We start from the raw sequence: 63,136 nt of genomic DNA, 5'->3' as shown, positions 1-63,136 counted from the left end.
TTAAAAAGGAGAAAACCCTCTCTAGGATTTAAAGGAGTCAAAAAGGCCAGAGGGCAAAAAAGAGCAAGAGCCAAAACGCAAAAAAAAAAAAAAGCCCAGAGACCTTTCTGGCCTCCACTTTTATATCATTCGTCTTAAAGCATCTACATCTCAAAATCCATGTATGATCACCAATCAGAGCATCAGCAAACTATTGGATAATATTGTTTGTGTTGCACAACACAATTCTTAGAACTCTAACAATGTAAGATATTTTTAACATTCCCAAGACTTCACAGTTAAAGGTCAAGGATGTAGAGTGTCTGTGTCAGGTGCAGAAACCACCGGCTTCCTGCTGATCTAATCAAGCGTGTTAACTTGAACTTGCACAAAGGTTTATTTACAGTTCAGCTTCAACTTACAATATTTTCCATCATGTGTTTTAGTTTATTGTCAATTTACATTGAGTCTTTGCAGAGAATTATTTTAGAGGTAGGTTTGGGTAGAGTGTGTCTTGGACATACTAGGTGAAACTTTTAACAATACATTATGTGATGTTTGATGTGTACTCTTTAATTATTATTATTATTTTTTACATACAAGGGTAGCCATCACACTTGTCACTTCTGTTACAGCTCTTCCTCTCCCTCTCCCTTCCTCTTCCATCTTCTCCAAACCTTTGTCTTACCGCCGCCATTTCACCTGATGGACTTCCTCAGTTGTTTTTCTCCTTGGTGAGTGTAGCCAGGAGGTTTGTAGGGTCAGCCAAAAGTTCTTTTTTCCTGTTCCTGTTTTTGTGCAAATAAATTTTTTTTTTATTTAACTCTGGTATGCATGCCTCTGATTTACTGTAGCATTGTGCACTACTAGAAGAACACACAGTATATGTGAAAGAATTCCAGAGTAAAGTTTTTTGTTCAACATACAAGTAAAGACCTTTAATTTACATCACATTAGGTTTTATTTAATGCTGTCAAAGAAAACATACATTACATAACAAAACAAATGCATTTCTCATACAATCCTAGCATCAACAGTGAATGTTGAAAGCAAAAGCTGTGCTTCTCTAAGATCAACTGCTTTTGAAAAACTGCTTTTGAAGGATACATAAGAGAAGCCAATTACATTTTCATTATTATTTAATCAGTATTGACTTGTCCATCTCCAAGTGTAACTTCTTACTACTACTAAAACAATTTCAGGTTTCACTGACAGTACATAGTGTGGCATTTTAGATTTAGTACTTCATCAGTTGTTCATTTACAAATTATGACATATTATGAAATACTCTCCAATATTAAGACAAAGCATCAAAGTACAATTTATCCAGATATTTGGCCAGTCCACAATAACAGTGATATGAACATTAACACAACATTCAGATTGATATATACATATATACATATACATATATATAGACAGTATATCCTATGCATGTATGGGTGTGTGCATGCATGTGTGTGTGTGACAAAGTACACACACACATACATAAACATTCCCCTATCAGTAGGTTCATAGGCCACACAGGGAGAGAGAGATAACAATGGTAGAGCAAAGGCCATTAGGCACGTATAACAGGTATAAAAGCACTGTCAGTATTATTTGTAACACCTCTACAAAATGATAAAACTACGAACAGCTAGGAAAATGAGTTTGCTGTGGAGTTGCTGTAACTACCCCGATAGTAACTAGTCAACCAATTATATTTAGGGATACAATCAAGCCCCCAGGAACAGCGCCAAGCTTTGAAGCCAAAATTGTCATAACGCCCAAACTGTGTAATTACAACATGTAACGCTTTTGGGCCCAAAAAGACTTTTCCCCATAGACTTACATTGTGAAAGAGATGTCTGTAAATCAGCAAATAAATTTTGTTGAGCATCACAACCCCCACGAAATGACTTGTCTCACTATCAGAATTTGATCCATTCAGTCCGATCACATTTCGAAAGTCTAAGAAAAGCCGCATGATTGAATTGTTTTATCCCCATTCAAGTTAGCTGGAGTGCTAAACTGGAAGGAGCCAGCTTGACAGGTGGAATTCATTAGTGTGCTTGCTGTGTTGGCCCCACAGTACGGTGGCTGACAAGGGCAAACACGCTGCATCAAGAAAATATCTTCATCAATTTGACAACATGTGCACAGCATTTAGAAAATACGCTGCAAATACCACAACACAACACATTAACATATGGAGAGCCGTTTCATTCAAAACCCTACCCAAACCGTGCACCACCTATCCAGTTGACAGCTGGGTGGCGCAACTGTCGAATTGGACATCGCGTGCTGTCAGCTGGGTGGCAGCGCTGTCGACTGGATAGGTGGTGCACCAACAGCAGACCATTGATGTGTGAAGTTATTTTGGGGACACTACACAGTAAAAGAGTGAACAGAGTGCACATGTGTAAATGAGGGATCTCAAAGTTCAGTTGCAAACTGGTGGATGTTTGACGCTCGCCACTGACTGACGGTCAGGACACAAGACTGGAGACTGTGATAAGTTTTTTTGTCTTCTTTATTGATTTGGGTGTGGTTCAACACAAACAAATAAAAGACAAGCAATATGAAAATCAGCTTACTGATAAGTAATGACTGACAACTTATCCAAATGATATTAACAAATACAACAGTGATGGCTATGGAGATGACATTAATATAACCAAAGTGGAATAAGTATCAAATAACATTTTAATAAATATTTCCACCAAAACCTGACTATAATGACCTAAAACCTCAGTTTCAGTACTACTTTCTGTCAGCAAACTAAATCTTAACGGGGTAATCTCACTGAGGAAACCAACAGTGACACCTGGTGTGGAGTGGAGTGTAGCACCAGCCATGTCACAGTATTAGTGAATGCTGTGAAGCACCGTGACACACCAGTGGAGGAAGACATCCTGGAGAAAATAAGAATGGCAAAGGAACAGGATCCACAGAACTTGCTGTTCAAGACCTTGTGCAGAGTGCTAAGAAAGAAGAAAGAATTGAAGATGAAGCATGTGGGTTAGCCAGAAAGGTTTTGAGAAATCCTGTCTGCAGCTACAGTGGTATGAAAACATTATTATGGGTTTACAGAAACCATGTATCTGTTGATGAGGCTATTGATTTGGCAGAGGAGGCTCTGGAAAAACATCTAGATGAACGTTATCTGGAGGGATGTGCTGCACTCTGCGACAGGCGCCTAAAACAAAGCACAATACACAGAACAATATCAGCCTCCATATAAGAATTTCCTTGCAAGTGAAGCGCCAATCAAAAGACTTTGGGATAACAGGTCTCAAAGGAGTGATTGGCGACGCAAATAAAAGGACAGGGTCGAAAGTTGATCAATTTTAACTTTATACAAATGAGAGCTGAATTCACCTATGAGCTCTGTAGTTGGTGGTGGGACAGAGGGTTCGAGGCTGCAGGATCAGGAGAGAATTTCAAACCTCACCTGGTCAATCAGTGCGTGGAGTGAAATGTAATTAGTGGATTGTCTGTTTCATTCAAAATTTTATCTGAATCAGTTTATTTGAATGGAACCATGGCAATCAGGTCACGGTTAATCCACATAATTTTTCAATTTTGTTTTTTGATGAACTGTTGTGAACTTGCGAATTTGCATCATTGACCAACACAGTTGCATGTGAAATGTGAGGAGCTGCTGATTCCAGAAATGTTTTTCCCCAATCAGTACATATATATTAACATTATAGTGAAGTTAATGAAAGAAAAAGACTGCTGGAAGGAAGCAGAAAAAACAAAAGCTGATAAATTCACTCTGAAAAGATGCTCAGCAGTAATAGAGTTTATGTGATTTGTAGGTAACAAGCTGAATCATTTAAAAGCACTGAGATGGTCTTTTAAAATGTCATTACCATAATCATGTTATGAACTTTAATGGTCAGGTTTTAATCAGATGTCTTTGGACTCATATATAACCATGGTGTTTCTATATAACTGGTGTGTTGATTTAGTTTTTTTCTTAGCACTGTTTTTGAAGTTTAAATAAGAAGATAATGCACTTTATATGAAATTTCCTTTGCTGTATGAACAGAAGGAATGATTATAGCAAGAAAAACATGTTTCACCGTTCATTTGTGCTCCTGACTGTTTGTTTTAAAACTCACTTGACAGATTGTGAATCCTTAAATCTGGCAGTCAGGCACTAAGTTTCTATTGCTGGGAAACGAAAGTTAAGATTCCTTCGAATGAACGAGAAGCACATTTTCGTCTCGATTTTATTCGTGCGAATTTGCTGACCTCAGAGTTCAGCAGGAGGAGCTTGAGTATTATGTGTTATTTTGTCACAGTGTCTCTCATATGTCTACATGTTCCCTCTCATCTGTATGGAAGCCCATTTCCGCCAATGTGATGAAAAAAAAAGATCCTGTAAGTCACTGTAATGAGAAGCTTTCTCAAAATAATGACTTAATGGCATAACAGCTGTAGATGGTATTGTTCTCATTTTCAAGCAAATTCATGAACTGAAAAATTTAACAAATAGGGGAAAATGAAATGAAAATGAATCAGAGAATTAAATGGTCTTTAATTGATTTACAGTCCCAGATTTTGATCATTTTAACTGTAGCATTTCTTCTTATTGCTCTTACTCATGGTAAACTGATTTTCAGTCTTATTGTTATTTCTGCCTATTTGCTGCCTGCTTACTATTAAAAAAGTCTCAAGACACCAATACTCCAATATGACAGGGGACATCACAAGGTATCATAATCCTCAGTTTTATTCATTTTTACAGTAGCGTTTTTTCTTATTGACTTTGAAACCTTTGTTCTATTTGTTAATTTGTTCAGTGCATGAATTAACTTGAAAATGACCGAGCAAAGCCATCTACAGCTGTTATGCCACTAAGTCATTATTTTGAGATAGTTTCTCATGATTTTCAGAAAGTTTCTCATTATATTGACTAATAGGATTTTTTTTTCATCACATTGGCGGACAGGGGCTTCCATACCTCTCTGTTCGCTGCAGCGAACTGCCGTCTGTTCGCATGGCCCCGCCTCTAAAAGTTATTTGCACATCAACATGTTCATGCAAAGACGTGTGCTCAACATCGCAGCAAGCTGCATCAGAGTAATATTAAGAGAAAACAGCAGGATAATGCGGTGAGTATTTCAGACAGTATATAAAACGTCTTATTTTAGAGCATCAGAGCACAAAGTATAAACATGATGGATCTTACAAGTTAATGACGACGTTTTTATAGTCAGTCAGTGCTGCAGAGTTCTCTCTTACTTACTTCCTTCTTTCATCCCCTCCCTTCTTTTTTAATTTACTTTGCTCTCCTCTAGTTTCTTGTTCTTTTTCTTTCTTCTGACTTTCCTTGCAGCCAGCGCCACAGTCTGGAATTCAAAAATAAAGATGAATAATAATAATAATGAGCCCCCGGTGCAATTCGACCACACCCAAACAAAGTCTGTAAAATTACAGCCTGGTTGCCAGAATAAATGTTGGCATTGTACGTTTCTGCAAACACGTGGAATCTCCACGTTTCAATACATTTAATACATATCAACATTTCTACAATATAGGGAAAGTTACGTATTTCTGATGCCATCTATATGAGCTGACTTTCCTATTAAGAGGCGGAGGGGTTGGGTGGTTGGGAAGAGACTGAAGCAGCAGACAGCACCTTGAGACCACAACCTGCTTCCCGTTTAAAACCGGGTTTTTTTTACGTTGGGAGACGTTGAGACGTTGGGACATTTGCAGGCGTTTTTATTTTATTATTTTTTATTTTAACCCAAACCATGATCTTTCCTTAACTAAATGTTTTTTTTGCCTAAACCTAACCAGACCTTAATTTTTTAAATTATTTATTATTCGTCTTGTACTTCTCCTGATTATTATTATTATTATTATTATTATTATTATTATTATTATTATTATTATTTATTTATTTATTTATTTTAATTTTTCCCCTCATTTTTATTTTACTTTAGTTTTAGGCTAAAACAGTCAAACATGAGTGTAAAAAGTATCAGAACCAGCCATTACAATCCACCATGTGTTGATTAAGTGTAATTTATTTTATTTATTTATTTGGATCCCCATTAGCCACTGCCAATGTATCATCTACTCTTCCTGGGGGCCACACAAGTTAACATTACATTATAATGCAAAACAATAGTATGATAAAATCCATGGCAAACAGGAACAAAAAAAAAAAACATGTAAAACTGTAATACTTTATTTTACAGTTACTTTAATTTTATACCAATTTCCTGGACTTTTCGGAGTAATTTGCAGGTATTTAATAATTATTTTTTAGTATGGTGCAATTTGGTACAAGTTATAAGAAAAAACATAAAAAAGTGTAAAGTTGTTTGTTTCTTATTATATTTGGGTTCATAGGTAGATGCTAATTTGCAAAAATTCTTAATAAATTTGACTTAACAATTCTTTAAAGGTTTTATATGTAAGAATTGTGAAGCACTTTACATGTAATCAATAACAATAATAATAATAGTCAATAAAAGAATTGGATACAGCTCAAAAATAGTAGTTGTATGCCTAAAAACAACATATATAGTGACTAAGAACTTCCTCTTTAATGATCATATAGATACGTATTCTGTTACAAAACATGTTCTAATTGGAGACAATTTTTAACCGAAATTTATTGGAAGTACAGGAATAGTAGCTTAAAAACAGTTTTACTTGTTAAATGTGTTAAATGTTTTCATTCCTCTGTGCATAACACATTGCCTTGCATTAGTTTTGTGAAAAATAACCTTTTAATACATGCCTAGTATTAAAGTCATGGCCATTACTACTATATGAAAATTGACGGTATAGGACATTTTGGATTTTAGACAATTAAATATTTCTTATAAAACAAAGCAGGGAAATAATCATCCTGTCCTTCACCAGTGAACAACCTGAAGTTATGTGCATTCTGATGATGTTAGCTCTTCTGTTACAGTTCAGTGTGAGTAATGTAAAAATGTTTTAATAAGACCTTCAGTAGTGGAAGAAGTACTCAGATCCTTTACTGGAGTAAGATTACCAACACGGCAATGTAAAAATACTCCATTACAAGAAAAAGTTCTGTATGAAAAATTCTACTTCAGTAAAAGTACATAAGTATTATGAGCTTGATGTAGTTAAAGTATTGCAGTAAAAGTAGTGGTTTGGTCCCTCTGACTAATATATTATTATATATGACATCATTAGATTATTAATAGTGAAGCATCAGTGTTAGAGCAGCATGTTACTGTTGTAGCTGCTGGAGGTGGAGCTAGTTTCAACTACTTTATATACAGTTAGCTAGTTTAGTCCAGTGGTTCCCAACCTAGGGTCAGCAGATAAATCTGAGGGGTCGTGAGATGATTAATGGGAGAGGAAAGAAGAAAAAACAAAGTTCTGATACACAAATCTGTTTTCAGTTTTTTGGACTTTTTCTCTAATCTTTGATTTTTTGGTGAAATATTGGATCATTTGAACATTTATTGAAATGAAAGCATGTGGGAAGTTTAGAGGGAAAAATCACTATTTGGTGGAGCTGTTAACAACTCATAGATGTCTGAAATGTGACCCCGACTACACACTGCTTTTTGTAAGACGTCAAAAAGCCAAAAAGGTTGGAAACCACTGGTTTCATCTTTAACAATGTGTTGTATTTTAAAAGCTTGTTATATTATCCATTGTGTCAAATCTTCATCTGAAAAGTAACTAAAGCCGTCAAATAAATGTAGTGGAGTAGAAAGTACAATATTTCCCTCTGAAATGTAGTGGAGTGGAAGTATAAAGTAGCATCACCTGGAAATACTCAAGTAACGTTAAAGTACCTCAAAATTGTACTTAAGGACAGCAATTGAGTAAATGTACTTTCCCCCATTGAAAACCTTCCTCAGTACCTTCAGCCATCTTTCTACAGTTCCTCCCTCATTCTCTACTGAGTTCCTTCTCTCCTTTCTTTCCTCCTTCCCCCATCCATTCCTTCCCTCATTCTGTCCTCATCTCCTCTCTTTATTTCTGTATTTCATCCTTTCTGTCTTTCAGCTCATTTCTCCATTTCTTAACTTCATTCACTTTTGGCTTTTCTGTCTGTCTTCTCCCTGCCTTCCTTTCTTTATCCTTTTTCCTTCAGATTCTTATTTCCTCATCCCTTGTTTCCCTCTTCATTTCTTCCATCCCTTCCTCCACATGAGATGAATACTGGTTACCCAAACATATCACACTTCAGAACATATTATATCAACATGCTGATGATGTGTTTTAATATTTGTTGTTTTTATTCTCCATCAGTGCTGCTCAGAGTCAGTCAACACTGGAGGCCAAACTGAAGGCCCTGCAGTGTCACTTCACCTGGGACATCGACCCCAGCAGGTCCAAACTTTTCCGTCTCAAGGAGAAGCTGGAGGACATTGGTACCAAGGAGGGAAACAGCTGGCTGGGTCACATTTACAACCTGCAGGGGTACATTCACTACCAGCTGGGCTTCACTGAAGACACCCGGCGTTTCTTCAGCAGGGCCGCAGAGGCCTTTTGCCGGTCGAGAAACACCGTCTCAGATGAAGGTCCCTGGTTGTTGGTGAACTACGGGAACCTGGCTTGGCTGCACCACCACCTGGGAGAACAAGCAGAGTGTCAGACTTACCTGTCAAAGGTCGACACCCTGCTGAAAGAATACCCATCTCCATCCCATGACGAGCTCCATCCGGAGATCTACGCTGAAAAAGCCTGGACCCTGATGAAGTTCGGCAAAGAAAAAAAGGTGCTGGTTGCAGATTACTTCCAGAGAGCCATCAGGATGCAGCCGGACATGGTGGAGTGGAACACCAGTTATGTCATAGCATTAGTGAAGGCTTTAAAGCACTGCGACAAACCAGTGGAAGACGACATCCTGGAGAAATTGAGAATGGCCAAGGAACAGGATCCAGAGAACTTGTGCCTTGCTGTTCACAACCTTGAGCAACGTGCTAAGAGAGGAGAAAGAATTAACAATGAAGCACGAGAGTTATCCAGAAAGGTTTTGAGAAATCCTGTAAGCAGCTACAGTGGTATGAAAGCGTTATTAAGGGTTTACAAAAGCTATGTATCTGTTGATGAGGCTATTGATTTGGCAGAGAAGGCGCTGAAAAAACATCCAGATGAACGTTACCTGAAGCGATGTGCTGCACTCTGCTACAAATGGAAGATCGTTTTTGCCAGGGACAGTCATGTAAAGCAAAGCATGATAGACAGAGCAATCAGTCTCCATAAAGAAGTGATTTCTCTTTATCCTCATGGGTCACTTGTGAAGAAAAGAGATCTCGCACATATATACGCAAAGTCCAATCGCGGCCAGGCTAAAGCTGAGCAGATTTACCAGAAACTGCTAAAAATGGATCTGGAACCTGCAGACAAACAGATGCTTTACAATGGCTACGCAAGATACTTAAACTATGATCGACAACATTACAACAGGTCGATAGAATATCATATGAAGGCAGCAAAGATACCACAACAATCCTTCTTTCGAGAGAACAGCATCAAAGCTCTGAGGAAGATTAAAATAAGAAACAGGAGCCCAATGTGTAGAAAAATAGAGAAGTTACTGACCAAGCTGGCCAGGCTAGAAAAGTCCAAATCTAGTAGAAAGTGAAGGTGCAACATTACCTTAAAAATCTGTACATATTCATCATTCTGATTTTAAAACATTAGGAAAACTTGAGGAAAAGATTTGTGGAAGTTACAGGACCAAGGTACGTTTGAATCGTTTGTTTTTTCAGTACAGTTGACACAGGCAGAAACCAGAAACAGGTTGTTTTTTTCGTTTTTTAAATTTTGGGCAAAAAAACAAAAAACACAAATTCAGCTTGATTTTTTTGTTTTCTGTTCTTGCTGACAAAACAAATTTACCACTCAATGTTTGTTTTCATTGGTGGGTGGGCCTTCAGTGCCTCCTTGTTTCTGATTGGCCAGTGTGCTCTGTCAATTATGTTTGCACTGTACTCTTCATAATAAAGGTACCAGGTGAGAACAGAAAACAAGAAATCGAGCTGAATTTGTACTTTTTGTTTTTTGGCCAAAATTTAAAAAACAAAAAAACGTTTCCGGTTTCTGTCTGTGTCAATTGTACTGAAAAAACAAACGGTTCAAACCTCGGTCTACAGAGTCCGGGTATCATCGAATAATTTGTAATTAATTTGTAATTCAAAAACCAAAAAATGGTGAATCTGTTATTTGTTTCAAAACAAAAAACGGAAAAACGTTTTTGGTGTCAGAATCAAATAACGTAGAACCAATCAAACCCGGCCAGTTTTTGGTTTTTGCCGATTCGTTTTATCGTTATTCCCTTTTGGATTGAATATCGGACAGGTCTGCAGACATCAAGCCAATTTGTTTTTGTGTTTGAAACCAAAAACGGAAGTCACATCATTTTTTCCTTTTTTCATTTTACACCAAAAACGAAAAACGAAATCACGTGATCTATTCCTTTTTTGTTTCCAAACGAAAATCCAGAAAACCAAATTCAAAAGACCATGCGATTTTGGTTTAGAAATCAAGTATTTTTTGTCAGTTTTGTACGATAGCGGAAGCGGCTACATTAGCCTACTGATGATCCTCAGCGATCGTTGCTATGGTGAAGACGGCAGCGACAGCCGCGCGTGTGTGTAAATGGGATGAAGACGGGGTTATAAAACTGAACTTTACAAACAGTACATATATATCAACATTATAGTGAAGTTAATGAAAGACAAAGACTGCTGGAAGGAAGAAGAACAATTAAAAGCCTATAAATTCACTCTGAAAAGATGCTCAGCAGTAATAGAGTTTATGTGATTTGTAGGAAACAAACTGAATCATTTAAAAGCACTGAGATGGTCTTTTAAAATATCATTACCATAATCATGTTATGAACTTTAATGGTCAGGTTTTAATCAGATGTTTGTGGACTCATATATAACCATGGTGTTTTCTATATAACTGGTGTGTTGATTTTGTTTTTTTCTTAGCACTGGTTTTGAAGTTTATATAAGAACATAATGCACTTGAATATGAAATTTGCTTTGCTGTAAACTTTGTAGAAGTGAAAAATAAAACTGTCTGATAAGAAATGTAAAGATTAATATGATGTATAACCTGAATATAATCACAAAGTGGAACTGATTGTATTGGTAGAAATTTGTATCTCACTTGTACACTGTACTAATGCTATAAAATAAACACTATAAAATCTAATATGTGTTTGTTTTGGTGGTTAATTTACAAGAAATTCATGTTCTCCACACAGTTCTGCAGCACTGCACACAAAACACTGATAAACGTCAAACATTGAGATGAGTTCACAGAAACCAGGAACCCAAATGAACATTGAAACATGTTTTTCTTGCTGTAATCATTCCTCCCAGTCTGAGTTAGTCATATCAAGTGGATATCTGACACATTTACAGTCTTTTTAGCATCAAATTCCCTCTTTGTGTTTCCTCAGACAGTGTTTCCCTGTTGAGCTGCAGGTGGAAGTATAGTAACAAAAAGAGGAACTTTGGCACTAAAAAGACTGTAATGTTGAAAGATATCTACTTGATTTGACTCCTTTGGATGCTGAAGCTTCATATTAGCTTCAGATAAACTTTTAAATACATTTTTGCATAGAAGAAGGACTGTGGATTTTGTCCCCCCATCACTTCCATTGTAAGTGCATTATGAAGGGATCTTCTGATGGTCATTATGAACAGGAGGAATGATTACAGCAAGAAAAACATGTTTCAATGTTCATTTGGGCTCCTGTCTGTTTGTTTTAAGACTCACGTGACAGATTGTGAATCTTTTAATTGGGCAGTCAGGCAATAAATTTCTGTTGCTGGGAAACGAAAGTTAAGATTCCTTCGAATGAGCGAGAAGCGAATTTAATTCGTGCGAATTTGCTGACTTTAAAACTCTCTAAGGGCTCGAGTTTTTTTCTATTGTTTTCTCACAGTTTCTCTCATAAGCCTCCATGTTTTCTCTCGTCTCTCTGTACGTTGATGAAGCAGACTTTCTGCAAGTTTGTAATTCGCTGCAGCGAACTCCCGTCTGTTCGCTTCGTCCCACCTCTAAAAGTCCAAAGTCCTTTCTGCACCATTATAAATATCATGCTCAACATCAGAGCAGTCACAACAAAGCAGAAGTTGGACAACAGCTACTGACTTTATGCCAGCGGACCCAAAAGCTGCTTCAGACTAATATTTAGAGAAATACTGAGTTAAGGAAACAGCAGAATAATGAGGTGAGTAGCTGCTTCTGCACTTCAAAATGTATAACAATGTCTTATTTTAGGGTATCAGAGCCCAAAATATTAACATTATGGATCTTGCCAGTTAATGATGATGTTTTTATTATCAGTCAGTGCTGCTGAGTTCTCTCTTATTTTATTTTTCTTGTTCCATTTCTGCTGTTCCTTCTTTTGCCTTCAGTTTGCTCCCTTTTACTATATTTTATGATTCTTGCTTTTTCCATATTACCTTTCAACAAGGATGAGATCACGAATCACCTGATGTAAATCCACCACACCCAAAGACATTTCTCATAAGTCTATAAAATGTTATTTTCTGTCTATTTAATATAATTATCATTCTTTTGCTTATTGTTATTATAACTTATCAGTTATTTTCTGTCAAATTTATCCCACTTTTTTCCCGTTTTTGCCTAAAAATGTTTAAAAAAAATTGTAAAAAGTATCGGAATCAGCCATTAAAACCCTCCAGGAGCATTTAAGTGTAATAATGTTCTTAAGTTCTTCTTCAGTAGCTACAGTTCTGCTTTCATCCATCTTTCCTCCTTTCCTTCCCTCATTCTGTCTCCTGTCTTTGTTTCTTTATTTCATCCTTCTTGTCTTTCAGTTCACTTCTCCATTTCTTAACTGCATTTGCTTTTGTCGTTTCCTTATGTCCTCCCTGCCTTCATTTCTTTTTCTTTCAAATTCTTATTTGCTCATCGCTTGCTTCCATCATCATCTATTTATTGTTCCTTTGCTTGTTGCTTCCTTCTTTTGTCCTCCATTGTTTCCCTCTTCAATTCTTTTTCTTCCTTTTTTACCTTAACTTTCCTACCTTTATTCTTTCTTTATTTCTTTCCTTCTGTAGTTTCCTACATGCTTTTTTATGCTGTCTCTACTCTAAAACTTATTTCGCCATCCATTTCTCCCCTCATTCACTCCTTCCTTATTACCTTCCTGTCCACTCAATGCTCCTTTGTGCTCCATTTCTTCCCTCCCTGCACATGTGCAGATAAGGGATCTCAAAGTTCAGTTGCAAGCTGATGGATGTTTGACGCTCGCCACTGAGTGACGGTCAGGACACAAGGCTGGAGACTCTGATGAGTTTGTCTTCTTTATTGATGGTTGGGTGTGCTTCAACACAAACTAATAAAGGAGAAGCGATATGAAAATTAATTAGTGAGTAGTGCCTTTTATGATTTATGTAAATAACTTTGAATTGCCTCGTTGTTCAAATATGCTATACAAATAAACTTGCTTTGCCTAGTAATGACTGGCAACTTATCCAAATATTAACAGCAAAATACCACAGCTATGGCTATGGAGATGAAAGTAATATCAGCATCGTAGAATAAGTATCAAATAAACATTTCAATAATTTTATCCACCAAAACCTGACTACAATGACCTAAAACCTCAGTTTCAGTACTACTTTCTCTCACCAAAACTCCTAACAGGGTAATCTCACTGAGGAAACCAACAGTGACACCTGGTGGCCTTTACCTGGACATGGCAGCTGATCACTGATGACATGACACTTAATTAGTAACACTCAGTTAATTAAAATACCATACCTATCATTTACTAAACAAAGAAATTGTACCCTTCTGTCATCCTAAGAGCAGTAAATAGCAATATGAATTAAACATCTACTATGTAAAGATAATGTTAATGCACAAGAGGAATCTACCATGTGGCATGATAATTACTGTATTTACATAACGCCATACTTAGTACAATGATATTCTGTATACATGGCAGATAAACAGTGCAAAGAATAACAAACAGAAAACTACTTACAGTATGTCAAAAATGCACACCACCACCTGGATTTGTTTGGTCTAATGCAGCCACACTCCACTCATCAAGCCTGATACCTCTCTGTTGCCAATGAGGAGTATTAATCAGTGTGCCAGCAGGTGGTGCATTCGTGCAAATGACCATAAATCAACCTATTCTGAACTGTTTAGCCTTTCTGATAACATGAGATGAACACTGGTTAACGAATATTATATTTAGATCTATTTTAATGTGTGTTGTTTTTATTCTCCATCAGTGCTGCTCAGAGTCAGTCAACAATGGAGGCCAAACTGAAGGCCCTGCAATGCCACTTCACCTGGGACATCGACTCCAGCAGGTCCAGACTTTTATATCTCAGAGGCAAGCTGGAGGACATCGGCACCGAGGAGGGAAACAGCTGGCTGGGTCACATTTACAACCTGCAGGGGTACATTCACTACCAGCTGAGCATTCAGTACCAGCAGAGCTCCACTGAAGACGCCCGGTGTTTCTTCAGCAAGGCCGCAGAGGCCTTCCGCCGGTTAAGAAACACCATCTCAAATGAAGGTCCCTGGTTGTTGGTGAACTACGGGAACCTGGCTTGGCTGCACCACCACCTGGGAGAACAAGCAGAGTGTCAGACTTACCTGTCAAAGGTCGACGCCCTGCTGAAAGAATATCCATCTCCATCCCAGGACGAGCTCCATCCAGAGATCTACGCTGAAAAAGCCTGGACCCTGATGAAGTTTGACAAAGACCAATACCTTCTGGCTGCAGATTACTTCCAGAGAGCCATCAGGATGCAACCAGACATGGTGGAGTGGAACACCAGCTGTGTCTTAGCATTAGTGAAGGCTTATAAGTTCGACGACACACCAGTGGAGGACGACGTCCTGGAGAAATTGAGAATGGCCAAGGAACAGGATCCAGAGAACTTGTACCTTGCTGCTCACGACCTTGATCAGCGTGGTAGGAAAGGAGAAAAAATTGAAGATGAAGCACGTGAGTTAGCCAGAAAGGTTTTGAAAAATCCTGTGAGCAGCTACAGTGGTATGAAAGCATTATTAAGGGTTTACAGAAAACATGTATCTGTTGATGAAGCTGTTGCTCTGGCAGAGGAGGCTCTGGAAAAACATCCAGATGAACGTTACCTGAAGAAGTGTGCTGCACTCTGCTACAGATGGAGAATCGTTTTTCACAACGACAGTCACCTACAGCAAAGCATGATAGATAGAGGAATCAGTCTCCATAAAGAAATGATTTCTCTTTACAATCATCCGTCACTTCTGAAGAAAATATCCCTCGCAAATATATACGCAAAGTCAAATCACAGCCAGTATGAAGCTGAGAAGATTTACCAGGAACTGCTAGAAATGGATCTGGGCCCTGTAGAGAAACAGATGATTTACAACTACTACGCAAAACATTTAAACTTTGATCGACGAGATTACAACAGGTCGATAGAATATCACATGAAGGCAGCAGAGATACCGCACCAATCTTACTATCGAGAGTACAGCATCAAAGTTCTGAGGAAGATTAAAGAAAAAAACAGGAGCCGAATGTGTGGAGAAATAGAGGAGTTACTGGCCAAACTGGAAGTCTAGAAAATCCTATATCTAGAAGAAAGTGAAGGCACGATATGTTTTTGGATTCATATATAACCATGGTGTTTTCTATATAACTGGTGTGTTGATTTTGTTTTTTTCTTAGCACTGGTTTTGAAGTTTAAATAAGAACATAATGCACTTTGTACGAAATATGCTTTGCTGTAAGCTTTGTGGTAGTGAAAAATAAAACTGTCTGATGAGAAATGTAAAGATTAATATGATGTATAACCTGAATATAATCACAAAGTGGAACTGATTGTGTTGGTAGAAACCTGTATGTCACTTGTACACTATACTAATACTATTAAATAAACAATATAAAATCTAATATGTTTGTTTTGGTGGTTCATTTACAAGATATTCATGTTCTCTATGAATGACTGAGAGACGTATATTTTAAACTTTTTATGTCTTTTATTTTCTTGTAGTTTTCATAGTGTCTACTGATCAAAGAGAGAAATCTTCAAAAGACACCTGTATGATGCGTGGCCATTATTGCATTGGACCAGTGTATCTACAATAGGAGCAATACAACAAAACAAACAACATATTTCTGTTTCTCTTTCTGTGACATTTTGCAGGTGAACCACAACTCTCTGCCACTGCTATTGGTTGAACTGTTACTGTAGCTCAGTATGAAGTCTAGCTGTAATACGAAGGAAAAAGTCCACAAAAACAAATATTGGATCAGCATCATTTCTAGGACTTGAAAAGATCTGAGGTTAAGCCAAGGTCATCCAGAGCTTCATCTTTGTTGGTAATAATACTGACATTTCTGGCTGTGTGTAGTGATACACCCATCTGCCCAATGAGGCAACAACCACTGTTAATTATTATTCAATAAAATGATATTTGATTAATGATTTACTTTAATGATTAGGTCAGTAAAGGCTTCCATGGACACGGTAATGTCAATACAGGAAATATTGTGAGACTTTGCTTTTAAGCAGCAAAACTGAAAACTGAAATTATGAACTTGACAAGTCAGAGGAAACTCTGCAGAGGAAACAGAGTTTGGACTTTTAGATACTTAAAAATAAAAAATGTCCTGACAACTGTGATGGAGCTCAAGATTCATCCTGCCAGGCAGCTTTATTACTAATAATTTCACTGTATAAACTTGGAATCTGTGTATAACAGCTGACCACACAGAACATTCAATACTGATAGATCCTGAACCATCTGGTTGGCGTGTCAGGAGGTAAATAAATAATGAATGAATGAATAATGAATGAAGATATGCTGCTGCTGTGTGTAAATGCATATTTAGATCTTTTACTTAAGTAAAAGAACCCAATACAACAATGTAAAAATACTTTATTACAAGTAAAAGTCCTGCATGCAAAAAGTACTAGCAGCAAAATGTACTTAAAGTATATAAGTAAAAGTACTGGTTTGGTCACTTTATACACACAGTCACTTAATTTAAGTTGATGTGAAGCTTATATGAGGCTTCAGCAGTCAGCAGTTAGTCATTACAAGTGGGTGTCTGACACATTTACAGTCTTTTTAGCATCAAATTCCCTCTTTGTGTTTCCTCGGACAGTGTTTCCCTGTTGAGTTGCGGTGGAAGTATAGTAACAAAAAGAGGGACTTTGGCACTAAAAAGACTGTAACATTGAAAGATATCTACTTGATTTGACTCCTTTGGATGCTGAAGCTTCATATTAGCTTCAGATAAACTTTTAAATACATATTTACACAGATGGAGAGGATTTTACACCCTATATCTTAACCTGTAAACTCGTCCTTTAATGTTGGCAGCAGTTTTCCAAAGTTGTAGTTTGACGTCTATCAGTGTTTTGTGTGCAGTGCTGCAAAACTGTGTGTGTGTGAAAACTACAAGAAAATAAAAGACATAAAAAGTTTAAAATATACGTCTCTCAGTCATTCATAGAGAACATGAATCTCTTGTAAATTAACCACCAAAACAAACTTACAGAAGATTTTATAGTGTTTACTTAATAGTATTTGTATATTGTACAAGTTTCTAACCACACAATCAGTTACACTTTGTGATTATATTCAGGTTATACAACATATTAATCATTGCTAATCACTTTTCTGTTTCACTACTACAAAGCTTACAGCAAAGCAAATGTCATGTGAAGCGCATTGTGTTCTTATATAAGAAAAAAACAACAGCAACCTAGGAATATAGTGAGCGCCATGGTTCTATGCGAGTCCAGATGTTAAAATACAACATCTGATCAAAATCTATCAGTAATGTAACCAGATATACATTATTACTGCTGACCATTTTCAGTGCAAATTTATAGTTTTTCACATATTTTTTTTCTTCTTTCCAGCAGCTTTTGTCTCCCATTAGTTCTACTATAGTGTAAAAATAAACCCGCTACAACTTTGAAATCAACAATGAATTAATTATACATGACATGTTTCTAAACTTTCTATTTTCTCCGTACTCAGGTGTTTACTTCTCCGTGTTATTTTATCCTCATCATTTCATTCAATAAAAGTATTATTGAAGACAGGAAAAAACTCTTTCAGCTAATGATCTAGCTTCATCACTAACAAGACAATATGTTTATTCACAAGACGTATGTAAACCATTGACATTTGTCTCATAAGTATCTGTAAAATTATTTGAAGTATTTGTTTATGTAACCTCCACAAATCTTTTCTGCAAGTTTTTCTGATGTGTATATAATCAGATATATAATCGGATAGGTACAGATTTTTTAGGTAATGGAGTACCTACAGTTTCTACAACAGTTGGGATTTTCTAGTCTTCCAGCTTGGCCAGGAACTCCTCTATTTCTCTACACATTGGGCTTCTGTTTCTTTCTTTAATCTTCTCCAGAACTCGGACGCTGTTCTTTCGTAAGAAGCCATGTTGCGGTATCTCTGCTGCCTTCATGTGATATTCTATCGACCTGTTGTAATCTCGTCGATCAAAGTTTAAGTGTTTTGCGTAGTAGTTGTAAAGCATCTGTTTCTCTTCAGGTTCCAGGTCCATTCCTAGCAGTTCCTGGTAAATCTGCTCAGCTTCAGCCAGGCTGTGATTTGACTTTGCGTATATATTTGCCAGGGATATTTTCTTCAGAAGTCTTGAATAAGGGTAAAGAGAAATCACTTCTCTATGTAGACTGATTGCTCTGTCTATTGTACTTTGCTTTGGGTGACAGTTGCTGTGAAAAACGATCCTCCATTCGTAGCAGAGTGCAGCACATGTCTTCAGGTAACGTTCATCTGGATGTTTTTCCAGAGCCTCCTCTGCCAGAGCAATAGCCTCATCAACAGATACATATTTATTGTAAACCCATAATAATGCTTTGATCCCACTGTAGCTGCTGACAGGATTTCTCAAAACCTTTCTGGATAACTCACGTGCTTCATCTTCAATTCTTTCTCCTTTCATAGCACGCTGCTCAAGGTCAAGAACAGCAAGGTACAAGTTCTCTGGATCGTGTTCCTTGGCCATTCTTATTTCCTCCAGGATGCCTTCCTTCACTGGTATTTTGCGATACTTACGAGCACTCACTAACGCTATGATACGGCTGGTGTTCCACTCCACCATGTCCGGCTGCATCCTGATGGCTCTCTGGAAGTAATCTGCCACCAGAGGCTTTTTATCTTTGCCGAATTTCATCAGGGTCCAGGCTTTTTCAGCGTAGATCTCTGAATGGAGCTTGTCCTGGGATGGAGATGGGTATTCTTTCAGCAGGGCGTCGACCTTTGACAGGTAAGTCTGACACTCTGCTTGTTCTCCCAGGTGGTGGTGCAGCCAAGCCAGGTTCCCGTAGTTCACCACCAACCAGGGACCTTCATCTGAGATGGTGTTTCTCAACCGGCGGAAGGCCTCTGTGGCCCTGCTGAAGAAACGCTGGGCGTCTTCAGTGAAGCCCAGCTGGTAGTGAATGTACCCCTGCAGGTTGTAAATGTGACCCAGCCAGCTGTTTCCCTCCTCGGTGCCGATGTCCTCCAGCTTGTCACTAAAACGGAAAAGTTTGGACCTGCTGGGGTCGATGTCCCAGGTGAAGTGACACTGCAGGGCCTTCAATTTGGACTCCAGTGTTGACTGACTCTGAGCAGCACTGATGGAGAATAAAAATAACTAATATTAAAACATGTTAATATAATATGCTCTGAAGCTTGATATGTTTGGGTAACCAGTGTTCATCTCATGTGGAGGGAGGGATAGAAGAAACGGACTAAGGAGCATTGAGTGGACAGAAAGGAAAGGAAGGCAGGAGGAAAAAGCAAAAGGGAATGAGGTTAAGAAATCAAAAAGTGAGCTGAAACAGGCAGGGAGGAAGGAAAGAAATGAAGCGAGACATGGAAGTTAACAAGGAAGACAGGAGGGATGAACTAGAGGAAGAAAATTAGTTTATAGGGAGAGAAAGATGAAGTAAATGGATGAGTAAAGAAATATCAGAAGAGATAAAGCAGGGAGGAAAGAGTTGGAAATGAGGGAAGAACTGAAGAAAGCAGAGCTTTAGCAACAACTGAGGACAGTTTTATTAAAACTTTTAGTTCACTTTTTACACTCATCTTTGATTGTTTTCAGGCAAAAAAGAAGCATGGGATAAAATTTACAGAAAACAATTGGTTATACTATAATATTAATAAAAATAAATAAATAAATAAATACATAAATAAATAAATAAATATTATTAATAATAATAATAATAATAATGTTTGTTCATGCTATTATATGAAATTCAGAGGCAGCTACTCACCTCATTATCCTGCAGTTTCCTCGACTCAGTATTTCTCTAAATATTAGTCTGAAGCAGCGTTTGGGTTCACTGACATAAAATCAGTAGCTGTTGTCCAACTTCTGTTTCGCTGTGAATAATTTGATGTTGAGCTCAGGTTTTTATATGTTCATAGTGATGCAGAAAGCAATTATAGAGGTGTGACGCAAAAGCTGTAGGAATGCAACAGATCAAGTTCTACTGCATACCTTTACTTTTGTTGTAGAAACCTGCTGCAAGTTTCTTTTGCTGTAAGTTTCTTTTACTGTAAGTTTCTTTTACTGTAAGTTTCTTTTGCTGTAAGTTTCTTTTGCTGTAAGTTTCTTTTGCTGTAAGTTTCTTTTACTGTAAGTTTCTTTTGCTGTAAGTTTCTTTTGCTGTAAGTTTCTATTGAGTAGAGGCATGTTCTCCCTTTTCTTGAAGGATTTCTTTTCAGATCATAACATGGTTTTATTTGATATTGACTGCCATGCTGCTGTTCAATGCTCTATGCACAGTCATGTGTTTTAATGACAATTTTGCTGCAGATTTTGCTGCTTCATTCAGTACTCGTGGTTGTATTACACGGTGTAACAATGGAAATGATATGGTTAATCAATTGAATGCCATATGTTTGACAGCTCTTGACCCAATAGCCCCTGTCAGGGTTTGGTCCTGTATTTTGATGAAAAGACAGAAAACATCTAAGCATCAGTTACTCCTGCTGCCTCACCTCAACCTTCCCCTGAGGCCTCTCCCACGCTGTTAAAGGAGTTTGCCTCCATGTCTCTTAGGGATTTGGTCGATGTTGTGTCCAGTATTAATCTGTCAACTTATTCATCAACTATATTTAAAATTCTTCCTTCCAAATTATTCAGAGAGGTTGTTGGAGTCATTGCCCCTTTGCCTCTCAGCATTATGAAAGAGTCTCTCCTATCTGATTTGGTCCCAGACCATTTTAAACAGCCTGTATCCAGCCTCTCCTGGCATAGATTTGACACTCCCCCATAACCGTAACCATTGTTACAGAAGCATATTGCCCACCCTCTGGTTCCCCCTCATGTCACCCCAGTGAATAAGTGGCTCAAGGTTGAGCCACTAACCCCTCCAGAACCCACTATTAACCACCACCATTACAGCACAGCTACTTCCTTGACTACATGTGACGTCGGAGATGAGAACCATGTGCAGGCCAGCCCGATGTATTGCGGGTCAGGGAAAAGATGGCAAACAAAATACTACATCAACCGGGCAGTGTTCAAGGCAAACCAGCCCACAGCCCAATAAAGTGAAAGTTTCCTCTTCGTCAGCCGCCAATAGACTTTGCATGTCTCATTGGCAGACCAGTCAGGTGTATGCAAGCTAGCAGCACCGCACATATGCTGCTTACTGCAAATACCTCTGTCCCAGCCCATGGTAGCAGGTTGCTGGGTTGGCACTTTGGTGGTGTTGGTACATCAGGCTTGTTGCTGGCTTTTGCCACACAGTGCTCCGCCCTCAGACAGGCAGTGCTCGACCACTGGACTGCTGATGTTTCTTGGTTGTGGCTGGGTTCGGACTAGTGTCGGTTCAGGCCCAGCTGGGAGTATATCTCATCCCTGACAGCCTTCGCCTCAGGTGTTAACCAATAGAGAAGCCCATTGGAGGGTAGTGATGGGCAGAAATGAATGAACAAATTTTTTTGAACAAATCTTTTTAATGACCGGTATGTCCGGTCAGCCTGTCGAACGTACCCAGTGCTCATAAATCCTGGACTTTTCCCACTCATACCGCCCATCACCCACTCACTTTTATCGTAGGGTACTGCTCACACTGTCTGTCTGCCTGCTACGGTGGTTCAGTTGCTCAAAACATGAGTGAGCACCAATGAATGAGCGGGAATCATTGTCTCGAACAAGAACATCAGTGAGTGCCTTGAGTCGAGACAGCCTGGCAGCTAGACTCACTGAACGAGATCAAATGAACCATTCTCTCGAACTAGGATGTACGAGTGAACGAGAAGTGATTTAATTGGACTTGAGTCGAGACAGACGGCAGGTTAAATTGAACAAGACTGAACAAACTGCTGCTCTCTCGAACTAGGAGGTCTGCTACCTGCCCCTCAAAAACACTGACAGATGGTTGGTCAGTGTCAAATCATATTTCTGTAACATCGTAGTGAGCTTATATAGCCTACCTAAATACAAGGGGGATGTTGAATCAATGCATTTAAATTAATATTGTATCTTTATTAATGTAAACTTAAACATGATGACTGGTAATGCACTGAAGGGAAATTTTGTGGGGCAGGCAGCACTAGCTGTCGAATGTGCCTGTACTATAACTGAGTGTCACGGAGAAACTGACAGCATATTTTGCAAAAAGTATCATAACTTGAAAGGTTTGATAAATTTACATGTATCAACTTGAAGGAACCAATACTGTGAAAAGAATCGGTTCCACCCATTACTATTAGAGGGCAGAGCACGTATGACATAGAAATAGTAGTTACCTGGATGTAACTCCAGTTGTATGAGTACATGCGCAGCCCTCTAATGACAAGCCCAGCTGGCCCTAGTTGTTTGTTGCAGCGTTCCAAAGGGAGACACACAGCGAGTGCGCTAGGGCTTTATAGAGGGAGGATGCTGCACGGTTGCTACCCCTCGATTGGGCAGTGACTGCAAAGATCTTTATCAGTTGCCGATGTGGAGCCTTGTAGAGTAAACCAATATTGAAGCCTGCAAACTGAATCATTTAAAAGCACTGAGATAGTCTTTTAAAATGTCATTACCATAATCATGTTATGAACTTTAATGGTCAGGTTTCAATCAGATGTTCTTGGACTCATATATAACCATGGTGTTTCTATATAACTGGTGTGTTGATTTTGTTTTTTTTCTTAACACTATTTTTGAAGTTTATATGAGAACATAATGCACTTTATATGAAATTTGCTTTGCTGTAAGCTTCGTAGTAGTGAAAAATAGAACTGTTTGATGAGAAATGTAAAGATTAATATGATGTATAACCTGAATATAATCACAAAGTGGAACTGATTGTGTGGGTAGAAACTTGTACTCTCTACTAATACTATTAAATAAAAAACTATAAAATCTAATGTATGTTTGTTTTGGTGGTTAATTTACAAGATATTCATGTTCTCCACACAGTTCTGCAGCACTGCACACAAAACACTGATAGATGTCAAACTACAACATTGGAAAACTGCTGCCAACATTAAGATGAGTTCACAAAAACAATCAGGAACCCAAATGAACATTGAAACATGTTTTTCTTGCTGTAATCATTCCTCCCAGTCTGAGTTAGTCATATCAAGTGGATATCTGACACATTTACAGTCTTTTTAGCATCAAATTCCCTCTTTGTGTTTCCTCGGACAGTGCTTCCCTGTTGAGCTGCGGTGGAAGTATAGTAACAAAAAGAGGGACTTTGGCACTTAAAAGACTGTAACGTTGAAAGATATCTACTTGATTTGACTCATTTGGACGCTGAAGCTTCATATTAGCTTCAGATAAACTTTTAAATACATTTTTGCACAGAAGGACTGTGGATTTTTGTCCCCCATTACTGACATTGTAAGGTCATTATGAAGGGATCTTCTAATGGTCAGTATGAACAGGAGGAATGGTTTAATGTTCATTTGGGCTCCTGACTGTTGTTTTAAGACTCGCTTGACAAATTGTGAATCCTTAAATTGGGCAGTCAGGCACTAAGTTTCTGTTGCTGAGAAACGAAAGTTAAGATTCCTTTGAATGACTGGTAGACATCACAGCTACTCTGTTAAATCTTGCACTGAAGCACCAGGAGTTAAATAAGAACCATGCACATTTGCTTTTTATTAGCTTTTCTTCTGCTTTTAACTGTATTCAGCCACATGTTCTTGCACACAGGCTCTTATCTAATTTTAAAATGGATTTTAGCACAGTATGTTGGCTCACTGACTTTTTAACGAATAGATCTCAGAGGGTCCGGGTCAATGGAACCCCGTCCAGTAAATTCTCATCATCTACTTGATACCCTCAGGGCTGTGTGCTTTCACCACTTTTATTTGTTTTATATACAAATGAGTGTCAAAGCAATCATGTATCAAGATTTGTACTTAAGTATGCTGATGACTCTGTGATTGTCACCAATAAGAGCAAAACCAGCTCAGAAGACTTAATCACCTATTTTCGTTTGATTGTTTGTTTAAAAGATACATCCTTGATAACCATTAAAAATAAATAAATAAATAACAGTGGTGGAAAGTACTTAAGTACACTTACTCAAGTACTGACCTTAAGTACAATTTTGAGGAACTATTCCACTACTTTCAGAGAGAAATATTATATATCTTACTGCACTAAATTTTTCTGACTGATATCAGATCAATATTTTCTACATAAAACATGCAATCACTTTATGAAATATGCATTATTATAGATTCAATTAATCAGTATTATTATTCTAATATATATATATATATATATAACATATTCATTGGTTATATATATATATATATATATATATATATATATATATATATATATATATATATATATATATATATATATAACCAATAAATATGTTATATATATATATATATATATATATATATATATATATATATATATATATAATATACTGTATATGATAAATATATCATTCTAAATTGAGCCAATTTGCACAATGAGTAGCTACTTTTGATACTTTAAGTACATTTTGCTTGCTTTGCAAATTTTGCACTTTTGCTTGAGTAGAATTTTTAACGCAGGACTTTTACTTGTAATGGATTATTTTTTCATTGTGATATTGTTACCTTTACTTAAACACTTACATGCTGTTGCATTGTTAGAATCCACAAAGACCCCAAATCTGTTTTTTTTTTGTTTTTTTTTAAGTCAATAAATATTTCCCAGCTGTTTCCCAAGTTACGGGACACCACTTTCTTTTTCAGTTCATGGAGTAGATCATTGCTTGTCATTTCATTTTTAATTCACAAACTACTACAGCATATGATTCAAGTTGAGGACAGTGGTGGAATGTAAATAAAGTAAATGTACTCAAGTACTGTACTTTTAATTTTAAAAGGTAGTTGTACCAACCAGACAAAGCAGACAACTGCCCAGGAGCCCCGAAAGCCACAGATTTACTGCATATCATTTGGACATACATCATCATTAGTTGAAATACTGTGTCAAAATCTGGTTCTAAGATTTTCATTTTTTTAGCTTATGTTTTGCTTGTTTATTGTAAAGCTGTGTTTTATTGAATTGCACAGAAAACCCATGGAGTAACCTGGGCATAGGAGTACTGTAAGGCTGCAAGCAACAGTTCGTTATCAATAGGCTTGACAATTTTTTTAATAATCAAATGATTGTACAGTGTATAAAATGTCAAGAAAAAGTGACAAATGACAATCATTATTCCCTGAAGCCCAAGTGAACATATTCATTGGTTTTGCCTGGCCAACAATCAAAAACCCATTTTTTTTGAGTTGAGATTTTTCCTTAAAATGTTACTTAAACTATTGATCAATTATCTTAACTAGTTTTACTGTCAGTCGACTAATGAACTAATCATTTCAGCTCTGGTGTGAGTCAGAAAACATCATGAGACTTACAGAAATCTGATGATGATTATATGAACTGGTATAAAAACTTGGAGGGGACAAGTTTCCATTTTATTTCTTTACAAATGAAAGTTTTCAAGTTGCACCTTCCTCTGATGCACCTGCCACATCTTCTAGTCTGCAGAGATTTTTTTCAAAAACATTTCTTGACAAATGAAAGCAACTTCGTCTGAGCACCATACTTTTTCCCCCCTTTTCAGTATGACAGACATGTGGCTGCATGTTTCTATTAGTGGGAAAATGAAGTGTTCAAAGTCCAAAGTCAGTTCTCCACATGGCATCATTCACAACGCTGTAGAAGTTATACATTACTGATTTTATGGTGCTGCACCCAAAGCAGAAGTGCACATAAAGAGAAAAAACTTAGTTAGAAAACTACTGAGTCCAGTTAACAGCTGCATGATGAGGTGAGTGGCTGCTTCTGCATTTCATATTTATAATCAATAAATCTCTACTAATCTCCTTACCAGCTCAGCATATTACCATACTGCATATGTGCTTTGATATTAGTGATTTTTCTTTTCCATCAGTGCTGCTCAGAGTCAGACGATAATGGAGGCCAAACTATGGGCCCTGCAGTGCCACTTCACCAGGGACCTGGAGTCCAGCAGTTCCAAACTGTTCCGTCTCAGGGACAAGCTGGAGGACATCGGCACAGAGGAGGGATACAGCTGGCTGGGTCACATTTACAACCTGCAGGGGCACATTCACTACCAGCTGGGCTTCACTGAAGACGCCTGGCGTTTCTTCAGCATTGCCACAGAGGCCTTCTGCCGGTCGAGAAACACCATCTCAGATGAAGGTCCCTGATTGGCGGTGAACTATGGGAACCTGGCTTGGCTGCACCACCACCTGGGAGAACAAGCAGAGAGTCAGACATACCTGTCAAAGGTAGAAGCTCTGCGGAACGAATACCCATCTCCATCCCAGGACGAGCTCCATCCGGAGATCTACGCTGAAAAAGCCTGGACCCTGATGAAGTTCGGCAGAGACAAAAAGCTGCTGGCTGCAGATTACTTCCAGAGAGCCATCAGGATGCAGCCTGATGTGGTAGAGTGGCACACCAGTCATGTCATAGCATTAGTGAATATTTATAAGGACTACAACAAACCACTGGAAGAAGACATCTTGGAGAAAATGAAAATATACCTTGCTGCTTTATACCTTGAAGAATGTGCAAAGAAAGGAAGAAAAATTGAAGATGAAGCACATGAGATGGCCAAAAGGGTGTTGAGAAATCCTGTAAGCAACTACAGTGGTATGACACCATTACTAAGGCTGTACACAATGTATGTATCTATGGATGAGGCTATTGATTTGGCAGAGGAGGCTCTGGAAAGACATCCAGATGAACGTCATCTGAAGTGGTGTGCTGCAATCTGCTACGAATGGATGATTTTTTCGCACAAGGACAATCCCCTGCAGAAAAGCATGATAGACAGAACAATCAGTCTCAGTGAAAGAGGTGACCTCTCTTTAGCCTCATTCTTCACTTAAAATAAAAATATTTCTTGCAAACATATACACAAAATCAAACCATAGTCAGGCTGAAGCTGAGCAGATTTACCAGGAACAACTAGGAAATGATCTGGAACCTGCAGACAGACAGATACTTTACAACTTCTATGCAAAATATTTACACTTCATTCAAAAGGAGAGCTACAAGTCAATAGAATATCACATGATGGCAGCAGCGATACCACAACAATCTCCCTATCGTGAGAACAGCATCAGAACTCTGAAGAAGATTAGAGAAAGAAACAGAAACCGAATGTGTGGAGAAGTAGAGGACTTCCTGGCTAACCTGCAAGACAAAGAACCGATAATAAAGAGGAAACATTTACTGCACTTCAACTGAACAATTGTTGTACCAACATTGTACCAACAGATGTGGAAAACATTTGGAAAATTTGGGATGTTTAGGCTATTTCTACTTTTCTTTACACTGACCATTTTTCAAAGAACAAAGCTGTTTTAGCTAAAATTTTGAATTAAAACAACATTTTATTCCAGGCAGAGAAACTATCTAACAATAAAAAGACTTGGATCTCTTCGAGTTCGGCTCGTATTTGTAGCCAATTTACATTTTTTAATAGGAGTCCTAATACCTGGAATTCAATTCTTAGTAATTTTGTAAACTTAACCCCACATGTTCTTCCTCAGAATTAACTTTTAGTATCTTTCTATTTTTAACAATATTATAGATTCTGGTTTGCACAGGTGAGCGCATGAATGTTGATTTTATTTATATATTTTGCTCCTGATGAGATTTGATTCTATTCTAAGGGAGCTTTATTGGCTCTGCCTGCACATCTCTTGTGATTCTATGAATATTTCCTTTTGTTTTAACCTCTTATCATGTTTTTGACATTTTCTATTTTTCTATTTCAATATTGTGCAAATAAACAAAAAACCCAAATGATGTGTATGTCAACATTTGAATAATAAAACAGCATTTCAGTCTGATGATCAGGTTACTCAGACATCTCAAAGCACATCTTGTTGTCAGTGCTGACAGCAGCTGACAGCCAGTAAACTTGACCCCAAGCTGTTTCCATAGCAACGTAATATGGATAAATGTATAGTTAATAATTACAAGCAGTTACTGACTGGTCACTTCATACTAATGCAGTTTCTGATCCTAGGAGCAGTGTGTAAGATCACTCTGTTGGTTAACAGACATCAGCTGCTATGGCAACACTGATAAGATCAAGAGTGTAATTTCCTCTTTTAAAAATTTCACTTTTGTAGTTTTGTTGTAACATCGTTGTCCCACAGTCCAGACAGCAAAATCCAGATGAAAGAGGATCTGAGCTGATTAAAATGTTAATATGTTCATCTGTATCGATTACTTTCCATTATTACTGTGTGCTCACAAGAAACAAACCTCAATGACAGTTCAGGAAGTGGTGGAGCAGAGAGTTAAGATCAGTGAAAGATTGTGTAGTTTGATGAAGATGATTGATTTCACATGATTTCCTACTGCCACTTTAAACATAGTGTAACAACTGCTCATATGAACATCACTCTTCATGGTACATTTTGTGCGTGGACTCACAATACCTGCGGACATGTAAATTTGAGATATACTTCTGAGTGCTGAAACTGTAAACTTAAGTTGTGAGTGATCCAACTTGCTGTTACTACAATATCTTCATCTTTTGCCAGTGTCAACATGCCACAAAAACATGCAGGGTGGGAACTTGCAGTGTTACTTTTTATAACACGCTTTGCATAGTAAGTTGTGTTTGACCAGAAACACTGATATTATGTTGTCAATGGTGGCAATGGTAAGATAGTTGAAGTTTGCAAAGCTCGGTTTTAAACCTCTTGTGGGGTGTGGGGTGTGAACCGACAGTGTTACTTTTTATAACACATTTTGCATAGTAAGTTGTGTTTGACGAGAAACACTGATATTATGTTGTCATCATGTAGAGAAGTGTGTCCTTAGGCTGTGAAAGAACAGTGAAGAGGTTGACACATCAGTGGTGGAGGTATAAGTGGGTTTAGAAGCAGAGAGGAACGATTATCTTAGAGACATTTCACAACAAATTCAACACATTTTTATAAGTTTTCCTTTTTTCTGTTGACAAACTGGATGTGTTGAATTTTGACTGGGTGAGTTTCATTAACATAATTCTGAAATTTTATTGATATGATGCTCAAGGCTGAGGTTCATTTTGATGCCTGGAAGGAATTGATGTTTTCATTATAATCATTTATGATTGTTATTTGATAATATTATAGTTACATTTGATTCTATTTAACTCAACTGCTGACGTGTATCACGTCGTCTCATTTCTGCACTGGGGTGTAGCTGTTATCAGTATTCATCTAGACATTACTGCAAGTGAAAAAGACGAGGAGTTGATGGCTTGTTGAACTGTGTATTGCAGCTGTGTACAGCAAGAAAATTCATTAATTTTGCTGCTTTGAAAGTAAATGAATAGCAAGCGAGCGAGCCGGCAAAGTTTATTTATATAGCACCTTTCACAGACACCAGTCACAAAGTGCTTTGCAGTCAAAGAAAATAAAATCAAATACAATCAAAATCAATAAAAACACAGACACCAGATTTATTCATTATTTTATTTGTCAGGGTAGATGCAAAAACATATTGTAACAGGTTAAAGTAACATGAAAGAGATGTATTGCATATAGGATTTTCTAGCCAAGGCTAATTTGTGACTGGTCAGTCTTTTCTACTTAAAAATAGTCATAGCATATCGTTACCAAAAATACATTAATTAAATTCTCAATAACAACAGTATTTATATCACATAACAATCAATTTACATATGTTGCACATGTGTGCACATGTGTATGTTCCCTAATTCATGGTGTATTTCATGATGTATTTCTGTGCATAATATTTATAGGTGTATGTGTCTGTGTACGTACATGCATAGTCTATATCAGTGTGTGCATGTATGTTTATCTGTATGTATCTATTCCTCTATCTGTTTGTACAAGTCATGCACACATGCACATGTGCATGATCATAGATTAATGATTGCAGATTTGGTTTTGTTTCAGCCAGTGTTTCACCTTTTCATTGAATGTTTTCAGATCAGTTTGTATTTTTATTTCTGTTGGTAGGGCATCCCAAAGATGTATCCTTCTTACTGAGAAAGATGACTGAGCGAAAAAAGTTTTGCGTTGTACCATCCTGCAGTTGCCATTTGCTGATCCCCTTGTGGTGATTCTATTGGTGTTTGTTTTTGTTACATATGGACAAAGTACAGCTGGGGAGAGATTATTCACACATTTAAAAATCAGTTTGAAAAAAGAAAACTTGATAAAGCTGTCATAACTAAGCAACTTGTGCTTTTTCAGAATTGTACAGTTGTTGGGCCTTGGCTGCAAGTTTGGCTATCAGCAATAATTAATGATCATCAAAGATAATTATTAATTATTAAACTCAATAAAATTATTAATAAGAATTAATGATAACTGGGCACCACCCTGAACTCAGGGAAAAAGATAGCCAACTCAATCTCAAAGTGTACTAATCTTTCAATTTGGAACTTTGATTAATATTTAACTTAATAACTATAAAAAAATCACCATATCAATAGCTAGTTAAGGTTGAAGGATTTTGGAGTTCTTTGCCAAACAGGGGTTGGCAAAACTCATTCTTGTGCAACATCAAAATAGACAACAGGTATATCCAAAAACATTTATTTACCAAAAAGGTAAAAGAGCAAAACACACAATATTAATCTAGCTAAGTGTACCTATACACATATATATGTGTGTGTGTGTGGGGAGGGGATGACGACAATGGTAAGATAGCTGAAGTCACCTGACCATGTGGTGTTCTGAACCAAAGTTTGCAAAGCGAGGTTTTAAACCTCTTAACTGTGTTAACCTCAATATCATTATTCAGCCAGGGTAAAGAGACTCTTCTTTGCTTGCATTTAAAGATTTGTGTATATTTCTCAATCAGTTCTGTGAGTATTTTTCATCAAAGTGTTATAGCAGTTGTCTAAATCACTGGTTTGTAAAACGTTATTTCAGTCAGTATTATTTAGTTCATTTTCAAATAGTTTCATTTTGTTTGGGGGAATGACTGCATTCCTTGATGTGTGGTCAAAACCACCAGCAAAACACAACAGCAAAGCAGCAGTGAGCAAACATTTCCATTATCTCTGTGCTTATTGTCCAAATTACCTCTCTGCTATAGGCCTGTCCTTGTTCTGAAAACAGTGGCCAAAACAGTGAGTAGTAGCAGGGAGGAGCAGGAAAAAAGGACAAGAGTGGAGCCTAAGAAACCACCCATATCCTCGGCAGCCATCTTGACTCATTGGCAGCCATCTTGACTCAGATAAAATATACAAGGAGAGCAAACAATATAGACAAATTAAAATATAAAATACCACAAACTACCCAAATGCCTGTCTGAATAGGTGGGTTTTTACCTGCTTTTTAGCTTCTTTTTAAACACAGGTTCACTATATAAAATATTTCCTGTAATCTGCAGATTTACTCATCATGATGAAGCTGATCCTGTCTCTGACTCTCATCTGGACACTCTCCAGCACAGGTAACCTCACTCACTCTTAAAACAGCATTTCTGCAGGTTCCTGTCATGTCAGGTAGTTCATAATTCTACTATTTTTTTAGTGTGTCTGCCAGGTGCTTACTTTCGTTCAAGTTCAAGTTCATCATCATCATCATTTATGTTTTGTTTGTTATATCATCTGTATAGCAACCACAGAAATCTACAAACGAATATAAAAACACTAAAAAGACTAATTTGCAGCAGAAAATATGTTTAGAAAGAAACTTCATGCTGCACAGAATTAATTTTTTTATCAGCATAATGAAGAAACATCTTTTATGGAGCTATCAAGTTACAAAAAGTTCCCTGTCAACATATTTAATGTGTTTTTCCTACAATATTCACTCATGTCAACTAAAGCATGATTAATATTTTTATAGTAACATACTTATAGTTATGTTTAGGGACTCAAAGCACATTGTTAAGATAAATGAAAGATGATGGTCTTGATTAAATAATAAAAACATCAACACAGACTTGAAGAACAGGACATGTTTACTTTTTCAATACTGAAACAAAACCACAATCTTTCCCCAAACATAAGTTTTTCTTTATTGGCCACAGAAATGTCCCAGTTAACATCATTTTACATAGTGCCGTTTCATTCTTTAAACATTTTTAGAAAGAGAGATAATGCAGGCGTCACCATGACAGAAAACTGTACATCTAAAGGCTGCAGCCATTTAATTTGATGACTGATTTCTGATATTTAATATATTTGTTAAGAAGAATTTATTGGATTTATTTTGGTTTAAATATCATTCTGTCATTGTGTGTTGTAATTTGGGATTGTCTCTCATCAGATTAATTTTGCATACTGTATCTGTGTACAAACAGGATTTATGCTAATTGTTCATCTCACCATCTTTTATTTCATAAATTGCAGCTGAAGCTCTTGAGTGTTGGCATAGTGAAGGGACTGACATAGGAAGAAATGAATTACTTCCATGTTACTCTACTGAGTTGTGTGCAACTGTTGCCTTACAAGGTATCTGTAAAAAGTATAAAAAGAAATCAGATTTTTCCTTAATGTCATTCACTTATTCAGTTTTAAATGGGATTTCTGCATTACAGTGTTTGGTCTGTGTTTCACTTTACAGAGAATGATAATGGGACTTTCACTCAGGACACCATCAGGTCGTGTTTGCCATCCTCCATTTTCAGTGAAGGAAAGCACACATTTTCATCCAGTGTTGGTTTAGCAAGTATGGCTGCATCTGTTCATTTGTGCAACACAGATCGCTGCAACAGTCAAGTCATTCCTCGTAAGTAAAGAGAAAAGTTTCCCTTTTTAAAGACACAAAATCACATTCACATGTAGTATCAGTCTAATGTTGATCACAGTGAAGAACAATAAGTCACTTTGTGTCTTGTTCAGTTTCTGCCATGTCTCCTGTTCTGTTTCAGACCCTGGTGTTCTGAAGAAAAACAACCTGCAGTGTTTCACCTGTGATGATCCGTATTCTGCTGTGTGTAACAAGACAGTTCAGTGTGTGGGAGTGCAGGACCGCTGCTTTAGTTGGACTGGTGAGCCCTCATGATCATTTTGTGCCTCAAAACACATTATTGCTGACTTCAAAGTGGCCTTTTCCTGCTGCTTTAATTTGAAAAAACTTTCAAACACTGTGGTCTAACAGTGATCTTGTCATCCACAGTGGCAGATAAGGATGGAAAAAAAATTCGTACCTTTGGCTGTGTCTCTGCCAACATCTGTGAAACTGCTCCTCGTTTGATGCCTCGGCATGATTCGTCTTTAAAATTCATCAGTGAACCAAAATGTTGTGGAAGCAGCCTCTGTAACTCAGGCTAGTCTGTCAAACTGAATGTGATCCCTTTGCTGTCTGGACTCATTACTCTTATCATCTATTAGAACAAAGAGAAACTAACAAAATAGTAAAAGTAGCTGTGTAATGTGTGTGAATAAGCCAAATACATCTATCATCTTCTCACTCAGTTACACAGTGAGATTCCTTGGAACAAACAATCAATCAAACAAACATTGAATGTTTCAGCTTGCTAAGTAATTATTTTATTCATAACCGCAGCATCCCATCCCACAAAATGACAGGGCAACCGACAAATTTTGAAATTTAAAGTATCTTGACTAGAATCTTGATATATTTGGATTCATATGGACTACATTTTTACACAAATTAGCTCAAATCCAATCTCTCTTGTACATTTTTATTTGTTTCTTTTCAAATACTTGTAAAAGCTTGTGCCTTTATTTAACAATGGGTGTGTATGTGTTAATTTCCTTTGGTTAAGTTGTTATGTTGTGTAACTTCTTTTAAGAAGAGAAGGGGAAATGAACTTATCTCTACTGTGGACGTGGTAAACCAAATAAGCAGTTACTGTCACACCCTGCCTGGACTTTGTGTCTTTTTTGGTCTCTTTGTGTTCTTGTGTTCTTTGGGGTCTCCTGGTTTGCACTTCTGTTTAGTCCTTCTGGTCATATGGGTTTTCTTGTTATATTTGGGTGGTGGGTTTGGACTGCCTTTTGCTGTTTAGCCTGGTGTGTTGTATACTTAAGTTTAGGTTCATGGTGGTTCTTGGACAGGTTGGTGTGGGTTGTATTTAGAGTATTGTGTTTTCTGGGTTTTGGTTTTGTTACTGTGTTTCCCTTGTGTGTTCATGTGCTCCTCCTTGCACCTGACCTGCATTTGGACTCATTAGCCCTGCCCTGCTCTGTTTTCCCCACACCTGCTCTGTTAGCCTCATCAGCCCTGCCCTGCTCCTAGTGTTTCCCCAGCCAATCGACTCCGTCCGTTCACTCCCTTCTCCTGAGTTCTCCACCCATCTCCCCACCTGCACCTCATCCTCTCGTTAGTTCAGTTACTATTTAAGTCCCGGCTTTTTGTTCAGTCTTGTTTGGATCATTTGTTCTGGTTTGCTCTGTTCTATTTGGTTCTGTCTTGCCCTGTTCTGTCCTGACCACCGCAAGATTAAACAAGGTTTTCGTCTACCCTGCAATCTCTGCATGCCGGTCTCTGCATTTGTGTCCATTCCTGTCACTCATCGTGACAGTTACTGTTATTGTGTTGTGTGTGTGTGTCTATAGCCACTGTAAGAGTATAAAGGGAGAGCACTCCTTGACTTTTGTGGTTCTCATCATGTTGTGATGAGTCCATGCTTGCAAGCAGATGGATAAAGATATTTCTTTGACAAAGTGCAACCTTTCATTGATCTTCTTCATGTATTGGTGGAAACTCTTCTCGATCATCTTTTTAAACTGTGCAAAAAGGTGATAACACACAATATTTGGCTCATAATCTGAAGATTGTTTGTGTGCTTACATTTCCAGACCACTTGTTTTTGACTGTAAACTCTTAATAAATAATAGGTTTTTGTTTATCTTCACCTTGATGGTTTCTTACTACGTCATAATTATTTATTGTTATAGAAACGGTGTTTCTTCCTGTCTAGATAAGTTTCCAGTCAATTTCCAATTTGATATATCCTTAAAAAATCTTTTTTTTTGTATTTGTACAGTCTACCATTCGTATCAAATAGTTGGTCAACAAGTAAAATATTATTTTTAAACTAGTTTTTAAAAAGTAAAGACTTGGTTTTTTGTAGAGAATGTCCTTATTGTTCTAAATGTAATATCTATGCGGTGAGAAGTTATGTTTAAATGTGAGAGACCAAGACAAAAGCATCTGCTTATGAAAGTTTGACAATTTGATCGGGATTTTAAGATTATAATTGCATTATAAAAGAAATTCCAACCCACCAGCTTTGGAAAAAGTATAGTTTGGGATAAAATTCCATAACGATGATGGGTTATTAATGAATTGTGTAAGCCAATTAATTTTGAAAGTATTGTTTAAAGTTGTGAAGTCCAGAAAATTCAAACCCCAACATTGATTTAAGTTCATGATTAGTGATTTTTATATTAAATGAGTTTTGTTTTTCCAGACAAAATTAAACAACATATCATTAATTCTTTTAACAACATCAACATACAAAGAGAGAGCCATATAAGTGAGTCTGGATATGCCCTCTGCTTTTGAGAGTAATATCCCCCCCCCCCCCAAAGATAATTCTCTTTGTAGCCAAGAATTTAATTTCTTTTGTTTTTTCAATGATTGGGTTAAAATTTATTGGACATCTTGTATTTTGGTCTAATTGCTCCCAGGTATGTTTTAGCTTCTGAAAAACCCTTTAATCAATTCTAACGTCGGAGGCATTTCTCAGGAAAAGTGTGGTATCATCAGCCAGTTGACTAATGATAATATGTCAGTTTTTGATATCCCTTCTAAAGCACTATTAGAGATATGAAGAGCTAGAAATTGAAAGGCGATTGAGAACAAATAGGGTGAGATTGGGCAACCTTGTTTGATTCCGCACGACACACTGAATCTAGGGGATGTACCAAATTTTAAATTGACTGCAGCACTGCCATTCTTATATGCTCACTTTGGTGCTTTCATGAGCTTTAAAGTTGTAATGTGGAAACAAAATGGACACTACAAAGAATATGTGTTATATCAGTACATTCCCTAAAACCACTAAAATATTACTTTACCTGACTTGTTATCAGGGTTAATGCTAATAAATAACTTTTCTAACTAATCTACACTGTATCTCTCACTTTTTTTTGTCTGTTTGACTACTGCATGTATGCAAATGTTGTGCATTAAATTATTGTGCAAACAGCAGTGATTCAGTGATTCACACAAGCTGAAGGAATACCCAGCATTTCACTGCTCTTTTTATCAGTGCAGTGAAATGCTGGATATTCATTCAGCTAGTGTGATATTTTACAGATCTACTGAAGCTCATAACACCTGAAAATGTTTATTCTCTTTTCTTTGGAATGATGATTTTCCTTTTGCATGTACACCAACTACACAGGAGCCTTTATCAACGGTTAGTGGGAGCTAGCTATATGTAGTTTGTTTTTTTACTATGGTGTTTTTTACTTTTGCACTTTTTAATCAAGTTACTTGTAGGTCACCTCATTTGTTAGGATTTCTTTCTTTTGTATGTTGCATCATGCTCATGTAAACCACTTTGTAATTAATGTCTATGAAAAGCACTATATCAATAAATTTTACTTACTTAAAGGACAGATTCACAATTTTTTTATGTGTCTTAAATGTCCTGAAACTCCTCCTTTCTGCAGGGAGGAGACTCCACCACTGAGGACACGTGCAGCCTGATGAAACACACAGCAAGTATTTCATGTACAGTTATATTCTGCAGATTATCTGCTTCATACAACTGAAAAAGACAATCATTAATTAAAACTACATACCCCTCCAGCAGGGGTTCTTAAAGTCTGACTGTGGACCTCTCCTCAGACAAAGCTTAGGAAAAAGGCACCTTTGGGATCATGATTATGTTAATTGATCCCATAAACACTCACCTGTTGAGCCAAGACAGCCTGATATTGCTGTTTGACATAACTTCATACCACACCAAATACATAAAAAATGTTTGTCTAAAGGTATTTATTAGTTCCTGACTCTAGGAAAGAAAGAAAAACAATAAAATTCCCCAAAACTACTTAACTATCTCTTTAACCGAATCACACATTTAGGCTACTCTACGTGATCTGCTTTTGATAACTAATGTAATATTTTTTCACTTCCATTTACTGAGCCTCCTCTGAAATTTTTTGGAGGCCCACCTCCCGCTTAGAAAACCTCTGACCTACAGGGTGCAGACAGGAAAAGAGAACAAGGTGCCAGCAACAGGCAGAACCCATGAACAGAAAACTTAAACTTTGAGGGAGAAAAGTAAAAGAAACATTACACTCCTATCATTGTCATTCTCAGTCTTTCCATGTGTGGGCGGTATGATCCATGACTATTGTTAAAGGTATAGTCAGCCATTCTGGAGAAAGCAATATGTCAGCTGTAGAGCCTCTTAGGTTCCTCTCACACTCGTATCACGAACGGCAAAAAAAAAATCATCTGTTTAGTTGTTGGTATTGGAGGAATTGGTCTCTTCCAACCCCACACCTCTGGATAAGTGTATTGAATGATATGAACTGGTTGTTTTCAAATAAGTGGTGGAGGTGAGTGATTCCTTTTTGGTGCCATGATGGAAAGTGAACAGAAGTGTTGTACAGCTGGAAGTCCGGATTGTGCCAAATCGGGGTGAACCTACATGGTGCTAGTGATGATTTGGTGATTTTGTGGGCTTTCCACCAGGCTGTCAGAGTTGAGGAGATTGTGATGTTCTTGTAGTAGTCTTGTTTCTTGATTGATTGTGGTAGGAATGGGAGGTCTGTGAGTGAAGTGGTTTTGCATTGATTTTGTTCTATCTGTAACCATAGTGTACTGTAATTATCTTTATGGATCGATTTGAGTAAATATTGTAGCTGATTTGACAAGAAGTAATGAAGGAAGTTTGGTGCTTCTAGGCCACCCTGTGATTTTGTGCTCTGTAATGTTGAAAGTGAGATTCTTGTTTTTTATTTTTCCAGTAGAATTGAGTTGGTAAAGACTTTCCATTCTGGTTGCAAATGTTTTTAAAAACAATTTTGAGGTCTGTATAATGATGACTGGAGGGGTGAGTTGGGTCCTTATTGGGTTTCAAGGGTGATGTCATCACAGCGGTGTTCATATGGGTGGGTATAATGGATTTTTCTGTAGTTACTCTGAAGAATAGTGGTGATAATATGTTCCAGAAATGTTTATAGAATTCTGCAGAAAAACCGTCTGGTCCGGGTGATTTATTGTTTGAGCAGAGCTTTATGTAATTCTTCCAGGCTTAGTGGTGAATCTAAAGGGCGGGCTGAATCTGATGGTATTGTTGGTAGGTCCAGTTTACTTAAAAAAGTGTCTATTTCTGTTTGACTGGGTTTGTAATTTGAGGAATAAAGGTTGCTATAAAATTTATGAAATATATTATTGATTTCTTGTGGATTATGTGTGACTGTACCTGTGGAATTGATTTATTACTGTACTGAAAGTTTTCATATTTGAGCTGTTGGATAATGAATTGTGTTTTCTTCTATATGATGCTTTCCAATTGGATTTTAAGTTGAGCTAATTCATTTTGTTTTTGTTCACAGGGATTGCTGATTAGTCGGTGTGTTAGGTGTTTGATTTTTGTTTCTAAGCTAGTTTCTTGTTCCTGTTGCTGTCGTTTCTTATGTGATGAATATGAAATTATTATTCCTCTGATGACTGAGAAGAGTGATGCTGAGATCTCTGGAGAGTCATTCATCTCCAGAAAGGATGCCCACTCTCTCTGGATTAATGTGATGAAATCTGGATCCTCCAAGAGTGATGTATTGAAGCGCCATCTTGTGGGAGACTTGATATGTGTTTGAGTTTTTATTGATAAGGAAACTGGAGCGTGATCACTGATTATGATTGGATGGATTGTGTTTCCTAGGATGTGCTAGGAGAGTGAATTACTTACAAGAAAGAAGTCAATTCTGGAGAAAGATTGATGGAGAGAGGAAAAATATGAATATTGTCTGGATGATGGACTTTTCATTCTCCAACTATCGCCAAGTCCAAGTTCCTTCATGTATTGTTTAATTACTTCAGTTGAGTGCCAGCTTCTTGTGTTACCGGGTGTGCTAGAGCCATCGGTTGTAGGATTGATAACAGTGTTGAAATCTCCGGCTATTATGATGTTTGCTGAATTGTATAATAAGGAGAACAAATTATGGAAAAAGGATGGGTCATCATTGTTAGGGCCGTAAATGTTTGCAAATGTGAATGTTGTCTGATTAATAGATGCATCAACAATGATAAATCTTCCTTGTGGGTCAATAATGGATGAGTTATGGATGAATGGGATGTTTTTATTGACTAAGATCGAAACTCCTCTTTGTTTTGTGTTGAGTGTGGATGAGAATATTTTATCAAATTGTTTGAGTCTAATATATTCTAATTCAGAGTTTCTAAGGTGGGTTTCTTGCATAAAACATATATCAGCCTTTAATTTTATGAGATGATTGATGATTTTGATTCTTTTAGTCTGTGTACGAAAGCCACGTACATTCCACGTTACCAGGTTGAGTGTCTGCATGGTTATGTGTTTGGTTTATCTTGTTTTGAATGAAACATAAAGAAGAAGCCGGTGGAGAAGGGGGGAGGAGCAGGGTGGGGGGAGTTGAGTTTCGAGCTGGTTGCTATAACTGCCTTAGACTGTCTGTACATGTGACTAGACACAGAACTAGACATAACGGTGAATGGTGACAACAACATAACATGTAAACATTAACACACACACACACACACAAATGAAAATTACGACAGAGAGGTAGATTTTTTACTCCTCTGTAGGGTAACGCTGGCGGTTTCCTCATTACAGAGGAGCGATGTCGGGAGTGAGGCTTTCGGTCAGATAATCAGGGTTGTTACAGTTAGATGTATGAGTCTATTACGGTTTGTTCAGAAGAGCCATGGTGTGATTTTGGAGTTGCGAAATAATTGTCTGTCGATAAACAGTTTGTCCACTATGATTGATGCACGTCTGTTGTTTTGTCTGTTTTCTTTGAGAATGGGGTACAGTACTTTCCGGCGTTCGTTTATTTCATGTGGATATTGCTCATTGAGTCTAAATGATGTTCCTTTGAGTTCCCTTCCTCTGCCTCTGACCAGTTCTTTTTGTTTGAAGTGTTGGGCCGGGGTCCTTTGGTTGATGGTTTTCCTAGGCGGTGTACTCTGTGGAAAGTGATGTTTTGTACAGTGTCGGGGGGGATTTTCAGTTGAGTTTTCATGAAGTTTTTTGAGGTTTTCTGGGTTGTTGGGTGTTTGTTCGGAGATGCCAGAGAGGATGAGATTGTCGTGCATAGAACGGGTTTGCAAATCCAACATAGTTTCTTTCAGAGTCTTGTTTTCTTTGGAGATGGCATGTATTTGTTCGTCGAGAGTTTTAACGGTAGTTTGTAAGTCCTGGTTGGTTTTTTGTAGTGTGACGATGTTGTGGTGGGCAAACTCCAGGCTATTGCGTATGTCTTTAATCTCTTTGTGTAGTGATACTAATAAGTCCAGTTTTTTGTGGATCGTCTGTGTCCATTTAAGAGTCTGTCTTTACTTTACTTGTAATGGAGTATTTTTACATTGCTGTGTCGGTACTTTTACTGCAGTAAAGGATCTGAGTACTTCTTCCATCACTGCTCAGAGAGTAGTAAAAATACAAAGCATGCACAAAGTAAAATCTGATATTCAAGTAATTTTTTTTGTTAATCAGCAGGTGACAGCAGAGTTCAACATACTAGACACACACGCACACACACACAAAGACAGACACACACATGCACATGCACACACAAGCAGGTACTGAATATAAATTTCACTAACCAAGACCACTCCTTCTAGAATATGGATTTAATGGTTTATTGGGAGTGTGATGGAAGAGCCGGGTGAAAAGGAGGAAGGATAGTTAGAGGGATGGTTGGAGAGAGAAGGATGGATGGGGGAAGGGAGAGGGTCGGAGGTGTGAGGATGCGGGGGTGAGGGTCAAGGTCGTGGGATGCGGGAGGAGGGGGTAGGGGTCGAGGGGATGAGGGTCGAGGGATGGGGAGAAAGAAGAGCAGGCGGGAAAGAGGGGAAGGAGGGAGTGGATAGGAGAGTGATAGATGAAAGGAAGAGAGGCGTCGACGTCGGGGAGGTAAGTGGGAACAGGGGGTTGAGACTCAGGGTGGGGGTGCTGTCTTGATGATCTGGCATCTGTACGAGGCCCCCAAAGAGACTTCAACCAGAGAGGCGAGAATGGGATTTCTTAATGTTATCCAGGTCGTGATGGATGTAGGTATGATAGGCGGGGGATGACCAACGGCCAAGGATTTTGATGACGTTGTCGGGAATGCCTTGTCTAGAGGCGGTGGAGGCGGCTCCAATGCGGAATGAGTGTCCTGAGAACTGGTCTGGGGGTATTCCGGATCTGGCAAGCACTGAGCGCATGTGGTGATGGAACCAAAAACGTGTTGCTACCCTTCCCGTTTCCGTGATGAACAGAGGGTCTTGAGGGGAAGCTCGGTTGGCTAGTCTTGTGTTGATGTACTCGTGGATGGGTTCGTAAGGACTTATGTATGAATCTAGGCGGAAAAGGTAGATGGGTTGAGGTTGACCCGACTGGTTGGTCTTGCTGCGTTTGAGGTGGTAGATGAGTGTGTCTGAAGAGTGGAAGGAGATGCCGGACAATGTGGCGTGTAGTGATGGATCAAAGGAGTAGGAAGGAGCTGTGATTTCTGAGCAGCGTAGGAAGCCAAAAAAGGCTAGTAAAAACATGGACTCCAGGGTTTTGTCTATGTGGGGAGACAAGTAGCCTGTGCGGAGTGTGTGAATGCATCGGGCCAGAAGGTCCGACGTGAGGGGTGAACGTTTTGGTGCGGGGTGCGGTTCCGCCTTGCGGAGACCTTTAATTAGCATATTAATATGAGAGTGGGACAAGGCTGGGCATGGTGCTCCGGAAATCAATTTAACAAAGAAATTGATTCCACTGAGGTAGGTCTGTATAGTGGAAGACTTGATCTTGAGTTGAGTGTGGGAGAATGTAATGGAGCAGGAGAGGGTAAGAATGTCCAGTGAAGGGAATGGGAGTCCGTGGGGGACGTGAAAGGTTTTAAAGGAAGTCCAGCCGGTGAGGTATGAAGATAGTGTTCGAGGGGCGACGCTGTTGATGATGTTGTCCCGTGAAGTGGTGACCAGTTGTTCCAGTTGTGGGTTCAGTTGTAGATTGTGGCTGAAAACGGTGGGACTGGAGTTGGAAGAGGGTTGGAGGCTGGAGCTAGTTGTCTGAATTTCTGAAACAGGAAACAAGAGAGTGAATCAGCGATTGCGTTTTTGTGGCCTGGAATGTGGAGTGCTCGGATGATGAACTGGTGCTGGGCTGAAACCAATGTGAGCTTGCGCACGAACTGCATGATGTCCAGATTGTGTGACCGGCCTTTGTTGAGGATGTCGACGACGGTGCTGTTGTCAGAGTGGATGGCGATGGTCTTTTTGAACCATTCATGCCCCCAAAGAATGGCAGCAATGACAATCGGGTACATTTCCGAAATGGTGGAGGAAGGGGCCAGGGAAGAGAAGTCGGGTGGCCATTCGGCAGAGAACCATCTGCCGCAATAGTAACCACCAAAGCCGACTGAAGGGGCGGCGTCGGTGTATAGCTGGATGTCATTGGCGTCTGTAACGTGGTTGTCGTAAAAGAAGGAGATGCCGTTCCAGGAAGAGAGGAACTGGTGCCACATTTTTAGTTCCATCTTGCATGCGCTGTCTAGCGTGACGTGGTCGTGGATGGATGGGACGGCGGTGGCTATGGAGAGAAGGTGTGACAAGAAAGATCGGCCCTGAGGGATGATGCGGGTGGCGTAGTTGAAATGGCCCAGCAGAGAGAGTAATTGACGTTTGGTGCATGTGTTGGCCATGAGAAAGTTTTGAATGAGTAGAGAAATGCGGTGGAGTTTCTCAGTAGGCAGAGATGCTTGGAGTGTAATGGAGTTGAGGGTGATGCCGAGGAATTCCAAGGATGTGCTTGGGCCTTCTGTTTTCTTTGGAGACAGTGGAACGCCGAGATCAGTGAATGCGGAAATCATTGTGGTAAGACCGTATGACGGGGGCGAAGACGGTGGCGTGACCGTGAGGAAGTCATCAAGTAGGTGGTTGACTTACGGGAGTTTATAATTGTTGGAAAGAATCCAGCAGAGGGCTTCGGACAATGAGTCGAAAATTTTTAGGCTGCTCTTGCAGCCGAAGGTTAGACGCATGGCAAAATAGTATGCGCCCTTCCAGGAGACCCCGAAGAGGTGCCAATAGTCGGGGTGGATGGGGAGGACTTTGAAAGCACTTGTGATGTCCGCCTTGGACAACCATCGAGCTCGATAATCATCGAGCTTGGACCTGCGGTCGGGGAAGGCTGAACAAATTATGTCTCTATACAATGAGAACGCAAAAGCGAACTCGGCGACTGTGAGGTCCTTGGAGCGAGCAGGAAGTGGCTGTTTAAGTTCCAAGGGGCCGAATGAGGTGAGCAGTTCCCTGGGGATGTGAGGATTAATTGATGTAGGGTGAATGAGTTGAGCGAGATCAATGTCGCGTGTGCGACGCCGGGAACCCGGAAGATCGTGGGAAGATGGACGGGAGAGAGTGCTGTCCTGCAGGGTGTTTGTGTATAATTGAAACAGTCTTGCCTTGTTGTCGGTGTGGTGGAAGGGAATGTTATTTTGGCTGAGGAAATGACTCGGACATGTTTGGGGCCGAGGAGCGGTTGGTATGCCGGTGGCGAGGAGAGCGCTACGCGCGGTGGCTGCTCCTCTTGGGCGGGCTCTGGGATCTCGAGCGAGGCTGGAGTGAGTGTCGGGAATGAGTAGCTTCCTTCGGACGCCGAGTACGGGACCTTCCCCTGGAGCCGCTGGGGAGCGAGGGCTCGACGATACTGTCGTCGACGGAGGATGAGGGCCGAGAGGCCGGGATGAGGGAAACCGATGAGCGCAGGCGAGGCTGCCGGAAAGATCGGACGCCGGGGGACTCCGGGACGTCGAACAAGTCCTCGTCCGATGCGTTGAGGAGCAGTTCGAGGTCCATGATGTGAGTAAGAATGTTTTTTTAGTTTAGATGCTGGTGTGTCACAGGGTGCTTGCAAGCTCAGACAAAGGGGAGAGGAGCGGATATGGTGTGTCTAAATACCCTGTGGTGCGGAAATGGGTTGCGTACAAGGCGTGGTCTTTGGTTCCCGAACTTTGTTTATAAGTCTATAAACTTCATATAGGGTTCTGACAGTTTTGTTTTTTTTAAGGGCTTTCAAAATAAAACCGTCAGCGAATCAAAAGCTTTATAAAAATCAAGAAACAGAATGAAACTGTTATTAACAGGTTCATTATAATCTAATAAATCCAATACTAATTTAATATTGTTTGCAATATATGTTGTTTGCAATATGTGATGATATACTGTGACAGCCCCAGAGCCTGTTGCCTCTGTTGCCTTTGGTCTTGTGGTTTGTGTCTATGTGTTTGCAGGTCCTTGGCTTCAACACCCCATTGCGATTACTGTTATTTACTTTAATACGTTTCAGTTTATTATTGCTGAGTTTGGGCGTGCGTCTCCCTCCTTTGTTGTGGCCTGCGAGCCGGTCATAACAATTGGGGGCTCGTTGTTGTGAGTAGAAAGCCAGGAGTTTTTGTGGATTTTTTTCCTTCTTTTTTCTAAGTGAATTAGTCTCTGATACTTTTTTTAGGTTTAGGTTTAGTTGAGCAGCTTTATTTGCATGGAGCACGTGCCAGTCTGGTTAGTTTGGCTGCGCGTGGGGAAACGCCTTTAATAGGATTGAGGTTGAGACTCTCATGCTCTCATGCGAAGGTGACGTCATGTGTGGGGGTTTCCCTCTGGTGGCTGTTACGTAGGTAGCCTTATATGGTAAGTTTGTTGCGCTCTGGGGAACGCACCGGAGGCGTTGAGTTTGGAAACGCATTTTTTCTGGTTTGTGATTGAAGGGAAGTGTTTTTCGTCCTGCAACCGTCATCTTTAAACTGTGGATATTCGCTGAGGCATAGGAAGGTAAGTTTTAATTCACCTGTGCGTGCATTATCTGTAGGAGTGGTTCCCCGTTGGGTTTCGTCGAGGGGGGCTGGTAGTGTTGGGGTACGGCGGTTAGAGCTTCCTCACTGGTTTACAGTGAATAAATGCCCCCCCCATCAGTAGCTGCCTGAGGATCAGGGTTGAGCTTATGTAGTTGTATTTGTGAGCCTAGAATGGGTTAGAATAACAACAATCATAACAATAACAGCAGAGATGAGAAAGCACAAAAAACTCCGGGGAAGAAGCCAAGTTAGTAACATGCAGTGGATGATTTATTCTCACAAGGACAATCTCCTGAAGAAAAGCATGATAGACAGAGCAACCAGTCTCCATAAAGACGTGATCTCTCTTTACCCTCATTCTTCGATTTAAAATAAATAAAATTGCAAACATACACACACATTTGAATCACAGCCAGGCTGAAACTGAACGGATTTACCAGGAACTGCTAGAAAGTGATCTGGAACTTACAGACGGACAGATACATTACAACTTCTATGCCAAATATTTACACTTCATTAGAAAGGAGAACGACATGTCAATAAAATATCACATGATGGCAGCAGAGACACACAACAATCTCCCCATCATGAGAACAGCATCAGAACTCTGGAGAGGATTAGAGAAAGAAACAGACACCAGATGTGTGGAGACGTAGAGGAGTTTCTGGCTAACCTGCAAGACTAAGAGCCGATTATAAACATTTACTGCACTCCAACTGAGCATTTGTTGTAACATTGTATTGATATTCATGTCCTGAAAAAAATCTGTACATATTCTTTAATCTGCATCCACACAGATGTGGAATGCTTGTGGGAAATTTGTGTGTTTTTACTTTTCTTTACACTGACCAATTTTCAAAGAACAATGATGTTTTAGATAAAATTTTTAAAATTAAAGTGACATTTAATTCCAAGAATAGAAACTATCCAACAATGAAAAGATTTGAATGTCTTGTTCATCAGCTTTGGCCCATATTTTGAAGAACTTCAAAACAGAACTTTTTTTTATACCTTTTTTATTTCATTTTTACTTACAGTCATTACTGTCTAAAGTGTGGACTCACAGTACCTGTGGACATGTAAGTTTATTAAAGTATGTTGTCAGTATCATGTAGAGAAGTGAAACTGTGTCCTTGGGCTGTGAAACAACAGTGAAGAGGTTGAGACGTCATTGGTGGCCCCCGAACAAACGCTATCTCCTCCGAGGGCGTTAATGGTATCGGCTTCAAACTTTAATACATGACTTATGGCACTGTACTAAAAAAGTTGTTAAAAACTTTGTACTCTACTATATCTCAAAAGGAATGAAAGATAGAAAACACATGTAAATTCAAGATTTGTAGGTCAAAGTCTTGTGACTCATTTAAAGTTCAAATGAAGTTTGTATCTAGCAGTAAATCTGGAAGCAGTAAATGATCAAAAAAGTGTGGGTTCGCTCACACTCTCAATTCAAATATGAGTATTTTTCTGTGTCCAGCTGCAGTTACTTATTGTCTCTACACACCTGACAGTACACATATCAAGCAAACTTTCAAAATAAAAGCACACCACACTTGTAAGAAATATCCCTCATTTTTAAAAAGCAAAATGATCTGATCCCAACGGGCCAGAGCGCGAGGTCCCGACCAACGCTGCTTGCAGCTTTAATTTAAATTTGTTATGGAACTGGATTTTTAAAAAAATATTGTCATAATATTTTTTCCCCAAAATTATACAACTTACTGTGCTAATTTACAGTAGCTTAAAAGTCGTGAAGTAATTTACCGTTGAATAGCTCTGGAATACAAATTCTAACCAGCTGTTTTATTGTGTTTTTTGTACAGTGTCATTTATTTGACCATTTTTAATTTTCCAATTTTTCAAAATATTGTTTTTTTTTTTTTAAAGAAATTATAGTGATATAATTAACATTATATTTTTTGTAGCCTGCTTTTGCATTGTGGGCATCAATAACTTTAATTTTCAGTCTTACACATCTGCATAGAGGAACCCATGGTTGCTGAGTGTTCACACAAGATTTGAAGACTCAGATTATTTGTTAAGCTTTGAAACACCAGCTGACATTTCCTAATGATAATTGTTGACATAGCTCAGGTCTAATGTGCTGATTAAGATCTGAGACCTTGTAAAAATAATCTGAGAATTCAGAGCTCTTATGGTGCCCAAACTTTTGCAAATGCCACAAATGTTTTTATTTTATTTTTTCAATTTATGTCACAAAAAGTAACTATGCATTAATGTTTGCAGAAAATATTGTTTTTTTTTTTTCATATCCTAGAGAGGCTGTGTTTACATACAACTGTATGTATTCATCCAGACATTACTGCAGGTGGAAAAGACAAGGAGTTGATGGCTTGTTGAACTGTGTATTGCAGCTGTTTACAGCAAGAAAGTTCATTAATTTTGCTGGTTTGAATGAAATGAAAAAATGCCCTTGGTACTCAAGTGTCCAGTCACACCCTCTTAAATACAGGTTCACTATAATAATACTATAAAATATTTCCTGTAATCTGCAGATTTACTCATCATGACGAAGTTGATCTTGTCTCTCACTCTCATCTGGACACTCTCCAGCACGGGTAACCTCACTCACTCTTAAAACAGCATTTCTGCAGGTACCTGTCATGTCAGGTACTTAAATCTCCTAATATTTTACCTCTGCTGTTTGTCTGCCAGCTGCTGACTTTTGTTCAAGTTCAGGTTCATCATCATCATTAATCTTTTGTTTGTTATACCATTTCATGTCAACTAAAGCTTGATTAATCTTTTTATAGTAACACAGTTAAAGTTATATTGAGGGATTCAGATGGAAAGATGATGGTTGAGGTTAAATAATAAAAACCTCAACACAGACTGGAAGAACAGGATATCAAGAAATCATCAGGAAATGATCTAATATGATAACTTATACATTTTGGTAGACAGTGCATGGTATTTTGGTCCAGATCTTTTTGGAGTGAGAAATGATGAGATACACTGAGATGATCTGTCAGTAGGGGGGAATATAATGGTTTATTTAGAAACCCACTCTAACTGGTAATCTTTATTCCAGTGTTTGACTTGGTTAGGTTTAGGGAAAGATCATGTGTTGTTAAAATACCCAGTATGGTCACCAGGAAAACGGGTGCAAAATGTCCAGTAAAAGTGTCCCAACTTGACGCCACAGTAAAAATGTTCTGTGTAACAGTGGTCTGGAAGTGGTCTCAAACAATGCTCTCTGCTGCTTTTGCATCTTTCTGCTATCTAATTAACTATCTAACCACCACCCAACGTTCCTCCTCAACATATCAAAGTCAGCTCTTATAGATCATCTGAACTACGTCACTTTCCCTATGATACGTATTGTAGAAATGTTGACATGATATGTAATAAAACATAGAGATTCATGTATCTGTGGTTCACAGAAACATACAACATCAACATTTTATTCTGGTGACTGGGCTGCTGTGATCATGATAAATGTCAATACAATAAAAAACATACATTTCTTTGGTAGAAGGAAGTTCACAGTGTTTTCTGTGGATTATCCAGAATAACTTCCTCTGCTTAATCAACAGGAGGCTGGATTGAAAATATACATTTTAAATGAAGAGAACAACATGTTCAGATAAAATTAGATTTTGCACAATCAAATTTTTTTTTTTTTTTTGGGGGGGGGCATTATAAATTCTGCATGAAGGAAGTTTATTTATTTTCACTTTCAGGTTTGCAGGGTCTGTTTCAGGTCACAAAACTTCCTCTTGTGTTTTTGAGCCAAAGAGGAAGAGCAGAGGTAAGTTTTTGCACAAGGTGAAGCCACGCCCATGTAGGTGTGTGTGTGTGGGTGTGTGTGTGGGTGTGTACACACTGTATACACACCATAAATAAGGAGCAGCAGAGGGAACTGAAGCAGAACTCTTCCTTCCGTCCTGATCAGAGACAAACTGAGCAGTAAGTTGCTGAACACATTGAACTTTTAGTCCACTCTGTATTTGTTATTTCACTGTTTGTGATGTTGAAGATATTAATTGCATAAACATAATTGCATGATTTAATTTTAGAATAATTGTAGTTTTTGTTTATCTGTGTGATTGCTGCAAGTGTTTGTTTTTGAATACCTCCTTCCATTGGTTACCATAGCTTTGTATGCATGTAATAATAATAATAATAATAATAATAATAATAATAATAATACTTTTCATTTGTATTTTATTGCTTTTCAAGATAGTCAAAGATGCTTGATATATATGATTGCATAACTGAAATAACTTGAATGCATCATCCAATTGCAACCTAATTTGGGAAAGCTGCACAGACAGGGACACTGAACAAGGATTTATAATCTGATGCAATTTCACCCATAGGTGTCGCTACAATAAAAATAACATTGCTGCAGCAGCTTGCAGCAATCATACATTTTTCTTCGATCGAATGCACATTCTGGTCTTTCCTGTAGTCTGTCTCAGACTCGTTTAATAAACATAGTTTAGTCACATTCAGCTTTGTTTTGTTGAAATCAGCTTTTTCCATCCTGTCCCACAAAGTTGATACAATCCAACTACATTAAGAAGTCAGATTTAACACTTAGACCCGCTTCTCTGTGATTTAAATGTCCTTTCTATTTCCGATATAAATAAGTATTTCACGTGTGTTTTTATCTACAAGTATGTTTTGTGTTTATGAGCTGGATTTGGTACCAATAACATTTCATAGATTTTTTTATAGATTATGTAATCAGCACATATAACACCAAACATATAAACAATTTTCATCTTAATAGATTAAGAGCAACTCTGTCAATTCTCTATCTGAGACAGGAAAGCTTAGCTGTGATGTAAGTAAGCAGTTTCTTTAATCGATAGTCAGTCGTGTTAACAATTGATCATCGGTCGATAATTAATAATTTATTAAATACATTGGATCTTTTCCCATAATAACACCATGTTAGAATAGGAGTAGGCTACATTAGGAGTTAAAAGAAAAGATCAAGGAAACACCAAGATACTTAAATGATAAATTAACACAAATAATGACTTAAAGGCAAACTGTGTTTTTTAGGAAAATCCCTCACAGTTTGCCTTTAATTTAAAATTCCAGAGCTATTCAACAACTTGCTCGACAAAATCCAAAGTATTAAACACAACAAACAGCTGCACAACTTCCAGCTTCACTAGAGGACATTAATTAGATCAGACTAGATGTGTTGGACAAATCTAACGATTAACATTTAATACATATTGCCACAGCAATCTAAAAAGAAAAATCTGTCTCTGTTTGACAGTGGAATAGGCTGCATGTCTGTGTGTGTCTCTACATAGTTTACAAAGTTCAAAACTCGTTCATTTACAGAACAGATATAAATGCTGTAGCAATAAACATGACATTTATTTTCAGTTGGTTTACTGAGCTACCACAGCGCATGTCTTTTGTGTCATTTTATACAAGATTCAGTCTGACATTTGATTTTAAACTTTGGGATTAAAAATAAAGTTCTGGATATTTGAACAATATTTGGCTGCATACACAAAATGAAACAAAATAAAATAAAAAGCATGTAAAACAAAAAAATATTCCCCATAAATTTGAAGCACGACACAGCAAAAAACCCATTAAAACAGCTTTTTAGTAGCAGTAAAAACAAGAGAATCAAAGAGAAAATATAAACGATATAAATTAAATATAAAATATAAAGACAAACGAGATGTAAGCTGGATACGAGCTGTTGTTACACTGAGCACCAGCAGCAGGTTGTTTTTGGGTCACCAGACGATTTTTTACTTTTGTACAATTTACCAAATAAACAATGAAATCATATTTAGTCTCCTTTTAAATTTCACGCTCTCTTTCCTTTCAATAACTTGAAAGTTACAGCAATGCTTCTCTTCAACTGGAAAACAACATACTCCAAGTGAAATTTAGATTACCTCTGGTTTAAATTTACACCAAAATTAGTGGGCTCATATTCACCAAGCACACTCACCACACACAGGCCAGCAGCTATCTGTAAAATTATAGCTGGACCACCAATCACAGAGCTGAAAGCAGCATTTTCTTTCCAGCAACTGTGGAGGCGCAAAATTCAGATAAGCTGATAAAAGGGGCTTCTTTGATTTAACCCTTCACATTTTAACACAAACTGAATAGGCAGGTTTATAGGGTTTATTTCTCCAGAAATGTTTTGTGAGTCTGGTCACCATACAGTGGTAGAACACCTATTTTGAAAAGAAAAAAACGTATTTAAAATAAATACAAAATGCAACCATTTAAAGGTGTTTGTCCCTCCCCTAAGCCAAAATAAAAATCATAAATCCTTCCCCAGTGCTTAAAAAAATATTTGATGTGCCTCCCTAATTTTGCACCACCCCCTCCCTCTCATAAATAATAGACAGTCCCTTACTGCCCCTCATCAATTAAAATGTAGGTTAATTGTCTCCGCTGAATATTAATGTTGATTATTATTCTGTGTTATATCATTAAAATAAGTCATTAGAGGCCAAATAACAGATTTGATTCAACCGGACAGTTGGAATATCATTATCATCAGTTTCCTAGAATGAATGTGAATAGAAATGATGTGAATGTTAAACAAATGCAACAGTTTGGAATTTGACATTCAAACTTTAATTAGGCCTCGTTATTGATCACAAACAGCAACCAATCAGAAAGCGGTAATTTGGTGCCAAACAAGAAGCATTCTTATAAGGAAAAAGTCTGAGGCTACTGGGAAAAAAGCAGAAGGATATGTATTCATAGCTAAAGTATCCGGTTCAGTGGCAGCATCTTTTCTTGTTCTGCGCCATTTTTCTGATATGATTGTTGTTGTTTTATGATGCTATCCAGTTGATTAAATAATTAGACCTGCAGCAGTCTGGCAGAGACGGTCAAATAAAATAACCAGTTCAAAGGCTATCTATCAAGAACATTTGACGTTATCTAAATAAAAACTATGCATTTTCACACATTTTTGGACTATTGTTATTACGATATGTATTTAAAAAATGCACTATGTGCCATAAAAAATAATAATCACAAAACATTGGCTTCTTCTTCTTCTTCTTCTTCTTCTTCTTCTTCTTCTTCTTCTAATTCTTCTTCTAATTCTTCTTCTAATTCTTCTTCTTCTTCTAATTCTTCTAATTCTTCTAATTCTTCTTATTATATCATGTCCACAAACAATTTATTTATTTTATTTAAGATACAACAGACTGCATTAATGCCATCTCAGCACTTTTTTATTTCCTTGTTGGAATAAAAGACACAATTCAGACTATACCGTCATGTTACATGTTTATTGTTCTTCTGCTTGGTTTCCTGGTTGAAGCTGCTGATTAATTTCACCTTCACTCATCAGCTTGATTCCGATTATTTTCAGCATCTAAAAGGTAACGTAACCCACAGTTTTCACCATGTTTGTGTCAGCGTGTGTAAAAATGATCTGTTAACAGTAGAGATGGTAGTTATAGTGATGTGTTATGTTGCTTTGTTGACTGCATTGGTGGAATGAATGAAACGCCAGAAGAAAGAAATAAGAGTGTTTATCAATACTCTTATCAGTTCTCTTTCATTACTAAACAATTGAGGTTTTTTGAATTATTATTTTAAAAAAAAAGAACAAATTCAGAACAGGATTAGAATAGATTTATATTTTAAATATGACAAAATATACTTTCTTACATCAGCAAAGTCACTTTATAAATTCAATGATATCTCACTTAAAAGCAATTAAAAATGTCAGTAAAAGTAAATGGTATTTCTGAAATTAAAAGACTGAGTGAAATTTAGAAAGAATGAAGAACACAGACATCATCCTGTCCTCCTCCTCCTCCTCCTCCTCTTCCCTCTGCTGCTGGTTGAGAGGAGGGGCTGTTTCAGCCAGTAGCTCAGTTAACAGGAATTTTAATACACATTACAAATTAAGCTAAACACAAATCAAATAGAGCAGAGGAGAGGACAGAGAAGCTAGCACGACCATAAATGACAGCAAACAGCCTGGTTACCAGAATAAAACGTTGGCATTTTACGTTTCTGCAAACCACAGAAACGTTGAATATCTACGTTTCAACATGTGTAATACGTAGCATATTAACATTTCTAAATTGACGTACTTCACATGACATCTATATGAGCTGACTTTCATATTAGGAGGAGGAGGAGGAGGAGGAAGGGTTGGTGGGTGGTTGGGAAATTTGTTGGAAGAAAGTTGGACAGCAGCAGAGAGCGCGGTTTGAGACTACCTCGAAACCAAGCCCGCTTCCCGTTTCAATCGACAAGACCGGATGTTTTTAGCGAGACATCAGGACATTTGCAGTCATTTTTATTTTATTTTTTATTTGAACCCAAACCACGATCTTTCCCTAACCCAAGTGGTTTTTATGCATAAACCTAGCCAGACCTTAACCATCATTATTCAACTGATAATGGCCAGCATTGAAACGTAGACATTTAACGTATCTGTGGTTTGCAGAAACGTACAATGCCAAAGTTTTGTTCTGGTGTGTGGGTTGAATCAAAATGCGGCAGAGCCTCAGCAGTCTCTCCGTTTTTCTACACAGGAGGCGTTCGGGTGCAGTGTTGAGCGTAGGTCACCCGCGTTTTCGAAGCGCTCAGAGCCCAATACACAAAATTTGACTGTAGTTACGTATGTAAAATGAAGGAAAATAGACTTGACAGTGCTGTGAACAAATATAGGAAAACCTTGAAGTCTAATAATAAAATTGTGAACATATGCATTCAAATGTAGGACTAAACTAATATTAAAAACAGACACACACAAACGCCCCCCAAGAACACCTCAACGCCCCCCTTTCAAAAATATTGCTTCCTGTGACCCTCGACCATTGACTGTATATATAGATAACGCCCCTGACATTCTCTGAATACCCTGTTGAGAAACGCTCGTCTGGACTCACAGTAACTTCAGACATAAGTTTGAGATATTCAAAACTATATCTCAAACTTATGTCTGAAGGTCAACAGATATATATATATATATATATATATATATATAGTGGAGGAGTTGGTAGCTTGTTGAACTGTGTATTGCAGCTGTGTACAGCAAGAAAGTGGATTCATTTTGCTGCTTTGAAAGTGAAATAATACAGTCCCTTTGTTATTAAAGTGTGTCCAGTAACTTCCTCTTTTTTAACACAGGTTCACTATGATGAAGCTGATCCTGTATCTCACTCTCATCTGGACACTCTCCAGCACAGGTAACCTCACTCACTCTTGAAGTCACAGTGAAACGGAAGTTAGAGCAGATCTGCAGAGGACTGTTGGCTCCACACACACCTCCCTCACATGTTGTTAGATCAAGAGAAGGACGAGGGAGAGATGAATGAATCAGATCTAAACCACATTGTTCTGCATAACTGTCAGCTAGCTTGTAGGTTCTGTATGCAGGTTGGTAACTGGCAGAATTTATAGTCATAGGAGAGGAACATAAAAATTATAGAAAGAATTTGATTGAACACAACATTAGTATACGTATAAGTGACAAACACTAAAGTACCATCAAGTTATCAAGTTACAAAAAGTTACAAATATCAACTTGGTTAAATCATATAAACGCCAAGACAGACTTGAAAACAGAACATGCTTATGTGGTTTTGTTTTCAAAAATATTTTCAATATTGAAATAAAATTATAATCTTTCTCTAAACTTCTCAAACTCACTAACCCCCTATAGGATCTGTGTGGCACAAAAAAAAACAACAACAACATTGCTGGTAAACATTTGCAGAAAGCAAATTTAACGACAACAATTTTTAACGATAACAATTTATTTGACTCTCATCAGATTAACTTTGCATACTGTATCAATGTTAATATGACAAACAGGATTCATGCTAATTGTTCAACTCACCTTCTTTTATTTCATAAATTGCAGCTGAAGCTCTTTGGTGTTGGATTAGTGCAAGGACTGAGAGTTACCCCAAACTCTGTAAATCTGCTGAGCTGTGTGCAATTGTTGCCACACAAGGTATCTGTACAAAGTTTTGAAAACAATTTTTTCTTAATGTCATTCACTTATTTAGTTTTACATTTTTGAATTACAGTGTTCGATTTGTGTTTCTCTTTACAGTAATTAAGAATGGCGAGGTCAAACATTTCACAAATAGGGGGTGTGTGCCGTCCTCCCTTTATGGTGTAGGAGACCACAACCTTTCACACAATGTTGGTTTTGGAGCCACAACTAAATTCATTCGTGTGTGCAACACAGATGGCTGCAACTATCGGAACATTCCTCGTAAGTAAAGAGAAAGGTTTCCCTTTTTAAACACACAAAATCACATTCACATGTAGTATCAGTCTAACGTTGGTTACAGTAAAGAACAATAACTAAATGGCACGAGTTCTGTTGTCACTTTGCGTCTTGAAAAGCTTTTGCCATGTGTCCTGTTCTGTTTCAGACCCTGGTGATCAGAAGAAAAACAACCTGCAGTGTTTCACCTGTGATGATCCATCTTCTGCTGTGTGTAACAAGACACTTCAGTGTGTGGGAGTGCAGGACCGCTGCATGAATGTGACTGGTGAGTCCTCATGATCATTTTGTGCCTCAAAACACATTATTGTTGCCTTTTAAAGTGTCAATTTCCTGCTCCTTCAATTTGAAAAACTTTAAAAACTGTGGTCTAACAATGATTTTGTCATCCACAGTGGGAGATGACTCAGGCAACACAACTCGTCTCTTTGGCTGTGTCTCTGCAAACCTCTGTAGAAAACCTTCTCAATTCCTTCATGAACCAAAATGTTGTGAAAGCAGCTTCTGTAACTCAGCCTGGTCTGTCAAACTGAATGTGATCCCTTTGCTGTTTGGACTCTTTACTCTTATTGTCTATTAGAACAAAGAGACACTAACAAAAAAGCAAAAGTAAATGTCTAGCGTGTGTGAATAAGCCAAATACTATATACCAAGTACTTAAGTACTTTACAAGTACTTCTATTATCTTCTCACTCATTTACACAGTTAGATGTCTTTTAAGTTTTGAATGTTTTAGCTTGGTTTAATAATTATTTTAACCATAACCGCAGCATCCCAGTAAAAAAAAAGTTAGCTATTGATAATGCTGTTTGATTCATGGACAATGACAAATACATCTAATTACAAAATGATATTTTCCTTAACAGAGTTAGGTAAAGTAACTCATAACAGAACAGTGTCTTTTAGCACAAAGTCCAAAGGTTGTGATATGTAGCACAACAATCTAGTGAAGCTCTGGTAACAGGACTGCGTTCCCAAAGTATCAATACTACAGATACTACATCTCTTTTTTGAAGTATGATTCTAACGTCAATAGGATTGACACCAGTTTCAGTTTTTCTCTTCTACATCGAACCCATTTCATCAAAGAGTAAAACTGTACAAACAACGTTCTGTTATCGTGAACACGTGCACTCCTTACTTCTCCACTAATGTGAGTCGTGTGCACTCAAATAACGAATATATGCGTCATGCAGACATCACTGTGGCGCGCACGCTGACAACTGTCCTGTGTTTTAATATGCATGTAATCAAGAGTGGAAAGCAAAAAAGTCCAAAAAACATATGTAGTAGTAGTTTTTTTTTGCTTTGCTTGCTACATACATGCTTCAGTTAGGAATCAAACCTGGGAGATTTATTGACATTAAGAAAGATATAGAAAACTGCCAGCCATATACTTTAAACTTTCAAGTATTTTCCCTTGTTTTATGCATGTAACCACAGTGATTGTGTATTGTATTGTGTTGCTTTATTGTGTGACTGTGCTGCTTTTGCTATGCAGCCTGTGTAAACATTGTGTTAATAAAATGATTCTAAAACTGTCATGACAGGAAGAGACCTGCATTTAATCTTAAAATTATAAAACATTGTTTTAATGAGAAATGATTTTGCTCCTTTTTACATATACTGCTGTTGGTTTATAAAGCACTGAATGGTTTAGGGCCAAAATACATCTCTGATCTGCTGCTACATTATGAACCACTAAACCTCTCAGGTTGTCTGGGACAGGTCTGCTTTCTGTCCCCAGAGTAAAAACTAAACATGGAGAAGCAGCGTTCAATTTTTATGCTCCACATATCTGGAACAAACTCCCAGAAAACTGCAGGTCTGCTGCAAATCTCAGTTTTAAATCACAGCTGAAGACTTTTCTGCCTTTTATCGAACCAAATTTGAGGGTTAATATTTTACACTGCACTGTAACTTTTATTCTCTTGTTTTATCTGTCTTATTCCCTTTTAGCTTCTTTTTATCTTCAAATTTAACACTTTTTCATTGTTTTTAATTGTTCGTTTTACTTCTATTGCTTTTATATTCTGTTTTGATGCCTTTTATTCTCTTTGTAAAGCACTTTGAACTTGTTGTTGAAATGTGCTATACAAATAAACTTGCCTTACCTTGCCTTGTCTTGTCTAATTTGGAAATGAACAATGAGTCTATAAAATCTATAAAAGTCTATAAAAGTCCAAAGTCTATAAAGTCCATAAAATTTGTATTTAATGGGGTAAAACATGGAAAACCAGTGGTTTTTAGCAGCATATATTCTGACCCTGTACCTGCTGAATGTCTGGATACCTTTAATTGTTTGCATTTTTTTTGTTTAATTCAATGAATATGGCAAAGCAGGAAGGAGAGAGATGACATCCTTTCCTGGTAGTTTTTTTTCTGCATCCAGTGGTAAACTGGTAACTGCTGTTAACCCCAACCCAAAAGTCTGAAAAGAGTAAATATCACACTTTCTCACAAGAACAATATCTGTTGCATTCAGGCTTTATATTGTCTTTGAAAACCACATCCTGCCTAATAAAGGTTGCTTACTGCCTTCACCACTCTAAAACCACAGATGTTCTATCAGTTCATTTTCTGAGTAATTTCAATAAAAAATTAAAGCTGCAAACAGCGTTGGTCAGGACCTCACACTCTGGCCCGTTGGGATCAGATCATTTTGCTTTTTAAAAATGAGGGATATTTCTTACAAGTGTGGTGTGCTTTTATTTTGAAAGTTTGATTGAAATGTGTACTGTCAGGTGTGTAGAGACAATAAGTAACTGCACCTGGACACAGAAAAATACTCATATATTTGAATGGAGAGTGTGAGCGAACCCACACCTTTTTGATCATTTACTGCTTCCACATAGTTTTGAATACAAACTTCATTTGAACTTTAAATGAGTCACAATGCTTTGACCTACAAATCTTGAATTTACATGTATTTTCTATCTTTTACTGTTTTTGAGATATTAGAGTGTGAGTTTTAAAGTCTTTTCTTGCTCCTCCTGTGATTTTATAATGAGTGTGTATTGCGGAATGTTTCACAGCACTGAGGGAGTGACATCACCAGGAGCAGTTGGAGAGCAGGATTTTAGATTATGCTTTTTGTGAAATCTCCTCATAAATCCCATGACTTTGGCCAAATCTAACATTAAAAATCATATATTAGTAGGAAATTTCATTGCAAATCCATTGATACAGGTTTGAAAGTGGTCAGACTTATAGTTTAGACGTCAGAAGCATCTGTTTGACACAAAGTTCATGCCCATAGATTGCCTCCCCATTGTTTTACATTGTAAGGGTGACGTGGCACTACAACTTTCAGGGCTTATAAAATCCAAACCGTTCGAGTTATTACAAAGTTCTTAGCAACTTTTTTTCAGCAAAGTGTCATAAGTCATGTATTAAAATTTGAAGCAGATACCATTAACGCCCTTAGAAGAGATAGCATTTTTTTACAGTAGTCGTCTGTCTTTTGGGCTCGGTCCCTAAAAAAAAAATAAGGTTTAGGGTTGCACACTGTTGGCGACTTGTACTTTATTACATTTGACCTAAATAGAATGAGTTCAAGTGAACAACAGTGTGCAGGATTTCTGGTTCCTTTTCAGTTTGCAGAGTCTTTGGTCCTGTCAGAAAGATTTTATGGTATACAAAACTTTCATTGTTGACAGTGCTAGTGTTATGATTAATGTAAAAAAATAAAATGTAATTTTTTTTTTCTTTTACAAACACTTGTTGACTTTGTTGTGAAATTATTCCCAGCTGTACAGCTGCTACCTCTGCCAATGATGTGTTTTTTCTGTCAGACTCACAGCTCACCACCACTGTTACACTTTATTACAGGATGAACAAGAACAGTCTTCTGGTCATGTGAAACTTACTCATGGACAGGTCAGTACTGAAAATGTGACAATATCACAATATTATCTCTTAACAATGATATACAAACAATAACGGAGGCATCACCATGTTTGACAGATGACGTGGCATAATTTGGGTCACAAGCTTTTCCTTTTTTTCTCTACACTTTCCTCTTTCCATCATTTTGATAGAGGTTGACTTTTGTTTCATCAGTTCATAGAACTTTGTTCCAGAACTCTACAGCTCAGTCAGACCTGAACACACTTCTTGAGCATAATGTTTAAATCTGATGCATAAAGTTTAAAGTTTAAGAGCTCTGGACGTGGGAGGCACAGAGAGTGCATTGAGTGGTAAAATTAACGGTGTAATTGGTGTAATTAACTAATTACAAATTAGTTTTTTATTAACGACTTTACACGATAAGAAATTTTCTGCAAGCATTCCTCTCTCGCCTTAGTTGCAGCAACAGTGTTGCTTTTTGCTGTGATAATATATTTATATTCTTCATAGCTCTCCATTATAATGACCTGTTCCTCCTGACTGGAGTAGGCAGCATGCGATCGGTCCGTTTTGTGCAGAAAAAGAGTCAAATGACGCGCCACATGCTCCCTTTTATGGGGACACACAGAGAGCCTGAAGCAGAAAGTCTGGGTTAACAAAGAAACTTCATAACCACCATTGTGATATCAATCATCTCTGATTGTGAGTTTAGGGTTTACTGAGCCAGCTCACACAAAGATAGCTGGAGTATGTTGAACTTGCTTCGTAGTTGTGGAGGGAAAAGCAAAACAGACACAAGAAAAACTCAAAGCAGCAGAAAAACCAAGAAACCAGAAAACACAATCCTCTTCATAATAAACCGAAATACATAAACTTGTCTAAGAATATACATGAATAAACTTAAATACACAAGTGCACTGTAATCCGTAAACTCTTATTTACAGTTTCATGATGATGCAGTTCTGCTCACATGGCACACAGAGGCTGTAAATGCAAATTATTCAAATCTACAGAAACAAATGCCAAACAAACTCCTTCTTCATAATGTGTTGAGGATGAATTGAACAAACATCTGTCAGTCTCTGGATAAGAACATTTGATAAATGCCCTAAATGTAAATAAAGATGAACTGGAATGAACTCTCTGCCACTCAATCCAGTTCAACAAACAGGGAAAAAGTCTGAGGGCATCTGGTGGACTGGTGGAGGGACACAGAGCCAGACTGGGACAGAACCATGACACTCTCCTGAAAATAAGAAACATCATCCTGCAACAAGCATCACAAAACATCACAGACTTCGATAAAAGCAGAGATAAATCAGGAAACATTTTATTTGTATATATCAGAAAAGCTTTATTAGAGTCGCATTTACTAATTAAAATATTACAGCAAAATAAATGTGATATATGTCACAGAAGGATGGGTTTATAATTTTTATCGAACTTTAGTTGTCTTTCTGTCAACTAAAAGTCTGACTTTTTGGACAGATTTTAATATACTAAACTATTACAGCATTAGCTGACATCATAGAAACCTTTTTCACCTGTACATACACATTCATTGTGTATCTTTCTGAAGAACATTGTGTTGGGTGTAAGTATACTGAGAGCCACTAAACTGGGGTCAAATTCCTTGTATGTTTAAACATACTCGGCCAATAAAGATGATTCTGACTCTATATGCTGTTGTGCTTTAAATGAAGATGGAGTAAAAAAATAAGAGACAGAAACTGTAGGACAACTAGGATAGATGTTATAGTTTTTTTAGGGGATAGCTCTCATATGCAGAGAAATTTGGAGGAAGATTGATTGTATTTATTTATTGGGACAGTGTACAGTTTTTAACATAAAAGATGCACTGCACCAGAGTTAACTCAAAGCTAATTTACATCTGCAGTCCCCCACAATCAAAACATACAACAGCACAACAACAAACAGTGCAAAGTAGAGAACACACAGAACACACTATACAAAACACAAAGCTACACACAACAGCACATCACGTACACCCACAATGTCATATATATATATATATATATATATATATATATATATGAATAAACAACCAGAAAAGGATGTCCTTTCTCTCCCTCCTGTTTGCCATATTAATTAATGCAAATAGTTAAAGGTATCCAGACGTTCAGCAGGTACAGGGTCAGAGTATACGCTGCTGCTAAAACCCACTGGTTTTCCATGTTGACCCCATTAAATACAAATTTTATAGACTTCTCATCATTAATTTTCCAAATTAGACAATGAAGTCATAAAGGTTGATTACCTTCTTTCAGGAGGGTATCAGTTTCGGTTCATTTTACTGCAGTATTGAAATCATCAGGAGTAGTCATTAAGGTCTTTGATGCCATGTCTCCAGCTGATAACCAGACAGCTTTGTTCATCCAATCCACATCGACTTCCATTATGTCAACATCAAAGTCTGAACTTATGCAAAAGTATGACGAACTTGACACAAGCCAGTAAAATGAGTTCCCAAGAACCCGGTTAATACTGAGTGTGTACTATGTTTCATAAGAGAGTTTTATTTGGAATTTTAATTCCAAATAAACCAAATAATTAATTAGTGACTTGTAGTTTTTCTGAAATTATTTTGGATCAACTGTGACCTGATCAATCTGCACTGTGTCTCATTGCAGGTTCAAAATCACATTCCAGGGAAAACTTGTGTACTGTAAGAAACTGTGTGTTAAACAACAACTATGACTGTGCAGATAATTACTGCCTTCTCTCCTGAACAATAAGTCTGTAGAGGATAAACTAACAAAGAACAAAAACATTTTAAGATTAAATCTTCCTGTCATCATGTACTGACAGTTTTGGAATCTCGTGGAGAGTTTTATTAACACAACGTATATACAGGCTGTGTAGTGAAAGCAGCACATTAGCACATTAGAGCAACACAATACAATACACAATCACTGTAGTTACATGCATAAAGCAGAGGAAGATTCTTGAAAGTTTAAAGGATATATCTGGCAATTTTCTATATTTTTCTTATTGTCAACAAATCTCATGTGCAGAGCAGAACCAACAATGACCTCCTCCTACTGATATACTGATATATCTCATTCCTCTGTACCGTAGACCTCTGTTGATATGACAAACTCATCAGTGAGCCACTGACACACCATGGGCATGTGGTGTACACAGGCAAAAGTCAATCGTCGATGCAAAATGTTGCATTTCTTAAGGTTTACTAAGAATATATATATATATATACACCTCTATGTACCTTTTTTCTGCCTCTTTCCTGGTCAGTGATCAAGGAGGCTGCAGTGGAAATTGTAAATGAAGTTTTGACAGAATTTTGGGTGCAAATTCAGGAGGCTCATCTCCGCTTGGTTACTGCAGTGGGGATGTTTGAGTACAAATATGACAATGTATTTATACAAATGATATTATAGGGGTATTTATTTATGACTGTTGACGCATATTTTCAAGTCAGTTTACATTTATTCAAATGATAAGTTGCAGATACAAATCACTCTGCATTTGTTTGTGCATCGTGTTTTAAGAGTCATGTAACTTGACATGTGTCTGTAAATAGTTATGATACCGTTTTAACACCATAAAAATATCCTAATAGAAAGAGTCATAATTGACCTTG

General features: G+C 37.8%; 4 protein-coding genes, 3 long non-coding RNA genes and 1 pseudogene across 8 annotated transcripts; 5 read left to right on the top strand and 3 right to left on the bottom strand.

The window, feature by feature from the left end:
• Positions 1 to 2,476: 2,476 nt before the first annotated feature.
• On the bottom strand, positions 2,477 to 5,606 carry LOC121901153. 2 transcript variants are annotated; one of them, XR_006097183.1, is made up of 4 exons: positions 5,524 to 5,606; positions 5,222 to 5,324; positions 3,053 to 3,160; positions 2,477 to 2,945 (listed from the first exon to the last, which is right to left on the bottom strand). It is a non-coding gene; the product is annotated as an uncharacterized LOC121901153 (long non-coding RNA). The 2 variants fall into 2 exon arrangements; XR_006097182.1 differs by having other exon boundaries at positions 2,477 to 3,160.
• Positions 5,016 to 10,163, top strand: LOC121901151 (interferon-induced protein with tetratricopeptide repeats 1-like). Its single transcript, XM_042417859.1, has 2 exons — positions 5,016 to 5,087; positions 8,233 to 10,163. Exons 1-2 carry the CDS (start codon positions 5,083 to 5,085, stop codon positions 9,569 to 9,571), a joined length of 1,344 nt encoding a protein of 447 aa, XP_042273793.1. The 5' UTR covers positions 5,016 to 5,082; the 3' UTR covers positions 9,572 to 10,163.
• Positions 8,584 to 14,214, bottom strand: LOC121901154. The gene is made up of 5 exons (XR_006097184.1): positions 13,967 to 14,214; positions 13,120 to 13,312; positions 9,089 to 9,111; positions 8,814 to 8,906; positions 8,584 to 8,674 (listed from the first exon to the last, which is right to left on the bottom strand). It is a non-coding gene; the product is annotated as an uncharacterized LOC121901154 (long non-coding RNA).
• Positions 11,719 to 15,839, top strand: LOC121901152 (interferon-induced protein with tetratricopeptide repeats 1B-like). The gene is made up of 2 exons (XM_042417860.1): positions 11,719 to 12,178; positions 14,223 to 15,839. The coding sequence occupies exons 1-2, from the start codon at positions 12,174 to 12,176 to the stop codon at positions 15,550 to 15,552; spliced, it is 1,335 nt and encodes a 444-aa protein (XP_042273794.1). The 5' UTR covers positions 11,719 to 12,173; the 3' UTR covers positions 15,553 to 15,839.
• A 2,462-nt stretch (positions 15,840 to 18,301) lies between these two features.
• Positions 18,302 to 20,263, bottom strand: LOC121900618 (interferon-induced protein with tetratricopeptide repeats 1B-like). Its single transcript, XM_042417048.1, has 2 exons — positions 20,259 to 20,263; positions 18,302 to 19,613 (listed from the first exon to the last, which is right to left on the bottom strand). Exons 1-2 carry the CDS (start codon positions 20,261 to 20,263, stop codon positions 18,302 to 18,304), a joined length of 1,317 nt encoding a protein of 438 aa, XP_042272982.1.
• Positions 20,264 to 26,268: 6,005 nt separating this feature from the next.
• LOC121900617 lies at positions 26,269 to 27,724 on the top strand (annotated as a pseudogene).
• A 1,191-nt stretch (positions 27,725 to 28,915) lies between these two features.
• On the top strand, positions 28,916 to 32,912 carry LOC121899942. Its single transcript, XR_006096834.1, has 3 exons — positions 28,916 to 28,939; positions 31,850 to 31,912; positions 32,817 to 32,912. It is a non-coding gene; the product is annotated as an uncharacterized LOC121899942 (long non-coding RNA).
• A 10,560-nt stretch (positions 32,913 to 43,472) lies between these two features.
• On the top strand, positions 43,473 to 57,267 carry LOC121899935 (urokinase plasminogen activator surface receptor-like). Its single transcript, XM_042415716.1, has 7 exons — positions 43,473 to 44,433; positions 47,942 to 48,004; positions 54,555 to 54,613; positions 55,291 to 55,383; positions 55,486 to 55,650; positions 55,814 to 55,933; positions 56,061 to 57,267. The coding sequence occupies exons 1-7, from the start codon at positions 44,318 to 44,320 to the stop codon at positions 56,243 to 56,245; spliced, it is 801 nt and encodes a 266-aa protein (XP_042271650.1). The 5' UTR covers positions 43,473 to 44,317; the 3' UTR covers positions 56,246 to 57,267.
• The last annotated feature ends 5,869 nt before the right edge of the window (positions 57,268 to 63,136 follow it).

Source organism: Thunnus maccoyii, chromosome 7 (genome assembly GCF_910596095.1).
Source record: "Thunnus maccoyii chromosome 7, fThuMac1.1, whole genome shotgun sequence".
Classification (NCBI taxonomy): domain Eukaryota; kingdom Metazoa; phylum Chordata; class Actinopteri; order Scombriformes; family Scombridae; genus Thunnus; species Thunnus maccoyii.
The sequence above is the reverse complement of the archived record's forward strand: the minus strand, read 5'-3'. Positions and strand labels throughout refer to the sequence as shown.

Coding starts and splice junctions, on each gene's coding strand:
- LOC121899935 (XM_042415716.1), top strand. CDS start 44,318: ATGAGGGAAACCGATGAGCGCAGGCGAGGCTGCCGGAAAGATCGGACG. Junction 44,434..47,941: donor AGCAGTTCGAGGTCCATGAT/GTGAGTAAGAAT, acceptor TGTAATCTGCAG/ATTTACTCATCATGACGAAG. Junction 54,614..55,290: donor CTGGACACTCTCCAGCACAG/GTAACCTCACTC, acceptor CATAAATTGCAG/CTGAAGCTCTTTGGTGTTGG.